Source organism: Nematolebias whitei, chromosome 17, assembly GCF_014905685.2.
Source record: "Nematolebias whitei isolate Nwh7 chromosome 17, NemWhi1, whole genome shotgun sequence".
NCBI lineage: Eukaryota > Metazoa > Chordata > Actinopteri > Cyprinodontiformes > Rivulidae > Nematolebias > Nematolebias whitei.
The window spans coordinates 36,825,207-36,896,797 of record NC_056514.1 but is presented as its reverse complement, the minus strand read 5'-3'; the positions used below and the strand labels follow the sequence as shown (position 1 = coordinate 36,896,797).

General features: G+C 39.0%; 3 protein-coding genes across 3 annotated transcripts in view; 1 reads left to right on the top strand and 2 right to left on the bottom strand.

The window, feature by feature from the left end:
• The window catches only part of twnk (twinkle mtDNA helicase), an 8,640-nt gene extending 842 nt beyond the window's left edge, over positions 1 to 7,798 (bottom strand). Inside the window, exons 1-6 of the mRNA XM_037691219.1 lie at positions 7,735 to 7,798; positions 6,829 to 7,489; positions 3,486 to 4,188; positions 3,016 to 3,256; positions 2,061 to 2,168; positions 1,736 to 1,877 (exon numbers count right to left, since the gene is read on the bottom strand). Of these exons, the coding sequence (XP_037547147.1) occupies positions 1,736 to 1,877; positions 2,061 to 2,168; positions 3,016 to 3,256; positions 3,486 to 4,188; positions 6,829 to 7,482 (1,848 nt within the window). The 5' untranslated portion in view covers positions 7,483 to 7,489; positions 7,735 to 7,798. The remainder of the gene's footprint in view (positions 1 to 1,735; positions 1,878 to 2,060; positions 2,169 to 3,015; positions 3,257 to 3,485; positions 4,189 to 6,828; positions 7,490 to 7,734) is intronic.
• A 206-nt stretch (positions 7,799 to 8,004) lies between these two features.
• Positions 8,005 to 10,028, top strand: mrpl43 (mitochondrial ribosomal protein L43). The gene is made up of 3 exons (XM_037691218.1): positions 8,005 to 8,285; positions 9,255 to 9,361; positions 9,689 to 10,028. The coding sequence occupies exons 1-3, from the start codon at positions 8,155 to 8,157 to the stop codon at positions 9,904 to 9,906; spliced, it is 456 nt and encodes a 151-aa protein (XP_037547146.1). The 5' UTR covers positions 8,005 to 8,154; the 3' UTR covers positions 9,907 to 10,028.
• Positions 10,029 to 20,838: 10,810 nt separating this feature from the next.
• Positions 20,839 to 65,374, bottom strand: sema4gb (sema domain, immunoglobulin domain (Ig), transmembrane domain (TM) and short cytoplasmic domain, (semaphorin) 4Gb). The gene is made up of 14 exons (XM_037691216.1): positions 65,239 to 65,374; positions 43,429 to 43,574; positions 42,957 to 43,019; positions 42,648 to 42,746; positions 42,464 to 42,557; positions 39,845 to 39,958; positions 39,421 to 39,575; positions 34,881 to 35,056; positions 30,796 to 30,934; positions 30,489 to 30,711; positions 30,288 to 30,403; positions 28,924 to 29,078; positions 23,445 to 23,506; positions 20,839 to 21,794 (listed from the first exon to the last, which is right to left on the bottom strand). The coding sequence occupies exons 1-14, from the start codon at positions 65,372 to 65,374 to the stop codon at positions 20,839 to 20,841; spliced, it is 2,634 nt and encodes an 877-aa protein (XP_037547144.1).
• Positions 65,375 to 71,591: the final 6,217 nt, after the last annotated feature.

Sequence of the window (71,591 nt, the reverse complement as noted above, 5' to 3'; positions counted from 1 at the left end):
CCGTACATTTTTCAGCATCTTTCTCGTTCCACAGTTTTTGTGCCATTTCAGCAAATCCAAAACGTTCAGCTCTTTCAGGAGAAGGGTGCTGTGACTTTTGGTATTGGTGCAACTTTGGCTTTTTGAAATATTTAGCCTTTTTTGCCACTTTTTTCCTCATAGAAAATGAATTGAGTTCATTTTACATCCTTCAAATCTTTAGATCTGTTAACAACCTTTTACTGCTCCATTCACTTTTTGTTCTGGTTCAGCTTCCTTGTGGAAATTAAAACTTTTTTCAGCTACTTTCAGTTAATTTCAGCTGTTTTGTACTCCTTTCAGGATCTTTCTGCTAATTACAACATTTGTGTGCTTCTTCTAACTTCTTTCTGCTAATTTCAGTTTGTTATGCTCCTTTCAGCTTATTTCAGCACGTTTCAGCTACTATTTAGCTGTTTTATGCTAAGTTTAGCTTTTTATGCTAATTCCACTTTTGTTGCACTCATTTCAACTTTTTTCAGTCTAATTCAGAAAAATGTGCTCTCTCCACTTCCTTCTTGTAATTTAAGCTTCTTTCTACTTTTTTTTAGCTACTTTCCGCTCTATTTTGTTCATTTGAGCTTTTTTCAGATAATTTCCACTTTTTTGCGCTCATTTCTGCTTCTTTCAGCTTAAATGGGCAAACGTTCTGTCTACTTTCTTCTGCTAATTTAAGCTTGTTCTACTTTTTCAGCTAAGTTTTTAGCATATTTTAGCTAATTTCAGCTGTTTTCAGATTAATTAAAGTTTTTCACAATAATTTCTGTTACTTTCAGCCTAATTAAATTATTTCAGCTTATTTCAACTTGTTTTGCTGTTTTCAGCTTATTTCTGCTAGTTTCAGTTATTTCAGCTACTATTTAGCTGTTTTTATGCTAATATTAGCTTTTTCAGCTAATTCCATATTTTTTGCACTCATTTAAACTTTTATGTTCTTTCTACTTTCTCCTGCTGATTTACACTTGTTCTTCCATTTCAGCTATGTTTCAGCATGTCTTTTTAGCTAATTTCAGCTGTTTTCAGCAAGTTCTTCTAGAATAAGCATTCACACTGCATTTTCTCAGGAAAAGCAACTTCTCTAGTTATTATTTGTGAGTCGTAAAATAAATATGTTCATCAAAAATCAGTCAACAACTTGAAACTGGAGCGAATGCTGAGCTCGGACTTTGACAGAATTTTCAGAAGAAGCTGAAATAGTTATTAAAGCAAAAAACGAAAAAGCAGAACAAAAGCTAAAAGAAGCAAAAGGTCAGTTAAAAGCCAAAAGCAGCAAAATACTATCTAAAAGCTTAAGTAGCAAAATCCTAACTAAAAGCAGCAAAAATATTAGCTAAAAACTGATTGCAACTAAAAAGCTATTTAAAAGTTAAAATAGCAAAAAGCTAAAAATATTAAAAGGCTAGCAAATAGCTAAATGTAGCTAAAGCCTAAGTCGTTAAAAGGTAAGAGTGTGCTGAAGCAGATTTCAAAGAAAACAATGTTTCTGAAGCAATTAAAGAAATCTCAATTAATTTCTATGGATAACATTTAAATGACGTTAAATATTTTGAAAAAGTATAAAAACTACAAAAGCTAAAAGTCACAGCGCCCATCTTGTGAACAAGCTGAAAGATCTGATTCATAAATGGCTAAAATAACACAAAGGATGCAGAAGTGTGACAATGAATCTGCATTTGCTCGTTTTAGAAAAGACAAAAGTTAAACGTTCCCATTGTACCTTCGCAGAACCAAAGATGGAGGCAGTTTGTAGTTCTCGGTCGTCCTCCTCTTTCCTCGGGTGAATGATCAGAGTGACGTGGCAGCAGCTGTTGGTGGCGAACTTCCTGAACACGCCGATAATGTGATCCTGGACTGCAAACCTAGGTTGCATGAATAAATGATTTTCATTGAATGATGAAACCTTCAAATTAAACTACAAAAAGGTCATCATCACTGGCTGAACATCTACAACTGATTTAACTTTTAGCGTTGACCCAGTTCAAGATGGCCACCACAGCTAATTGACTTAGCCAACACAAAATGGCGGTGTAACTTTTACTCACTTGTCTACTGAGAGGTGTTCTTGTCCCATCATGAACTGCAGGTTATCAATGACCACGTGGTTGATGTCGTAGAGGTAGACAGCGTGCTGCATGGTGTCCAGAACCGTCCTGAAAATAAAGCAGGGTCAGAACCAGACTAAACACAAAGTGAGCACTGAAGCTGAGTGGCTAAAGCTTAAAGAAGCAAAAATAAAGCTAAAACGAGCAAAACACTAACTAGAAGTAACAAAAGACTGGCTGACAAAAAGCTAACAAAAGCTACCTTAAAGCTAAAGTAGCCCCCAAAAATTAACAACTGGTAACTATATTTAAAAATAAGCAAAATGTTAGTAAAATGCTAACTAAAAGCTAAATGTTAGGTAACAGTAGCAAAACAGCAACTAAAAATTATATGTACCAAAAGGTAAGCTAAGAGTAGCAAAAGGCTAGCTAACAAAAAAAATATTTCTAAATGCTAAACTAGCCAAAGGGTTGCTAAAAATAACAAATGGCTAGCTAAAAGTAGCAAAACAGCAGCTAAAAACGCTAAATGCTAAACAAATCCTAATGCTAAATTAAAGTTATAAAACAGTAAATAGAATTTAAATGTAGAAGATAAGCTAAAAGCTAAACTAAGATAAAGGCTACCTAAATGTAGCGGTAGTCAGATGCTTTATCATAGTAAATAAATTGCATAACCATAAATAAAATAAGGGTAATGTTATGTTTTTAATTTTACTTTATTTGTGGGTGTACACAGGTCTTATGTCTTATGTAATGTTCACATTTTTACTTAATTTTTACTTTATTTTACTTTATTACTATTCGCATCTTATGTCGAAGCAAATTCCTAGTTTGTGAACCTCGTTCATTGACATGGCGATAATAAACTGATTCTGATAAAAACTTAAAAAGAAGAAAAATGGCCAAAAAGGAGATAAGGTTTGTAAAACCCAGAAGAACAGATGAAGCTCACTTGATGCTCTGCTGCCCGTGAAAAGTCATGAAGTAGAGCGGCAGCTCCTCGAATTTGTCCGCCCAGAAGTCGTACTGCTCCAGCCTCTCCTCCAGCCGCTGCATGGCGAACTGCGTCAGCATGATCTTCGCCAGACGGACGTTGTTGATTTCAAAGCTGCCCCATAACGTGTTGACGCCCTGAATGCAAAGATCTAAAGCCAACTCACTGATGAACGTGGTCTTCCCACTTCCTGTCGGACCTGGAAAAGAAACGCACACATGGAAAGGACAATAATAAACAGATCATCTTACTGTGTAGCCTTGGAGCAGCTAAAACTCGGCTCTTAAGATAAAACAGGAACAATCAATTTCTGGATCTTGTTTTTAAGTGTTTCGTTTTTAAATTCCAGTCATGAATGCAATAAAACCTCTTGCTGCTTTTATCTGGGACAAAAAAAAAAAAAATTAGTAGTATTAAATAATCAGTACCTGTGAAAACTGTGAGCTCTCCCTTTCTGTGTCCCTTCAGGAGCCTGTTGAGTTCTGGAAACCTGGCCCACTTCACCCCAGCCACCTGGTCTGTGTTCACCAGCTCGCCGTACACGTCCTCTCTGAGCTGCTTGAAGGAGACGATGGACTTATGGGCTGCTGGGATGGAGGATCTCACGATGCGCGTCAAGTTTTTGCCTTGGGACAGTGCCTCCAGCGGACACGGCTGCAACTCCCCGGGCCGCACCAGCGCACACCTCCTCAGACTCAGTTTGCGTGAAAAGATCTTTGACGCCTCCCAGGAGCGAATGTCACCCCCCAGCCACAGTGTGACTCGCTTGAACTGCTCCAGGTAGGGCAGCAGCAGCGGTGGGAGGCAGCTGACCCCGCGAGGAAGAGTCACACTGGGGAGGCCCGTGGCCTGGCTCACGGCCAGAGTGTCCAACTCACGACTGGTCAACACCACCTCCGGGTCCAACAAGTTCACGAGGGGAAGTCCAAACAAGCTAAGGTAGGAGCTACACCTCGGGATGGTGACTTCATTATAAGCGACCTCGTCTGTGTCCGTCGTTTGGGCGGAGAGGAGTTTGATTCCTTTTAGGGAGGAGTGAGGACCACCAAACCAGGGGAAAACCAGACTCTTGGTTGGCTTGAAAAGTCTCACGCCAAACTTTTTAAGGGTTGCATTAGAGATCTTTGTCATCTGAAACAGAGGAAAAAAGAAACTTGCATTTTATGTAGGACATTTCTGGACTCCCATCAATGAAGGTGCAGAGGTATTGTGCACCCAAAACTAAAACAACTGACACTCATTTAACTCGTTAAAACAATTTATATATGCGTTAAAGTTTTATCTTGAAGCTGCCGTGATATTTAGCTACTCATTATCACTACAATAATCACATAACATAACCACTCCCAGTTCGTTTCTGGATTAATTTTAAGGTTCTTTTGTTTGTATTCAAATGTCTTCATGGTGTCGCCCCACAGTATCTGTCCGACCTGTTCCAGCCGTACGTTCCCTCAGGTCAGCTGATCAGCTGCTGTTGGCCGTCCCAAAGTCCACCAGGAGGCTGAGAGGTGAGCGAGCGTTCTCAGTCGCTGCCCCTAAACTGTGGAACGACTCTGCACGTCAGACAAGCTGACTCACTTCCTGTTTTTAAATCTTCTCTGAAGACTCTTTTTTTTTTTTTTTTCCTCTTCTTTGGCTTTTAACGCAACTTGAAATGTTGGTTTTACCGTTTTTAAGTTATTTGTTTTATAGTTTTTGCTGTTTGCTCTTTTATGATTTGGTTCATTACTTTTATGGTATCTGTAGAGTTGATAGTTTTTATGCTTGTACAGGTCCTTCTAAAAAAATTAGCATATTGTGATAAAGGTCATTATTTTCCATAATGTAATGATAAAAATGAAACTTTCATATATTTCAGATTCATTGCACACCAACTGAAATATTTCAGGTCTTTAATTGTTTTAATACTGATGATTATGGCATACAGCTCATGAAAACCCAAAATGCCTGTCTCAAAAAATTAGCATATTTCATCCCACCAATGAAAGACAAGTGTTTTTAAAACAAAAAACGCCAACCTTCAAATAATCATGTTCAGTTATGCACTCAATACTTGGTCAGGAATCCTTTTGCATGAATGGCTGCTTCAATGCGGCGTGGCATGGAGGCAATCAGCCTGTGGCACTGCTGAGGTGTTATGGAGGCCCAGGATGCTTCGATAGCGGCCTTAAGCTCATCCAGAGTGTTGGGTCTTGCGTCTCTCAACTTTCTCTTCACAATATCCCACAGGTTCTCTATGGGGTTCAGGTCAGGAGAGTTGGCAGGCCAATTGAGCACAGTAATACCATGGTCAGTAAACCATTTACCAGTGGTTTTGGCACTGTGAGCAGGTGCCAGGTCGTGCTGAAAAATGAAATCTTCATCTCCATAAAGCTTTTCAGCAGATGGAAGCATGAAGTGCTCCAAAATTTCCTGATAGCTGCATTGACCCTGCGCTTGATAAAACACAGTGGACCAACACCAGCAGATGACATGACACCCCAGTGACTGTGGAAACTTGACACTGGACCTCAAGCAATGTGAATTCTGTGTCTCCTCTCTTCCTCCAGACTCTGGGACCTTGATTTACAAAGGAAATGCAAAATTTACTGTAATCAGAGAACATAACTTTGGACCACTCAGCGGCAGTCCCAGGCGAGATGCTTCTGACGCAGTCTCTGGTTCAAGAGTGGCTTGACCTGGGGAATGCGGCACCTGTAGCCCATTTCCTGCACACGCCTGTGCACGGTGGCTCTGGATGTTTCTACTCCAGACTCAGTCCACTGCTTCCGCAGGTCCCCCAAGGTCTGGAATCGGCCCTTCTCCACAATCCTCCTCAGGGTCCGGTCACCTCTTCTCGTTGTGCAGCGTTTTCTGCCACACTTTTCCCTTCCCACAGACTTCCCACTGAGGTGCCTTGATACAGCACTCTGGGAACAGCCTGTTCGTTCAGCAATTTCTTTCTGTGTCTTACCCTCTTGCTTGAGGGTGTCAATGATGGCCTTCTGGACAGCAGTCAGGTCGGCAGTCTTACCCATGATTGCGGTTTTGAGTAATGAACAAGGCCGGGAGTTTTTAAAAGCCTCAGGAATCTTTTGCAGGTGTTTAGAGTTACGTCGTTGATTCAGATGGTTAGGTTAATAGCTGCTTTAGAGAAACTTTTCATGATATGCTCATTTTTTGGGACAGGCATTTTGGGTTTTCATGAGCTGTATGCCATAATCATCAGTATTAAAACAATTAAAGACCTGAAATATTTCAGTAGGTGTGCAATGAATCTGAAATATATGAAAGTTTCATTTTTATCATTACATTATGGAAAATAATGACCTTTATCACAATATGCTAATTTTTTGAGAAGGACCTGTATGTGTTTGTGTACAGCACTTTGGCCAACGGTGTTGTTTTAAAGTGCTTTATAAATAAAACACATACATATTCAAAGATATACAAATATATGTTTTGTAGCTGGAAAATCCTTTCTTGATTATGTACTAAGGTTCAAAGTATTACTATCTTTGGGTTTAAAATGACAGCATTAACCATGTTCTTTTGCACATGTGATGTTTTTGCATCAGTTTGCAAATGTTTTTAAATCAAAAATCTCCCATAAACATTAATACATCTTGTTCTCTCACTGGGATTTGTACCATCTTATTATCTTTTTACGCACGTAGAATTTATTTCCTGAAGTTTCGGTACAGTAAATATTTTTCATTGCGTGAAAATTAACAAACAGTTGAATTAAGACAAAAGTAGTTACATAACACAAGACAAATTCATATTTAATACCTGGAACATGGTTTTAATCAGTTGAGCTTCGTCCTCAAGGAGGTCGGCGAAGGACACAGAGCTGGACCAGATTTCCTGCACCTCCCTCAGGTCCCTCTCCCTCTCCTCCTGCTCCTCTACGCTCTCCGGATACCCCAGCAGCACATGAGGACTGAGGAAGTCTTGGTCATCCTTCTGAATCACCTCCAGACAGTCCTGGAGGTCCTCCCAGCTCCCCTCGACCAGTGTGTCTTTACACAAAAACTGTCCCGTGGTTTTGTCAATGAACAAAGAAAAATTGTTCTTCCCCGTGGAAGAATCGACGAAGATGCTCGTGATGTGGAGGCAGCTGTAGCCATCGTGAAAGGGAATCTCTTTGGAGCGTAAATACTGCTTGATGTCTGTGACTGTGATGGGACTTGAAGGGAACTCCACAGTGGACTTGGTGCTCTTCTTGTAGTTCCTGATCACATTGTGAGAGAGAAAGAAGCTTGTACAACCAAGTCTTTGAATCCATGGAGCCTTAAAGGTCCTGTGAAAGACCCCTTGATCGAAAAGTTTGAAACTCTTGGATGAAAAATGTCTTTGATGGAGAAATTTGGGGGCTCCCACCTGCAGAAGACAGGTAGTCCCCTTCAGCAGCAAGCTTCTCCACAATGGCTGCCTAGTTAGCATATTTCACCTGAAAAAATAATAATAATTACAAATAACAGTACGAGTTAGTATCATGGTGGTAAAATTTCAAAATAAACTTTTGAGTATCCTACGAGTCAGGACATGTCGGAACACACAGGGAGGCGGGAAATTCTTATTTCCGAGTAAAAAGAACACAATTATTCAATAAAATAATTTTAAATAAGCATTAAAGCCTTCGGTTAAGAATATAATATGTTTAGTGAATTAATAAACTCATAATCTCGTTTTTACCTTGTGTATAGCCGGACCTCATTTTCTAACACGCTGTAATTCAAGCCTGGATTTCCGGTGCACCTTCAAAACAAGTCCGTGTGAAACATACTTCCGTCCCTCCACGGTTAACAATAACATACCAAAATATATTAATAAGTCGATATCAGAATTTTATATTTATATAGAAAAAAATGTATTTCTTAAATGCAAATTCAGCGTTAAAATACACAAGCTGACCACAGTAAAAAAATGTTTCTACATCGCAAGAGTTTGTTTCCTTCCGGACTCTGTTACCAACGGACCTTTTTTGTATTCATGCCCGTGAAGTCGTCCTCCAAGATTTTAGTCACCATTAAATGTCTTTAACTGGTTTATTTAGTAAAAAACGATCCGCAGTTAATTGTTTTTATCAGTTAAAGGTTATTTGTGAGTTGGACGATGACTTCCAGGGGGACGCCGAGTCGCTTCTTGAAAAGTGTTCTTCAAAACGGAGTCGGCCGATACGTTTGTCAGCTGAAACGAGTCTCCATCATCTTCTCCAGGAAGAGAGCGAGCTCACTGGGAGCCAGGTGATGAAAACTGGAACATTAGGCGTTAACAGTGTGTGTACAATGAGTATCACATGTTGAGCCTTAGAATAAAAAGCTCTTGCGTGAAAGGCGAATATCCAGATCTTTTAAAAACTAATCCGGCTTGTTGAAAATTATGTTTTATTGCTGATAATATGGTCTTTACTTGGTTATTAACGTGTTTACAGCAGGGGTAAAAAAGTAACAATGGCCTCCAACAGACGCTGCCTACTTTAAATGAAACCTTTGCATGTTGTTGCTACTGCTGGAGTGGTTATAATTTATTTATTTTAGATAAATGTGCTTCAAACTCAGAGGAGCTTACAGAAAGTTTTCATCAGAGGGATAGACCATAGCCAGAAGTTCACAAGTTTTATTTTTGCTGTCATATACAGGCTTTTTTTTTTTTTTTAGAACTGGGAAATCACCTTCTGATACTTTAATTTCCTATTTTTAGTGGATGTCACCCATTAAGAACAACTCATTGAAGCCTGAAGGTGCCTGTTTACAATTTGTACTCGTAATTAAAATTAACAATCTTTGAAAGAAGTAAAATTGCCCTCTTAGCTATAAAAATTAGCTTTTGGTGCCCCAGTTCAAACTGAACTCGAGCTAACCTTTAAATATTAAAGATGCAGTTTCATGCAGATTTAGAATTTCCCTTTTTTTGATGGATAAGTTGACAGCCTTTATTTTAAGCTCTTCAATACAATTTTAGAGAGATGCCACATGTTTTACTTTATATATATATATATATATATATACATTTACTGTAACATTTGTAGCATAATTAATTCTAAGCTGGACCTACCGAGTCTAAATAAAACATACTGTAGCTACATATAATTCTGCCTTGAGCGTGTATGTAGGGATTTTCTGAATGGACGTTTTGATTCTGAATATAAACAGAAGGTGCAGAATCACACATTTGTGGTGCTGACTTTTAACGCCCAGCTTCTTCTCCTTCAGGGATTTTATCGAGGAGGGGGTCATGGATTATGCGAAGAAGAACCCCGGGACCGTTGTGTACGTGTCTGCTCAGCAATGCCTCTCACCCAAAATAGTTGCAGAATACCGTGAGTGCCGACAAGTGTTGCGTTTTGATTAGACACCTGAAAAGTACTGAATTTATTTTCGCATAAGCGTGGTTTTAATGTCTCTGTAGCTACCTGATTAGGCGCTTTATTTTTAATTATGACTAGTTAATCACATCTAAAACAAAATAATCTGTGCTAGAACTACAGACTGGCTTTGTTATAGATATTTTAAGTGATAAGTTCACTTTTCTATTGCCACATAAAAAGTGATATTGTAGTACTCCATATATCCTGTAGGGGGCAGCACAAGTTTTTTTTTCTGAGACTACTACCCTTCATTTTACTCATACTGAGTGATTTTTGCAGTGAATGGTAACACCAGGGAGGAACCCATCATCAACAAAACGTCGCAGGAGATCTTGGAAGTTCTGACCAAGCTGGCCAATCAGTCCGGTTTGGACGTCATCCGCATCCGGAAGCCCTTCCACACCGACAGTAACAGCATCCAGGGCCAGTGGAACCCGTTCACAAACCGACCCCCATCGATCGGCCTCATCCAACCACGGAGTCCGTCTCAGAATTAGGACTGACCATCGTTAAAGCATTTTGGACGTTTCCAGAAAATAATGACTTATTTGACTTTTTGACCTCTTTTATTTCCAGATCACGTTCACAATCTAAATCCAAATAAAAAGTTTGATGCTTTCTTCCTGTTCATATTCTGGTCCTAAGTTACCTTAGATTTTATTTACTTTTTAATCATAATCAACATTTTGTTTGCTGGCTGCCGTGAATTCGCTTAGAAAAAAACGATGATTTTTACATTCACATCAGTAAGGAGCAGATACCCACGTCAAAATATTTTTAAGTAATATTTGCAAGTAAATGTGTTGTTTTGAATAAAACTAGTACTAATTTCTGCTAATATGCTGAACATGTCAGCTGAAATTTTACTGAAGGAGCTGAAACTAAGTTAAAGCTTTAAATATAACACCAACTAAAAGGAACAAAACTAAATTTTAAAAGCTAAACACTAGCTGAAAGAAGTATATGCCTGTATTTGCATGAGAAATATCTGTTTTTACTGTTTAATGAGCTTTGACGGTGCCCTTTCTGTAGATAAATGAGAATGACAGATGGTGGTGTGATCTGATGGGGGACACTTCAGTGTGATTTGTCCTCTGAGCATAAAACTTTCAGCTCCTTCAGGTCATTGGTTCAAATTTAACAAGGCAGATTTGGGCAGAACTGCTTTCCCTGTCCAACACTCCGCTGTTTTTTAAACGTGCTTATAAATCGGTTTGATTCTTTGGCTTCTTTCGCTGCAGCGCTGACCCTGAATTCATCATTTCTGAATGCAAAAGTCAGCGATGACCTCAACAACATTCCCAACAAAAATGAAAAGCCAGAATCTCATCATCGGAGTACAGAAAACCGCCTCAGGACTGACCGATACGAGTCTGCTGGAAACAGATTTTTAAAAGCTCCAAGTAAAAACACTAGAACAGCTAAAAAAAAAAAAGCCAAACGCAACACTAGTTAAAAGACAAATAAGGGCTAAAAACAGGTAAAATGTCAGGATGCTATTTAAAAGTAGCAAAGCAATCCGTAAAAGCAATATACTTTATTAAAAGTTAACTAAAGTCTAAAACTAACAAAAGGGGAAAACGTATAAAAAATCTAGCTAGAAGCTAAAACCAACCAAAGGGAAGCTAAAAGTAACAAAAGATGTTTTCACACTAAAAGAACAAAATACTAGATAAAAACTAAATGGAGCAAAACAGCTTGGTCAAAGCTAAAAGTAGCTAAAGGCTAGCAAAAAGTTTTAAAGGACTGGCTAAACCATTACAATGTTAGAAGGTAAAATCACCTAAATAGATGAATGCATCAAAAACCTAAAAGCAGCATAGGACTAGAAAGAAAATACCAAAACGCTTTCTAAAAGTTGCAAAAGTTTTGCTAAAAAGTAGCTAAAGGCTAGCAAAAAAGGATAGCTACCATAAAGCTATGGTAAAGTAACAAAAGAGCTGAAAGTATCACAATGCTAGTTAAAGTAGCAAAAGGCTAGAAAGCTAATGTAGCAAACGCTTAGCTAAAGTCGTTAGTAGATTTGTAGCTAAAAGTAATGTAGGAAAACAAAATCTAGCAAGTTCACTAAAATAGGTTTTACAGCGAGCTTTGTGAAGGAACTCGGTGTCATTCTATGGGAAAACATTTGGTGATAAAGTTAAATATTTTGAAGTGTATAAAAGTTTTTAAAAATCAAAAAGTTATAGCACCCAACTCCTGAACGTTCGGACATTTAATTCTTGAGATACAGAGTGATGCACTGTCGCTGGACGCAGACGCTTCTCCTGCATTTTTATTTTCGCCTCGCAAGATGTAAATAAAAACTAAAACTCAAATCAGGAACGAATTCGTTTAAAACATGATGCGGTTCAGACAAATGGCAACAAAAGACATGGGTACAGTTGAGATGGACGTGATTTCTGATTAATTTTCACCTCCTGCATTTTAATTTATCCTCAGCACCAATTAAAGATCTCACATCCGCTGTTCTCCCCGAGGCGAGCCGGCACTGCTTGACCCAAGCGAGGACATTAAAGGCTCTAAATAAAGTTGCTGTTGCTAAGTTACCGCCTTGAATATCACTCTGGAAATGGTAATGCTGGTCCCCGAGCTTCTGTTTTACTCCGGTTTGTTTTAATTATTTATTGCAGATCTGTCTCGACACCATGCTGGGATCAATCCCCCTCGGAGGCCGCGAGCTGAAAGCTGCCTCGAGGATTCAGTCTGAACTTGTCTTACACGCTTGTTCATGTTTCCCCAACAGTCTGCTCACAACCTTTTATTTTTTATTTTTTTGGCCCAACATAACGTTAAGAGTCTAGTATTCCTTGGAAGAATGCATATCACCTGCTGCCTTTAATGCCCGAAGTTTAAATTAAGATAATCTTTTGCTGAGGTAGCCATTTTGGACTGACCTTGGAAACACTCAGAGTACGTGTTGAGGGTGACTCTCAGCTACTACCTAACATCAACATCTGTAAAACTGACTGAATTATGGCCATTTTTAACAAGCTGAAAGCAAATTTGTTTGTTTTTCCCCCCATCAGAAACAGAACGTGAAGTTTAATTAAATAGATTCAAAATAAATTCAATACTTTTTTTTTTCTTTTTTTTTTACAAGAACAAGTCTCAAAGGCAAACGTGGGCAACTTAAGGCCCGAGGGCCAAAAGTGGTCCTTGGACAATCAGGCTCCCAATATCCTTAGATTAAAAAAAAATAATAATAAAAAGATTGATTTAAAAAAACCAGGAATTTATCAACGAGACTTAAGGAAATTTAAATTAAAGATGTTATGCAAAACTTTAAAAAAAAAACATTTTTAAGTCGTGTTTCCAATTTGATTTGTATATTTCCGCTAACAAGTAAAATGTTAACTTAAGTGAACGTGTATAATATATTGTCACAAGAGCCAGTTTACAGAATATGTTTTGAAAAAGGTCTTTATCTGTCATTAAGTACATTTATTTTCCAGTTCCTTTGATTGCTTTAAACGTCTTTGAAAAAAAAAATGTTGCCCACCTCTGCTCAAAGGAAACGCGAAAAAGACAAGAAGACAGAACGATGAGAAACAGTCACAGTTTGCAGAAAAAACATTTTATCATTTAAAAACAAATAAAAACAATGCCAACTGTTTGGGGAAAATAAATAAATAAAGACAAGATAAACACTTAAACTACAGGCAGAAATGAAAATGGCCGAAGCCGTACGTTGTTGAACACAATACATTTACCCACAATCCTTAGTGTAAGTGTTTATTTTAAACAATAGACACTTACAGTAAGAAACAGATTCAAATGAAACTTCCTGTTTGTTACAGAACATGAATAAACAGTTTGAAAGGGGAAATATTAGCATGAACTTATACGTAACAAATACATGTAAAGTTACTGGAATCATTTTAAACTTTGCTACAAAACACTTCCCCTTTAATTTAATCTCTCTATAAATATATAGACTTTAGTGTTGATCAACTGGAAATGTAAAAAAATACTTTGTGTTTGCAAACAGGCAAACGCAGTGGTTCCCAACTCTGGTCTTTGAGGAACACCGTTCTGCTTTTTGTTTGTTTGTTTGTTTTCCTGCTTTGACACAGCCGATTTGAATAAATGTGTCATTAACAGGCTTCTGCAGAACTTCAGGGATAAATTAAATCATGGAACCAGGAAACAAGTAAAACATACAGGATGGTGTCCCTCAAGGACCAGGGTTGGGAACCATTGGATTATAGGATGTTTATAAAGTAGACAGGGTGTGAACCGAGGGGCAGAGAGATAAAACTTTAACGTGGAGGTGATGAGACGGGACGCACGAAGGCAGTGGAGCCCAGAGGGGAGGAAGAGGAGGAGGAAGGCTGATTAGAAGCAGCTTCTTCTGCTAACACATTTGTGTGATGTACAGATGTAACGGCCTCAGACTGCATAATATCTGAGTAATTTTCTTTTAATGAAGGAAAATAAAAACAGCAATAAATGAGCTGTACTGAAGTTTAATCAGTTTTGGAACAACCGAGCTTCTATAAAAGGTCTTTATTGCGTTGAAGGTATGACAAACTGAATTGCTATTGCCCGCCACAGAAGGATAATGCTTTTTCCCTTGTCTGTGTGTTTGTTTCACTGTAGTGTTAGCAAAATATGTCACGAGCTTAATTAAACTTCCAAAAAGTAAGTAAAAATAAAAAATAAAACATTTTTTTAGAGTTAACCCCAATAACAATGGCTGCTGCCTCCGACTGACTTTGGATAACAAAAAAAAAAAGGCTCTAATTCAGCAGGTTTTACAGATAGAGCTAAACTTTGGTGTGGTAGTAGCTGAGGGTTCTCAATATAATACACTGAGCACTAGCTGCTCAAGGCCTGTTCTGTTCAGCTTTAACTATTGGGGTCAAAATTGTCTGTCTGTTAGCAAAATATTTCATGAACCACCATCAGAAAGCAATCATTGGTCAGACTTATAGAATGTTGCCAGATATACAATTATTATCATATTTATATTATAGTTTTAGGGTACATATAAAAAAGATAGTTATTTTTAAAGTCCAAATATATCATGCAGGAGTGCGTACCCTCACTCAGCATATACAATAGTTTGGATCAAAACTTAATTTTAAGTGATAATAAAATATTTTGTCATTATGTGGCAACCCTGGACTTCTGCAACCAATTTTATTTTAATCCAATTCAACTGAATATGACCCTAGAAAACCACAAATTAGGCTATAAGTCAGTCAATCTTATCAATACTAAACTACAATTTGGTGTGGTAGCATCCGAGAGTCATCCATAACACAAAGTCAGTTTGATGACCAGCAAAACTTCATGAGATCGACTGTAATATTGTAATATTGGCGAGAAACTAGGGCATGAAAGGTAGCGGGTGATATGCAGTCCTTCAAGAATTTATTTATTATTATTATAAATAATTAACTTTGCTGTTGTTGTTACAACAAACAGCTCCCCTTAGCAGGTTTGAAAATTAAAGGATGTCCACAGTGGAAAAGGTTGAATCCTGGCAGTAAAGGTCTAAAAATGCATGAAAAGTAAAGAAAAAGTTCCTCTAAGTGTTGGTAAATAATAAACTGTTTGATTGGAGCAGAAATTAACGTCTCCCCTCTCCTCACCACCACTCAGCTCAGAAAGATTAGGATGAAAATTTAAAAAGTGATGAATTTATTGAACGAGTTGTGTAGACTGATGAAGTGACAATAAAAGAAAGAGGGGAGATGGGGGGTAAAACCACAAATAAAGTTAGTGGAATCATTAGATGAACTGATGCAAGAAAAACCTTTAAAAAATTTAACAAACCTCATAAAGTAATACATCTGAACCCTATGAGTGAAATGTTACTAAAATGATGAACAGACTTTAAAAGAGAACAAAACAAGATTATTTTAGCAGAAAGATTGAGGAAAAACTTCCCAAAATCTAAATAAAATTTGGACCACTGACATTGAAACTTTCATAAAAACACATATTGAAGAAAGTATTTTAGGAAACCCAAACTAAATAAATAAAATAACTGTGACAGTGCAAACTATTCTAATTTAAACAGTAGCAGCATTAATTATAAAGAAATACAAGTAACAAGTACAAAGCATGTATAACAATGCAGTAGGATGGTCAAAACCTAAATCCAATAATGTCAGATAATCTGGATTAAATGTGTTCCAGTTGTGTTACAACATTGTTTCAAAGAGCTACAGATTAGTTTCTTTAAAAAAGGACAAACCCAACATGGTCACTGGAATAACTTGAAACTGACGAACGTCAAAAAAGAAAAAGGAACAAAAAAAAAATCAGATGCCGCTGTTGAATTTTGGTTCAACGAAATAATAAAAACCAAACTAAGCTGCCTTGACAAAAAGCACATCACCCTTAAATTATTTTGTTGCACAAACTTTTGAGGCAATCAAGTGATTTGTGTGACTCTCTCTGAGGCCTCTGCACCTGTCCACAGGTGTTTAGGTCCACTCCTCGTGAGCTAACTGCAGGCTTGAAGGGCTCCACAAAGACATCAACTCACTATTTTTTATTTCCCTGAAAGAATCTTCCCAAGTGATCAATAAAGTTTGATCTAATCTATTTTGTTCTAAGCTTCTGAGCTATGTTTGGGTGTTTTGGGATCAGTATCCCATTATCAACTGCAACTGAGACCAAGCTTTCTGACAATGGGCACCACGTTTCCCTCTGCCTTGATAGTCTTGAGATTTCATTGCAAGCTTCTCTGCTTGCTCACGACAAGGACGGACACTTTTCCCTCTTGCTCCTTCCTCCCTCCTGCTTTGCTCCTTTGTCTTGTGATTCTTATCGGAGCCTCTCACTACATATCCTCTGAAATGTAAATTATGAATCTGGTCAGCTGGTCTCTCAACGTAATTGATAAATTTTCTTGATAAAAAGACGGGGCGAAGGAGAGCCCTCATGCCCTGAAGAGACACTCGCAACTGGATACACTATGGATTCCTGGAGACAGTGGAAGATGTGTCTGACTGTTATGTGCCAGGCACATTGGCCTTATTATTTTTGTCCCTTTGGAAAGGATTTGTGTTGACTAATCAGCCTTTAATTGTTTTTGGCTGTGGCCTTTTCCGCCTGCCCATAAACAGGCTGGTTTCAGGGAGATTTTGCCCTCTTTTTCTTCTCTCAGACTCACTCTGTTTGTGAACTCGCTCATGCTCCCACATTTTTGGACCTCTCAGTCACTCTCTTTTTGGACCTCCTTGTTTGGACCTTTTTCTTGGCCACCCTCGGTTTTCTGGTGCCTTTGTTTTTTGTCCTGATCCCGGACGAGCCCCCATTAATATGTTACGTCCACCAAGGACCCTCATATTTGTCTCGTGTCCTCCTTTAATATGTTGTGCCCTTGGTGGACATAACACTGACTGTATTATCCGTTGAGGATGTAGAAGACGCGTACAAAATTAGATTTATGATAACAGGATTTCTGCTTTTTGGAGTCGGTGGTGTCCTGGTTTATCGACAAATTTGGAAAATGTTGGCAGTCGTTCTGGCCTTGGTAAAGCTGCCAGGCTTGTATGAAGGAATGTACCGAGCAGTAAGCTCTCAAACGCTGCATGAGCTGAGCCGTAAGCTGGATGTGATTTCTGAGAATCGCAGAACACTTGCGACTCCTGGGACTCACTGGTGGGAAGGAATAAATCTTGGAGAAGGCTACAAGCTCAGTCCAGCAGTATGACCACAAAATTTGGCTGTTTGGAATTGCCACTGAGATGTACCAGCAGATCTATGAAGGCAGACATGAAAATCAAGCAGAGTCTGACTGACCCCAAATAACAGTGTTACCTTAATTTGGCTTCCCCACTCAGCCTTGATTTGGCCAGCTATCTGAAACTTCTCCTGGTTGTTTATGTGAACGAGAAGCTCTGCCTCCCCCCTCCCCATTGCTCCCCTCCTGAGGACATCTGTGGATCTGTGTCAGAGTTGAGCCAGCCGATAGACACTGTGCCACCTTATCAGGACTACGGAACTTTCTGGCAGTCCACGGACAACTCACTGCCCTCGTCAGCCTCCTCATGTCAAATCACTTCTTGGTCTGTTGCCTTAATACATCTCCTCCTACATGTCTCTGCATGAGTCCAGCTACAGCGTGCGCTCTCAGGACGTTATTACATGCAGTGTTCCCTCAGTGAAAACTGAACTAGGCAAAAGGGCCTTCTACTATGCTGCTCCTGTTTCCTGGAACATCTTGCAAAAAGATCTGACGCTCTCGACCTTGACCTCTCTAAGTGGCTTTAAACATCTGTTAAGTTCCTGGCAAGAACCAATGCAGACATGTTCCTGTTTTTAGTTTTTTTACAATGCCTTATAATCTAGCTGTTTCTTTCACTACTTTTTCCTTTTGACTCTCCTTTTGGTTTCCAATTTATTTTAATATGTAAAAAAAGATTAAATCTGTATGCCTCTTTTATGATTGTCTATTGTTGTCGTTGTTATCCACTGTTGTCATCACTCTTTGTTAAAGAAATCAGGTCTCGCTTGTAAATGAGTTTCCGAGGCTCACTGGGATTAACCTGTATATATAAAGGTTGAATGAATGAATGAATGCATAAATGTATTATGATGTCATTATGCTGTTTATGTACGAGGTCTTTTTTTCCAACTCTCACACTGTGCCCCGGCCAGGACATAGTGCGAGATATTATTTTTTTTAACCTCCCTTCCCTCGAGTTTTCTCTTTTCCATACTTTTGTCTGTTTGTCTAAAACAGGTCTTACTTGTAAGAGTCTCCGAGGCTCAATGTGATTAATCTGTATAAATAAAGGTTGAATGAAAATTGCACAGATTCAAGAAACCAAGTGGCAGATCCAGACCAGATGGGCACATCAACTTTGTGGTCATGGAACCAAGAATGAATCTGTGCCCAATATTGAGAAGATTGTGTTTTTTTAGTTCTTTATCAGCGTCAAATTCATATTCTGATCTAATGAAGAGTCTATGTGGCTCAAAGCGATATAAAAAAACAGACCTCATTTGCTTGTATCCAGGTTAACCAGAACACACAGGTCAAACGTTTCCTGTCTGACAGCAGCGAATGCGAACAGAGACAAAAAGGCTCCTTTCCTCTCGTCATGGAGGGGATTCAAACGGTGCCAGCACTGTCAGCGATGCTCTGACAGACGCAAGCTGCGGGTCATCAGAAAAGCTGATTCAACACTCCACTGCTGGGGAAGACGCATCTTTATTCAGTCTGTGACATGTTTACGAACGACTCCCAGATCCATTTCAGTCACTTCTCTGTAAGTCACAGCATGTGGGGTATTTAATCATTGCGCCGCTCGATGGGGAAATATTGCGATCGCTGCGTTTTTTTATTGTTTTGTTGCGCTGAGAACCAACTCAAGTCTATCCTGTACAAGTTGGTGTCAAAACAAATAAAAACACTTATGTCTATGCTTGGAAACATATCTAAACCTTAGACTTATCTCCAAAGAAAATATCAACGCAAACAGATCATTTAAGCTTGCAGCATTTTAACTGTTTGTCGAGTTAAATCAGTCTGTCAACTCCTTTAAAAAATACTTTCCTTTCACAATGTTTCGTCTTTTCCCACGCAGTTAAATCAGGCCTGCAGCTGGTGCTTCCACTGGCTACTAACTGCTGCAACAATGACGCAATTATTGCTATTTACACGAGAGAATTCACAAAATGTGGTTTAAACAGATGCGTTGAAACGAATCTCTCATGCTCAGGATCAAAGCTGGATTCCTAAAGTGATACTCCGACTCCAAATAAAGTTAAATTTGATCATACGTGAGGAAAAAGAAAGAATCAGCAGATGTCACAATAAATAAGAGCATTTACAGGCAACGGATTGTCAGAAACAGGTGAAAAGTTTGATACTTTCAGGCAAAACTCAAAAATTAAAAAACACTTTTAAGAGGCTAAACTAATCCCTTCAGCAAAGTCCTTACAAATTTGCCTCCAGTTCATCTCATGAATTTTCATAATAACCTTAATTTTTAACAACTCAGTAAAGTTTATGACATTTTTCACGATCCTAGCACTCTGCTTTTTAATACCTTTAATGCATTTTTGCAAATTTATCTCCTAAAGCTTTTAATTCTTCCTTTTTGTATGAACGTTTCTAATCCCCACCAATGGCTCATTTTTTTCTGAATTAGGGTGAAATTTACTTTTGAACGTTCACGTGTTTTTAGTCGTTTAGGCGTTTGATTGAACACAATCTTTTCAGAAAGCTACAAGGTCACCTCAATATTATTTACAAAAACACTCCAACATAAAAGAAAATAAATATAAGTTATTTTTGTTTCTGACAACCAAAAACCAAATGATTTATCTCAAAACTTATCCAAAAGCTTTTCCGAGTAATTCTCATGTTTTCACATCAATACTTTTCATTAAATTTGATAAATATTCTGTTAATTCACTTTAATAATTAAAGTTTTAATGCTAAAGTTTCAGACTAAGTTTTAAGCTGAGGGAAAAAAAAGATTTTGGAGCCATTTAATCAAAATAAAATAAAATTATGTGCAATCTATGATTTTAGGAGGTTTTTGTGTAATCTAGTATTGCTTGAAATGTGCGTTGAAGACGACTCTCAGCTACTACCACGCCAACGTTCAGCTCAGTATCTGTAAAACTGACTGAGTTATAGTCATTTTCTGTGTTCTGTGGTAGCCATCTTGAATTTTGTTGTCTCCTAAAGTTAATCTGTTTTAAATAAATAAGTAACGATTGCTCTGTGAGTTAAATTAATATTCATCCAGTAGTTTATAGGATATTGTGTTCAGGAACGTGAGCAAAAACATCATTGTCCTCCTTTGCTATTTTGCAGTGAGTGATAAAAACATATTTTTACTCCTTCTGGTAACAAATCTTTTACCACTAGTTTGGTCAGTTAGATTAGGTCTAATTTGAGTTGTCTGGTTTGTTGTTTTGCTCTTTAAATCAGCTCTACCTCCAAACTTTTAGTCGTTTTGCTTCAGATTTTCTCAAATCTAAAACTTGCCACCTTCACTGTCAGCCTCACATAAAGGCCCACTCTTAAAAAACACCCATAGAGAATTTAAAAAACATAAATTCAGACTTATAAACATGTGCACAAGATACAGGATTATAGGAGTATCACTTGAAGCTACACAGAGATCACAGAATATTTCTTAAAGGTCTCCTCCGTTTCCAGTGGCCACATGGCCCTATTTGACTTTGTATATGTCCATTTAGCACATTTTTGTGCCGACCGACTCCCTTCTTTTCCCATATTTTAGAGTTTTCACTGTTTCATCATAAAACTCCAAGAGTCTGTCTGTCTGTGCAGTCGCTCGGCAAACGGACCTCAGTTTCTGCTGAGTTTGGTCCAACGCCAAGAGACTCTGTACGCTGCACCTTCCTCCTGGACAAAGCAACGTTTCATCCCCTCTAGGTTACAAATAAATATAACTGTGAGACAAAGACCAAGAGGAATGTTCCTAGATGGAGCTCTCATCAGGTTGCGGGTGCAGCTGAGTGTGGTTCCTCTTCTCCAGGATCCTGTTGAGCTCCTCTGTGAAGGAGTGGTAAAGTGGCGACATCCCCTCGGGGTCGGCCTGCCTCAGCAGCACATAGCTGTTCCCGTTCATCTTCCTCAGGACGCTGGGCAGAGTGGCCGACAGCCCGTTGGCGAAGTCCACGTTGGGGAGTGGGGGTGGGTTGGGAAGAGGAGGAGCTGGCGGAGGCGTTTTGGCCGGGGACATTTCATCATCGCCGGGAACAATCTGGAGGAAGGTGTCGAAGGTCGGCACGGAGATGGAGCGACGACCCTGACGGCCGTTGCAGTGGCTGGAGATGGTTCTGAGTTCAAGATGGGAGCTCCGCTTTCTCTCAGACTCCCCCAGGACCCGCAGACCCTGCTGGGAGAACTTGCGGCTCTGAGCGGACCGTCTGGTGCAGAAGCTCACGTAAAGCAGCACCACAGTCAGCACCAGGCAAAGCCCTCCGAGAACTGCCACCAACGAGATGTAGATGGCCTCCATGTGTCTGTAGATCTGGAACTCAGCTCCAGGAGACAGCGGAGCTGGAGGTGAAGGCAGAGGCTGCTCGGTGGGGCTGACCGTGGAGTAAACAGTCAAACCGGAGACCGGAGTGGGCTCGGCTGTGTCTGTGGGCCCCACAACCAAGTATGGATCTGTGTGCACCTTTACCGTGTAAAGGTAAACCAGTACAGAGACGCTGTTCTCTGTGGCGAAGCAACGATACGATCCGCCCTGTTGGGTGCGAGCGCCGATTATCAGGAGGCCATCGGTGCCGATGCGGTACCCCGTGTTTAGGCCGTACCCCCGGAGCTCCTTGCCATTCAGAGTCCAGCGTGGAGTGGCCAGGTTAGAGCGTAACTCACACTGAAGCAGCACATCGTCGCCTGACATCACAGAGCGCCTCCGATGTACCACTGAGAGACAAAACGAGAGGATGAGAGAGCCGGGTGTCAGCGAGAGACAAGGTAGCTAAAACTGAAATAAGCCAACAGTCGCTATAAGCTAAAATTAACAATAGCGCAATGTCTAAACTAGCAGAACAGAAGCTAAACATTAAAAACAACAAGAGTTAGCATAATTGTTGCGACAAAAAAACAACTAAAATTGAACAAAACAATAGTAAAAACCTGAATTAGCATATCAGTAGCTAAATGCTAAAATCAACAAAACAATAGCATAAAAGTTGCTGAAACTTAAAGTTAGCATAATGGTTGAAAAAAGTACAAACTAACAGAACACTAGCGTAAAGCTAAACTCAGAAACACAGTAGTTGAAAACAAAAACTAGCAAAATAGTAACTAAAAAGCCAAATCGGCAAAACAGCTAAAAGCTAAAATTGGCAAAGCAATAGTTAAAAGCTAAAATGTCAAACCAACAGCTAAAAGCTAAAATCAGTAAAACAATAGCTAAAGGTTGAAATTAGCAAAACAGTTGCTAAAAGCTATAACTAGTATAACAGTATAGCTAAAACATAAATTAGCAAAACTTTAGCTAAATCCTACATCCAATAAAGCAATAGGTCAACAGTATAAATCCTACACTAACAGAACAGTCACATGAAGCTAAAAGCAGAAACATTGTAGCTTAAAGAAAAAAACCATCAATGCAGTGGCTAAAAACAATATATTTGCTAAAAGTAGCTACTAACTAAAATTAACAATACACTAACTAAAAGATAAAAGTATCTAAACAAAAGCTAAGGAAGTATCAAGAAGACAAAAATAGAGCAGTCATTTAAAAGAGCTGCCAAATGGTGAAGGTTTTAAAGAGATCTCGATGTCTTAGGCGAGAGAAAAGGTAAATAAATAAAGTTAAACATTTTGAATAAATAAAAAAATATAAATGCCAAAAGCTTCAGCAGAACATTTCTGATCAAGCCGAACGTTTTCTGTGTACGAATGGTTAAAATAACTTAAGCAGTTTGATTGTCCAGAAGAAACTAAAGTGTGGATGCTGACTCAGCAGGACAGAGAAACGGATGTAGAACAAGACGTCAGGTCACCGAGGTTCTGCTTTCAAAGTGAAGGTGAGCAACGTGTGCGTCTGCAGCATCACTTTCTCTCACTTCTCTTAAGCCTCCTTAAATGAAGCGAGCCCTGCAGTGCAGCAGGAGGACCGCCTGACCTCCTGCAGGAGAGGAGTTGATTAAAATGTGGGCTCCTGCGGGGCCTGGGTGACAAAAACACACCTAAAAACATCATTTGAGAAATCCTTAAATGCTCCATTTTTTATGCAGAGAAAGAAAAGAATGTTTTGAACTTTACTTAACCACCTAAGCTGACTGAGAAACTCAAGAAAACTCATCAAAGAAGAGCAGAAGGTTAGACAAAAGCGTTCAAGCTTCCTAAAAAATCAAAGAGGTGTTGAATAATGAATGCCTGTGTGTGTGTGTGTGTGTGTGTATGAGTTTGTTTATGCTATATTTGGGAACTTGAACCAGCTTACTCACCAGTCATTTGGGGACACCTTGGCAATTGGGGACCAAAACCACGGACTCCGTGTTTGTGTGTGTATGTGTGTGTGTGTGCGCACATGCGCGTGTGCGTGCGTCATTTAAGACGTACCGTTTCCCGAATTCTCCTTGCAGCCCCTGATTCCTTTGGTGACGTCCTGCGTCAAGTTTGACCTGGAAAAAGTATTTTAGAGAAATTAGCATAAAACCTTTAGATCACAACAGACATTTGAAAAAAGTCCCCTTAAAAAGTTTAAAAGAAAAAGAAGCGGTAAATACAATAAAAGTAGCATTTAAAAAAAAAAAAGTTTTTTAAAGGCGCCCCACCTAAAAATAAAAAAATAAAACACTCTCCCCACAAAGTAGTTCCTCTTAATAAATAACCTAAATTACCTAATTAGCTTGCTGTGTATTGCTTTATTCTATGCATATTCTAAACTATTTTGACCATTTTAAATGGAATTTTTAATTATTTTAATAGCAATTTATTCTCAGTTTCCTATTGATTTACAGTTCAGGGGCTGCACAGGACAGCGCCTGTGTTCGTCAGTGGATTTATCACATTATTTATCATATCCCTTGTCAGTTGTGATCAAAACAGGCAGCTCCAATAGTCTCATTGGGGTGTCAAATATTCTGACGCATTAGTTTTAGCTCGTTGAAACAATCACTACTAATTCTGGAATGAACGTGATCTTATGTAGTGCAGGAAAAGCTGCAGCAAAAACAGCCTTGTCCAACAGCGGATATATTCTGTTTCCAGTTATAGACTACAATTAGAAGATAAATAATCAGACTGCACACAGGCCCAGACATGAACAGAACACAGAAAACTAAAAACAGAGGGGAAACATTCAACAGGACATTTTCTGTAATATGGAAGGCCTATTTTCCACGTCTACCTATATGTAAATTGCCCACAGGTTGTGTGACTGTAGAAAGTGTGGGGACACTGTAGCTCAGAGGTCAGAGCTGCGGTCTTGTAATCCCGAGGCTCAAGAGTCAAGTCCCAGTTAAGCTAAGACATACGTTTTTATATTTTCTTGAATGACTTCACATAAGTTTTTCCCCTCACATTTAACTTGGTTCACCTGGAATGCATTTGCAAAATCAAATCAAATTAGAAATCCAATCCAGAAAGCTGTGTTCTACTGTTTTATTTTAGTTTAAAAAATACTCCTGTTTCAGGTGGGTGTGGTGCACGAGACACGTGTGTTTCTCTGATTTAATTATTAGACTGAACTGTTTTCATGAGACACAACCTTGATCCACAGGAGGAAGAAGAAAGACAACAACTTTGTGCAAAAAAAGGCAATATATACATATTAAGCAACATATAACCTATATTTTTTATAGCAAATATAATGCAAAATGGTAAACTTTGTGTGGTTATGAATTTAAGAAACAAAAGCCCTCCCATTATTAATATTCACAAGAGTCACTACTGTATTTTTTGGGTTGACTCCGCTAGTTAATGACAGTATTTTAAAAATATTATGTGATATGTTAGCGCTCAGAGCATTTGTTAGGAATAACGCTCAGCTACCACCATGGCAAATTTTGGCTCATTATGTATAAAAATGACTGAGTTTTAGCTGCATTTGTCTCAGCCAAGATCAATAAGTTAAACCGTAGTAGAGTCTATGATTACCTTCTGGAAGTTTAAAATGAAATTAGTTCAGTTTTACAAGATATTTTACTAACAGACAAACACAGGCAGGTTACACGATCGCCCTCTTTTATGGCAACAGATAAATCAATCTAACTGTGCAAATGTGATGTTTTGATTTTAGCCTAAAGGCTACAGAGTAACGAGGAATAACTTTAGGCGACATTTTCTCCAAAGAGAAAAGCTTTACGCTCCTGCAGCAGTGATTTTATTTCACAAGCAGAAATTTAATTTTGCTGTGTTGGAGCTCGCTGCGTCTCCTGGCAGAGGGATTCTTGTGTTCTTGGATGATTTTCTGCCACACAGAACAGCGTGTAAGCACAAGCTTAAGTCCTCCAGCACAATGTTTGCTTTCCAACGCTGCAGAACAGGCTGTTCGCTCCACTTATTGAAAGATTAACAGAATTATTTGTTTCAGAAATCAAAGATGGTGTTCTACACTATCAGCCGTAAGAGTTTTGATTTAAATTTTTCTCAATATTTTGTTATCTTAGACATTTGTATATCAAAACTTTCAGCTCCTTCAGGAGATAGGAACTATGGCTCTTGATTTTTTTGTAACTTCTACTTTTCAAAATATTTAACTTTATTAGCAAACATTTTCCACTTTCAAATACACAGATCTTGTTGATTCCTTCAAATATATATATATATATATATAGTAGTCTATAGTAGTATACGAAGTCCAGATGACATGATTCAACCTTTTTTGTTTTTAATTAGTAGAGTTTTGCTACATTTAGTCTTTAGCTATTTTTAGCTTCCATAGATTTTGGCTTCTTTTAGCCTTTATTTAGACTTTGACTACTTTTACTTTGTAGCTAGCATTTTGCTAATTTGTCTTTTATATAGTGTTTTGCTTGTTTTGGGATGTAAGCTAGTTTGTGCTCACTTTAGCTTTTAGCTCTGTTTTGCTCCTTTTGTCTTTTAGCTAGTGTCTTGCATCTGTTGGCTTCTAGCTAGTGTTTTGCTCTTGTTAGCTTTTAATAATATTTTGTGCATGCTGGTTTTTAGCTAGTGTTTTGTTCCTTTTAAATTTTGCTTGATTTAGCTTTTAAATAGTGTTTACCCTTGTTGTCTTTTAACTATAGTGTTTTGCATCTTTTAACATGTAGCAAGTGTTTTATTTCTTTTAACTAATGTCCTGCTCCTTTTAGCTTTTATATAGGTATACGTATTGTTTGCAGGAATTTAATCTTTCTAGTTTCACTTTAAACAACAAAACAGTTTAAGCAGAACCATTAGCCCAAACTTCTCTAAAGCAATAAAAGTTTGTTCTTTTTGAATTTGTAGTTTATTCAATTTGAACATTTTTATATTCTCTATCTGTGCCTTCCACAATAGAACAGAAGTTGGTGACTTCTGTCCGCTTGAGGGCAGCAGTGAGATGTGATCACATAAAGCCTGACAACTTATAGATTGTAACAAACTGGATAAAAGTGTCCTCATCCTTCACCCCCATCTTAACAAATAAACATTGACCTCTTCTAAATGCTAAAAGGGAAAAAGACTTTGTGACAAAACACCCACTTTGTGTTTAAATGTAATATATCCTCTATCATCCTCAACATCTGAGAATATGTATGATGATAAAAGTTGTTTCCTGTTTTAATAATCTAACTATAAATACTGAAGAATAAACTGTTTACTTCATTTTTTATCTTCATCCAAAGTATGAATATGTGGACAGTAATTATAAACTCAGTTAACATGACATCTAATAACCAAAACATGCTCCTCAAAGCTAAGGGAGGATAAATAATAATTAATTAAATACAACAAACTTTACATTATTTTTAATGATCACAGAAATAACAAAAGTATCATTCCTAGAAGACTTGCGTGCCAGAGTTTGAAACAAAACTCTTGTGCAATTATGCAATGTAGTAGCTTAAAGCAAAAATTAGCACAACTGTAGTAATATGCTTAAACCAGCAGAACAGAGGCTTCAAGCTAAAATTGGCAAAACACTAGCAAAATAGTAGCCGAAAGAGCAACAAAAAATAGATGAAAGCTAAAACCAGCAAAACAGTCGTAATACAGCAGCTAATAGCTACATTTAACTAAACACAAGTTAAAAGCTAAAAGTAACAATAGCTAAAATCAACATGTGGGAAAAACAATGAAGTGTATCTTTCAAGTGCATACCTGCACCTCTCTAAGTTTTCTTCCACCTGTTTCCTGTTCTCACCACAGATCACAATGTCATCTGCAAACATCTTAGTCCATGGGGATTCCTGCCTGACCTCAATCTTCTTCTTCTTCCAGCTGTTCCCTCTTCAGGGGTTACCACAGTGTCATCTGCATCCATTTCACTCTGTCCTCACTCCAACTAACTTCATGTCCTCTCTAACTGCATCCATATATGTCCTCTTTGTCTTTTTCCAGGCTGCTGTATTTCTAACGTCTTTCTACCAATAAACCCACTGTCCCTCCTCTGAACATGTCCAAATCATCTCAGTCTTGGCTTTTTGTCAATGCCATTGTCTCCAGACCATATAACATAGCTGGTCTCACCACTGTCTTGTAAATGTTTCCTTTGACCTTTGCTGACACTCTTTTGTCGAAAATCACTTCTGAAACTTTTCACCATCCACTCCATCTTGCCTGGACTCTCTTTTTCACCTCTTTACCACAATCCCCATTTTCCTGGACAGCGGACACCGGCCTCCCTCTCATTCACACACATGAACTGTGCCTTGCTATGACTGAATTTCATTCCTCTTCTTTCAAGTGCATACCTGCACCTCTCTAAGTTCTCTTCCACCTGTTCCCTGTTCTCACCACAGATCACAATGTTATCTGCAAACATCATAGTCCACGGGATTCCAGCCTGACCTCATCTGTTAGCCTGTCATCACCAGAGCAAACAAGAAGGGGCTCAGAGCTGATCCTTGATGTAATCCCTCCTCCATCTTGAAGCTATCTGTCACACCTACAGCACATCTCACCACTGTCCTGTTGTCCTCATGCATGCCCTGTACCAGTCGAACATACTTCTCTGCCACTCCAGATTTCCTCATACAATACCACACCTCCTCCCTCGGCACTCTGTCATATGCTTTTTATAAATCCACAAAGACACAATGGAGTTCTTTCTGACCCTCTCTGTACTTCTCCATCAGCATCTTCAAAGTAAAGATGGCATCTGTGGTGCTCTTTCTTGGCATGAAACCATACTGCTGCTCACAAATAGTCACCTCTCATCCAAGTCTAGCTTCGACAACTCTCTCGCAGAACTTCATTGTGTGACTCATCAACGTAACTCCCCTGTAATTGCTACAACTCTGTACATTACCCTTGTTCTTAAAAATGGGCACCAGCACACTTCTCTTCCAATTCTCCATATTTACACAAAACTCTTATAGTTTTTGCTACAGCAGTATACTAAAATAAAAGCATTTTCTGAATTTATAGGACATTTTTATTGTTGATGCAGCTCATTTACGAGACTTGTAGCGTTACTTAGTTATTGATGGAATCATATCCAGACGTTTATCTTTTAGGGACTTCGTTTCCCAACCAAACTTTCAGACCCAATTTGGTTGAAGCTCCCGCTGAGCTTCAGAGAGTTGATGAAAGAAATCCAGGTCAGCTTCATTGTCTTAGACCTGCTTTCACAGAAATTGTGTTGGAGGGGTAGAGATGCTGTATAAATAATTAATTACACTTTGATATTGCTGTTAGGCCAGAGGGAGGACATAAAAACCAACCAAAACCGTGTAAAAGCTTTCAATCTGTTTATAGCTTCAGTACATATATTTAAATCCAGGATTAGTCAACTTCTATGTGTTTAGGAAGAGAAGAAAGAACAGATTTACAACAATGGAAAAGTGGAGGAAAGTGTGGAAAAAAGTCTGTGACTTGCATCTTTTTGTTTGCATCTTACTGTGCATTTATATTTTTTCCTTTGTTCCCATACCTTTGTGCACGTGATGATATTTCCACACACACTCTCCCATCCCAGGCGCAGAAGGGGTCTCTGGCGAATACACAGTCATAACAGGAAGTATACCTCTGACAAGTTGACAGTGGTACCTGAACAACTCCAGAGTGGGAGCCAACGTAGATACTCCTCTGTGAAACAAGAGTAAACAATAATTTAATATTAAAACTGTTGTGCACCTCAGTGCACAGTAATTCAGATCTAAACATCGGTTTGCCTCTTTTCTATTCTTGCTCATATTAGCATTTTCAATTTACTCCATCCATCTAGCCATCTCCATCTTCTGCCACTTACTCATAGTCAGCTGTGGAGGCAGCAGGTCCTTGAGGGAAAGAACACTTTCCAGCTCATCCAGGAGGACCCTGAGGCATTCAAAGCCAGATAAGATATGCAATTCCTCCAGCAAATTTTGGATTTGCCTGAACTCTGGGCCTGTTACCAGTGGAACGTGTCCAGAAGACCTCCAAAGAGAGGTGTCCAAGAGGCATCCTAATCAGATGAACTAACCATCTCAACTGACTCCTTTCGATGCGAAGGAGCAGAGGCTTTCTGTGCTTCCTTGGAAGATGGAGCTTCTCACTTTATCTCTAAGGCTGAGCCTGGCCACCCTATGAAGAAAGCTCATTTTGACTGCTTGTATCCAGGACCGTGTTCTTCCAGTCATGATCCAAACCTCATGAACATGGGTGAGGGTTGGAACATAGACAGACCAGTGAATTAAGAGTTTTGCATTTTGACTTAACTCTATCTTCACAAGAATCGACCAAAGAAACTCTCATTACTGAGGACAAGGCTCATCTCCCATTCCATCCTACCATCACTCATAAACAAGATGCCCTGATACCTAAAGTCTTCTACTTGAGTAAAATCCATCCATTATCTTCCACTTTTTCCAGAGGGGTCGCATGAGGCAGCAGCTTGTGCAGGAAGGTCCAGACATCTCTTTCCACAGCCAACCCTTCCAGTTCTTCTGGGAGGACTCCACAGTGTTTCCAAACCAGCCAAGAGACGGAGTCTCTCCAGAGTGTCCTGGGTCTACCCCAAGGCCTTCTCGCAATTAGACATGCCCAGAACACATCCTGAGAGAGGTGTCCAGGGAGCATTCTTACCAGATGCCTGAACCACCTCAACTGGCTCCTCTGGAGGAGCAGCGGTTCTACTCCATGTCGCTCGTGGTTAACTGAACTTCTCACCCTATGGCTAAGGGAGATTCCACCCACCCTGTGAAGAAAACTCATTTTGACCTCATATCTAATTGAAAATGTATTCATTCAATTTAAATGACCTGGAGCTAAATGATTCCCATTATTATAACACCAAGTATGACTATTTATAATCACCTGAACTGACGAGATGACCATGCTCTCTATTGGCTGTGGTTTGTCAAACATCTGCAACTCCTCTATGATATGTATATCTCCATCAGTGTCCACGGCCCGGTGCAGCCAGCCATCATCTACAAGACAAAACGCAACACAGTAATGCTACATTTACAGGGTTCAAAGCAGGAACAGTCGGTGTAAGATTTGTACAAACTTCACCTGTTCCCAGAAACAAAATGGTATAAAGGTTTCCATCCAGTGCCGGTTCCTTGTGTACAGCGATCTTGACGTAGTTGATGCTCCTTTTGAACATGAGTGGGCTTTTGCCTATCGGGTGAACCTGTTTGGCCATCAGTGGGTGCCTCCGGGCGAAAGTGAGGATGATGTCTGGAAGGTCTCGAGATGAGTTTATGCTCTGTGACCTGTGCAGATCCGTTATACACTGTGGACACAGTAATCATCACGTTGTTCAGTTTAAGCAGGATGGAAAAACATCTCTCATGGGCAGACAAACTATAAAACTTACAGATCCAGGCCTCGGCTCTGGGACTTTCCCTGTGTATTCCCTCCACTTTGAGTCCTGCACCTCCATGTACGGTCCTTCAAAAACGTTGTGTACATCTGAGAAAGCGTACTGGCAGATGGCAGATGCTTTGATATTCTTCCTGAAATATAATCCAACACCCCAAAGACGTGTCCAGAGGACACACTCAGGATTAATGATTCAGAGACGATTAAACACCGAGAGATCTAAGAAGAAACTGCCACTGAGATCCAATTTCAGACACATCCCAAACATCAATGACAAGAAAAATGACAAATTGATCTTGTGTCTGTGTGTCATGCTGGTGGTTTTTGTTTTTAATGGTCACCCTGTTAGTATTTTTCTTGCATCATCTATTAATCCAGACCAGGAGGAAGCAGATTTACAGAACCAAAATAACCCACTCACTTTGAGTCATACATAAAAGTGCCCCATTTATGGGTTTTGGTGTCACACCTGAGAAAGGAAAGAGCTGGAACAGGTAGTCAGGACCCAGGTGACTCTTACGCCCTAGGTAAGATTAGTAACTTGGGTGTGGGGGGAGGAGAAGGGGATGGTCTGCATCACATTAGTAGACCCATTGTGTGCCCACCTGAGTCTTCAAAAGCATCCGTGTGAGAAAAACAAGAACAAAGTGAAACCGGAGTCAGTTTTCAAAACTGGTGAGCAGCGTTGCTCAAGGGGCTTACTCATTCCTGCATGTTTGAGTTGCACTCACACAGGTGCACATTTATGTTTAAAAATAAAGCAGATAAAAAATGCTGGTGCAGTAAAACTGATTGAATATCCAGAAAAGTAAGTGTGGTGGTAAATAATGGAAAGATGCTGGAAGAAAGAAGTTGACAGTATTATCATTGCATTTAAATGCTGTCCTCCCCATCAGATTCTAAACACCCCTGGGACAGTTTTATGCACCATGACTCTGCACATCAGCATAAACACTCACATTATCGCCAGATTTTCTTTTGGAAGTCTTTGTCCTCTGAGTCCCACTCTGGCTGCTTCTCTTTTTATAGCAGTTCACTTTTGATTCAAAAACAGATTATTTCTTTATGGTCTGATAATTTATGGATGACTTTTTATACTGATAAATAAAATATGATCCTAAAACTCCAGGAGACATTTTAATTTAGCTTATTTTTGTCCTATTCCTATTTTAAAACTCAAATATTGTGTATTAAAAGGAAAAAAAGAAATCTTAAATAATATTTTCTTGGTGCGATAAATTAATAATTGTTGAATTAGGGGGAGGGCAGCATGGTGGCGCAACTGATAGAGCTGTTGCCTCTCAGCGAGAAGGTTACCCTGGGTTAAATCCCAGTCCGGGGGCCTTTCTCGGTGGTGTTTGAATGTTCTCTCCGTGCATGCGTGGGTTTTCCCTGGGTACTCCGGTTTCTTCCCACAGACCAAAAAACGCATGTTAGGCTAATTGTTAACTCTAAATTGTCCCTAGGTGTGAGTGAGAGAGTGAATGATTGTCTCATTTGTCTCTATGTGTCCCTGTGATGGACTTGCGACCTATCCAGGATGTACCCCACCTCAAGCACAGTGATGGCTAGACATGGGCACCAGTGACCCCCGTGACCCAAAAAGGAAGAAGCGGGTAAAGATAATGGATGGATGGATAAATTAGGAGGAAAACAAAACTACTACTACTACAAAAAGCTATTTAAAACCCATTTAGACCCAAAAAAAAAATCAAATTGTTTATTTTATTAGATCATCTATTTCTTCAGAGATTAAAACATTATAAGAAACACTAAATAAGAATTTACAGCTAATATCACTAATCTACATGTCTTTTTGCATTTTTTTATCCGTCCCTAAAAATTATAACTGTAAAAATAATTTTGAAAAATTACTTTCAACTTTCTTGTGTTTACGGTAGTTTAAATAAATTACTTCTTTAAAATGTTGATATCACAGCTAAGCTGTGTATTAATATCTACAGTATATAACAAAGTTCAAGGATTTAGCTCTCAAATCATCTCTTATAGGCTTCTATCCTCTTCAGTGAATCAAAAACAAAAGCTGTACATCACTGCTTAAAATCAAAAATTCAAATAAGCATGGGGCTTTAAGAGATTTTCTTTTGTGAGAGGAGAATTAGACAGTATAAACAGTCATCACACTCGTGTTTGACGGGAGATTTTCTGTTCTTATGATCTGCCAGATTTCACTCCAAAACAACTTAACACTGCTCAACACTGAGACTTTCACTTCATTACAGAAAATAAATCATGCAGATCTTTTTTATATATCTTTACAGCTGTAATATATACAGTAGTTACATGCAGCTTATGATAATGTTTCGGTAAGTTTTCATTTGATAAGATCTTATGATTGGCTTTCCAGGTGTACATGAATTGAAATACAAATGCGTACTTTTCACTGTGAATTCAGAAAATGAAGTTCTCTGACAAAATATCTCCATAAAAATAAAACTTGTCTTTATGAGTTTGCATATATTGCACAAATTAAATCAAGTTTTAGCAGATAACAGAGATCCTCTGTTTTTCCCTGTTTCCTGACTTTAATCTAGTTAAGTGGGAAACAGATGCTAGCTACAATAAACTTGAATCTGTTTTTGTCATAAAAGCTTGAAAATATAGTGTTTACTTTAGAAATCAGAGTTTTTGTTGTATTTTTATCTCAAGGTTAGTCATTTTTGTTTTTACTTGGAACTCAGAAAATCTGATTTCTGATAGTTTCCTAAGTTTACAAAAGATAAAAAATTCATTTTTTTAACAAATAAATGAGAAAATGAATCAATAAAAAGGAAAATATAAGGTAAAGCAAAGTAAAGCCAGTATATCACTGCGTTGCAACCATTGGTAACCATTAGTAAACGGCATTCATGAAGGAGTCTCTAAAATGTCTTGAAACATTTGTCAGATTATAATTTTTCTTCCTTGAGTCATCATTTAAATTTTAAACATGTTCAAGAAATGTTCCTCTAAAATTGTTGCAGATTTGTCACAGGCATCGCAAACCCATTTTGAACCCTTGTCAGTTTTGTTGCATATTTCTCAAATCCATTTCAATTACGCCACAGATGTTTAAAACCTGTCTCAAACATGTCTCAGTTTTGTTGCAAACTTATCAAATCTATCTTAGCTTTGTCTCAGATGTCTCAAACCCATCTTAAACTCTCAGTTTTGTTGCAAACTTCTTCAATCCATTTTACACTTGTTGCAAATGTTTCAACATCTCAAACTCTTCTCAATTTTGTTGCAAATTTCTCATATCATTTCAAACTCTTCTCAATTTCTGAAAGCTATCTCAAAACCTTCTTCATTTTGTCGCAGATGTCTCAAATCTGTCTCAAACATGTCACAGATTCTCAGTTTTGTTACAAACTTCTTAAATCCATTTTAAACTTGTTGCAAATGTTTCAACATTTCAAACTCTCATCAGTTTTGTTGCAAATTTCCCAAATCTATTTCAAATTCTTCTCAATTTCTGAAAGCTATCTCAAAACCTCATTTTTTGCAGATGTCTCAAATCTGTCACAGATCTTTCTCAGTTTTTTTGCAGACTTCTCAGTTCCATCTCAGTTTTGTTGCAGATATCTCAAACCTGTTTTAAACCCTTCTCAGTTTTGTCACAGGTGTGTTAAACTTGTATAAAATATATTTTTTAATTGTTTTCACATTTGTTTCCACAAATTCTAGATCACTGTATCTGTATTTGACTTCTTCATGGACGCTCTTCTATGACGGGGAATCTCCAAGGCTACAAAAAGATATTTTAATATCTCAGATCTAAAATCCAAAGAAAAATAATTAATTAAACACTGGTCCAATATCTGCCTATTTTCGTTTTAAAACTGTACTCCAGTACACTAAAGCCTAAACGTGAAAGCGGCTACCAAGGTGGGCACAATGTGGCTGGAGGCAGAGACTTCCTAGATTAAAGTTTTGCAAGTTTAGACCATGATTTTCAGAATCTAGCTGTGCAAAACTTGGCTGCACGGCTTGATGCTCACTTGGTTGCAAATGCCCAAGACTTGTAAACAGTGTCAGACTGGAAAAGAAAATTATACCCTAAAAAAAAACATCTCTTACCATTCCAAACCAAAGATACCATAAAAAACACTGCTTTGAACATCTCTCCCTTGCAGGACGAACACATCACGCAGGATATTGAGGTGCAACTCATATTCTGGGACTGAGCACACCATTCTGGCCTTGAGGAAGGTTGTCCATTTCCTTTGCAAAGTCCTCTGGCCTCCCCAGTCAGTCTGCAGGCAGAGGAAACAACCAAGGGGACAAATTAAATAGATTAAATAATCTCTCACCGTATTACACAAAGTCTTATTCACTTTTACACATCACTACTCATACCATAGATTAATGTAATGGTGGAAAAACAGGGAGAAAATTGATGCATTTACAGAAAGACATGATGAAACATGAAATATACACATGATTGCAGACATATCAGGAAAAGTGAAGGAAAGCAGTGTCTCATGAAAATGGAGGTAGATGTAGAAGCTCAGACTGGAAACTGCTTGCTCTAATTGCATTTCAGCTGCAGTGGGGGGCAGCAAGATGCATCTCAGTAAAAAGAGTCATTTAGTGCACCTCACTAAAAGAAGACGGCATACAGAGACGAAGGCTTCTCTTCCCCTGTTTGACTGAATCTTACAGCCTCATCTTTCTGTGTTTGTGTCTTTGGGGGGGACATCTGCCGTTCATCAAAATGCACCGCCTGCCTCAACCTCCCACACAAAAAAGGAAAAGTAGCTAAAATCAACACGCATCCCAAAACACTGGTATGCTTCCAGCTGATGAATTTCCTTCTTATGAAGCTAAAAAATAGGTAGGAAGTTCATTTGTTTCCCTAAAAAATATCACTAAACAGAATTGTGGATAATTCTGAAAAATGGGCTTTTTATATTGAGATGAGTGTGGGTTATTAATGTGTACAAAGCTTAAGGAGTGTAATGGCAGATTATAATTTATGTCAATCAATGCACAAGAATAAAGTAAGAGCGGGGACAATCCAAGCATAGCACTGTAATACATGCCTAGAGTCAAGATGGCAAATCATGCTGCAGTAATATACACAGAAAAAGTCCTTCTTTGCTGGAGATATATGGAACATCCAAAGACCAACGTTAATATGATATGTCAGTTTTTGGGGTCAGTGAAAGCTCTATTTACTTATGTCATTATGCCTTCTCTGTAAAAATAGGTCATGACTGGCAATGAACTTGGGGAAGATACAGAGCTCTAGTTGCTAAAATGGCAGGTCTTCGGGGGATTTTGGGCCAGAGGCGGATGCCGGTCGTTGCTATCTGCAGAGCTTCCTGCAGCCAGCATGGCGTCTGGCTGCCACGGGGCAATGCTGGCTGGGGACTGGCTCGACATCTGCATTTTCTGCTGTGGCCTAGTTCGGTTTGAGTTATTACACTCTCGACTGTTCTGACAACTTCACGCAGCACCGATAAAGCGAGATAAAGAGGGCCTTTTTCTTTTTTAGAAATTAAGTTTTTGGTGAGGAAACCAAGAGAATACTAAATATAGGCAGTTTGTATCAAAGGTTTCAATAAAGTTTTTAAACTGCCCTCACTCCCCACTGTTGCATAATATCTGTTTGGAATAAAACTGCATCAGTGACTAACATAAATACTGCATGTTTACTTCCTTAATTTCTTACATTTAGCTTGATTCTGTTATTTAACACACAAACTAAAGTGAGTCATAGTGATGAAACATACTTGAGCTCTTTTATATAATAGCATAAAGGAGAAACTTACTTTTTCTTATTAATGCAATCACTTCAAAATAAATAATTGTTGTATTTAGGCTGTTGAGTCTTACGGAGACAAGGTTGTGATGTGCAGCTTTAGCATATTTAAAAATATTCTGAGAATACAGTGCATTCATTTAGATGTCAATGAACATTTAACTAGAATAATAACTAGGTTACATTCAGTAAAACATTGCATTACATGACACATTGAATACAAATATTGCATCACCAGGTTTAAATAAAGTATGATTTCAAGAAAAAAATCAAGTTTGAGGCTTCAGTTTCACAAGGAACAACAAGCAAAAAGTAGTGTTTATTTATGACATGAAATTTATGAATTGAATGGTAGTAAAACCTCAAATATTTGTTCAGGAGCCGGAGAATATTGCCGCATTTTTTAAATGTAAAAAAATCAGATAAATCCCACATCCTACAAAAGTAGCTGTGTGGGAACAAAAATCATACAATATAAATTGTAATATTAGGAAATCACTCAATCCTGATAAAGTAGTATTGAATAATTCTTACTTTAAAGCTATAATAGCTGTTAAAATATGTAGTTTTTCCAGTGGTTTTGATTTTTATGCTTATAACACAATTTCTACCTCATTAAATGTGGGTTAAATTAATTCAAATTCATTAGGGTTTTTGTAAAAATGGTTTCAGAAAACAGCAAACGTTTCTGGTTTTGTTTACAACTAATTGATCAGTTACAGAGTTAGAGCTCAGAAAACCTCGTGCAGCTCATTTGCATAAAATCTTATCTCTACCTTTTGCTTTAATGCTCTTCACCACTCGATCCCCGCCCCGTTTTTTTATCGGCTCTTCCTCAAAGCTTTTAGTCGTGGTTTCTTTTCAGAAGAAGAATGAAGCATTTTACTTTTAAACACAGGTTTTACTGTAACACCCAGAAAGTACTCACAGTACATCTACCATATACAGTATATACATCTACCATCAGGAACACATGCAGACAAATGTGGAGCTCATGTAAAAAAAATTAAAACAATTTATTGAGGAAACAAAAAGTCAGACATGGGAACAAGAAAACAAAAGGAAACTCAAGGAGACACTGAGAATGACTGGACACACATGAAGCACAATGGTGGACTGCAGGTAGATGAACACTGGGTTAATAAAAAGGCTGGGACTGATGAGGTAAGTGGCTGCAGCTGAGACTAATAAGAATAGGGAACAGGTGTGAGTGGGAGGAGCAAAACTGAGGAGCAGAGGTTGGTCATGAGGTGATGAAACTCTAGAGAACAACTGAACACAAGTACAAATACAGACAATAAACATAACAAAGAAATAAAACAATATAACTAAAACCAAAAACATAAAAGCTATGAAAAAATAGTCAAAAGATACAAATTTTGACTTCATAAACAGATTAACTTTTGGAATCAGCTGAATTCAAGATGGCTACCACAGCTAATCAAGCTTCATTAGCTTTTAGCCAATGCTACATTATCACGAGATTGTGCATAACATTGTGTATAAGATTTTGACTAGGCCTGTCACTATAACAAATTTTGCTGGGCTATTAATTGTCTCAGAAATTACTGTGATAAACGATAATATTGTTTGAAATTTGATAATAATTAGTAATTATTGTCAAATTTAAGAAGAAACGCTTGTTAATTTGTTTTGCATGTACCTTTTCTCGACCACTGGATGGCAGTATAAGACTGTTTGAAACAAAGGATGGATAGTGAGGGAGCGAGCAGTGTTCTTTAATAAAAATGGGAGGGAGGCCCCTTGACATGACATGAGCTGTCTCGCTTCAGTTCTCAAAATGTCGGATGCTCGGTGTGGTTTGAGCTCTTTAGCATAGCATTTTTCACATAAAGCTTTTAATAAAAAACAGTAAACAAGTTCTCAGCTTCTTTTTGCAGAGAAAAACAACTTTTTAGACGAAGGCACAGGTTTCAACCATGAATTTTGGAGCTTCAACAAGACGGAGTTTACTTCCCGAGTTCGGCCTGTTAGCTTAGCTCGTAGCTTAGCTTCTCAACTTAGCTGCTTTTAATGATCCAAAAAAGTGATTTTTGGATGGTTAAAATGGATTTTAAAGAGACAAGAGAAAGGGAGTGGTCACACAGGAGTTGAGCTTTATGTCATCCAGTGTCTTCAATAGAAAGAGAGAGACACGAAGGAACGATAAAGCCAATAAATGAAAATGACTTAGATAATTTTCATTTATCATGCAATTAATTCATTTATTGTTTATCACAAGAGGCCTAATTGTGACCAAAACAGCTGAAATTTAAAACCTTGTTATAAATTATAGTAGTCAATATGCATTCCTTCAAGAAATACTGCACTTTTAATTTGGCCAGGCATATTTTTCTGTACCTACTTGAACACGGAAGGAAATAAATTGTTGCACTTTTTCAGACAAATTCTGCCTCGTCCGGTAGTTTCATATTTTTTTCAACACAAATGAAAAGTCTAGCAAATCACCAGCTGAGTCTTCTGGTCACTTCTTTGATCACAGAAACTGCGATCTCTGTACAAAGCACAATATGGCTCGTAGTTTGCCTGGAAACAGCGGCGCAGAAAGAGTGAAAAAACTGTGATGAGAGACGTCCAACTGCTCCTTCATTCAGCGCTGAAATTACTGTCAGAGGAGAGTGGCGGCTCATTTCACCCTGCACCGCTAACATAAAGCGTTAGATAATCCCATGATTTCTGCACTCTGATGTGTGGCATCTTTTCTCCTCCTTAATCTCAGGCTTTCTTTTCAATGACCTTTCAGGAACGGGGCTGAAAATCTACCTTTGGTGCGGTAATCCCCCAGTGAAACCGTTAAAGTGATTATGGTCACTCGCACTTTTGGTTTCTGACCTTGCAGACTCGAGCGATCCGAGACACCTTGGTCTGGCTTGGGTAGGCGATCTGCTCCTGGCTTCTCTCGGTGAAGAAGAAGTAAATCTTGTCATCGTCGCCAATAGAACTGTTGATGCTCTCCCTCAGCAGCACAGATCCCACAAACTCTGCCTCTGAACACACACAGACCCACACGTCCAAACACAGACCTATTAGCAGCCTGGAAAGTGTCTCCTTGGAAACTGAAAATGAAGCTTCGTGCATGATTGAAACACAAGAAAAACCAGTAAAGAGCAGCAACACAATGCATCTTTTATGCATTTTATTTGCTACCAAAGTAATAGAAATTGTTTCTATTAACTTTAAATGGAAAATAAAGTGTATAAATCAGTGTCCTAGCACAGCTATCTAGCAAACACCATCAATACTTTGGATTATTTACCAAGAAGCCAGCGGGTGGGAGCCTCCTCTGTCCTGAGAGTGGGGAAGGGGAAGATTCTGCGGATGTCTGGAGAGCTACGAAACTCATACTGAGAGGCTGTGAACATCTCACCATCTATTTAACCAATCAAAAAGACAAAACAATGGATTGAAGGAGGATTGCATCACGGTTAGTATGTTTATATCTAAAGCAAAACATCTAGTGAGCCTTAAACTTCTGGAATAACTAAAAGCTTGACGATAAACCTTTGCAGACACATAACAATGTCTTTGCCTTATAAAGATAGTTTGGAGCACTGAAAGAGAAAAACACTGGAATAAAATGGCCAACCACAGTGCAGCTGTTATCAAAGTGAAAGCTTTGATAGGTGCGTCTTTAGTTATCACAGGCATGACAGCACACCATGGATTTCTGAGTAGAAAATAAAACTAAACTCAGCCATGGAACCCATTGTTTGGCCATTAATTGTTAAAATGATCAGAACGTGCACTTCAAAGAACGTTGAAATACATTTTATAGGTGAGCATTATTCCATATTAGCTCCGAAATCATTGAAGCTGTGATCTTTTTAGCGTTTTGCTTGTTCTTTATGTTTGCTTACACTGTCAGAAAATATATGTATGTGCTAAATAATAATGAATTAGTTTCTGGATGAGACAAAGGCTCAGTTTAAACACTGAAGCACATCTTTTATAATATTTATGAGGGGAAAAAGACTAGAATATATATACAGTAGTCTCTGGCTACTTGCAGTTTGTTTTTCACGGACTCGCTCTATCGCGGTTTTTCAAAGTGAGATTGGACAAGACACACAATTGACTGATAGATGGATGAGCTGCACGATCGGCATGGAATTTTTATTTAAAATAAATTATTTTAAATTATTTAGCACCTGCTGCACCTCTGTGCAGCCCACACTGCAGGATATGCTTCCTGTTGCAGCTGAACAGCTGATCTCCATGCAGAGTGGAGAAGTGGGCGTGGCAGACAGCAGAGGAGACAGGGAGCTGAAATCATGACATTCTATAATAATAATAATAATAATGTCATCACAATGTCAGCACTGTATGTTTCCATACAATGGCGAAATTAGTCTCTGCATTTAACCCATCCACCACCAGGTGGTGCAGTGGGCAGCTATTGAAAGCGCCCGGGGGGCATTTTGGGGATGAAGCGTGCTGCCCAGAGACGCCACGTGATGTGCAGTGACTGGGGATCGAACCTGGGACTTTTGGGTCTTCTGTGCTCTTTTAAAGAGTTTACAGTTTAGAAACATTGTTAAGAATATTGCAAGAGTTTGGGAAGGGTTTAAAATAACACATATACTTTATATATATATATACTAAAATAAACTACTACCAGTACTTACTACTTATACTACTATTCCTACTTCACAGTTTTTTGCTTCAGGGTACGGATCCCTGGCAATAAACGAGGGACTACTGGGTATTATTCTTAATGCAGTCAACAGCCACTGGCAGCAGAGATCAAGTTCGACTAAAGCCCTTTCTCCGTGGTTTTGACACTCCAGTTCAGTTTGACACCACAATAGTTATGAGTGTCCCCATTGCTGGTTTCCGTTCGGTTTTTGGTACCACCTCATCTGTGGTTCCAAGTGTACCACCCTAAGCAGACAATTTTGACGTTGGCAGACTGCAACCGTTAAATGACCCAATTTGTCAAGCAGAATATGAGCTATGAAAATCCCATCCACAAAGTGGGGGACCCAGTTACAATGGAGACATACGTACACCTGAGAAGAACCTAACAGAAACAAAGCGATTAGAGTGGTGGTTAGGTGGTACGTAGACATGTAAAGTACCTAATTAAAGTATGCTGGTCTGGCTAGAAATACTGTAGCACATACTGAGTTGATTACTAGCTAATTGGTATAAAGTGACAGCTTGTAAAGTTTGTAATTAACCTTATTTAGGCCTACAGTTTGATCCATTATAACATTTTTAATATACGGTCAATAGATTGGGGACGGTAGAGCACCAGGCTGAGAATTTGCTTGACCAAGCTCAGTGTGAGGCTCATTACAGGACACTCTCGTCCCCTGTTTTCACAACATGCATGATTTATGCTTACACAAGTATAATAAGGCTCCTTCTATGTTTCTCTACTGATGACAGGAGCATACAGCACACACAAGGAGCTAACAATGTGTGGGTTTTACATGTAAACAAAACAAAGAACCTAGCAAGATGGCAACCACGAATATCACCTGGCAAAATCATTTGCCATTCCAGTGTATTCGGAGTGCTCATGAGCACTTCCTGCAGGAATTTCCTGATACTAACCAAGCCTGATGGTGGTATATAGGTTTAAATAACAGGATTTGCATGAACATTCATAAAACTATGGCAACTGGAGTTGTTTAAAGACAACAGAAGTCCACTTTAATCATGTCCATGTTAGCCATTATGTTATCAGTCCTTTCAGGCTTCAACTCTCCAAATAGAAGAAGCCATCTACAACAGGTAAGATACTTATAACCTTACCACAGAACACCACTTCAAAAAACCCTACTGTGTTTCAACTTTAAAATGTTAGCAATTTGGCTTTTAATCTAGAGCAAGATTAAAAGAAGAGGCCAGGTGAACAATATGGACGTACCAATGAGGAGACCGGTGTGTCCCTTTGCCGGGTCATATGGACACCTGTCTCTGCCCTCCTCGAAACCAGAGGAGAAACTGAACCTCTCTGCATTCTTGGAGGAGAGGAAACAAAAACATTTTATCTTTTTCCCTTCAGTTCAGCTCACAGTTACGCTGGCATTAAAAAAAAAGTGAGCTCTTACTATGTAAGCACAAAGAGGTCGGAAGGCGTTGGTTCCGCAGACGTACAGGTGGGTTTCGTTGTAGCGCTGCAGGAAGCGGACATGGTTGTAACATTCTGTCTGCAGAAAATAGAGGAAAACAATAAAGGTCAGTGCATGCAGGGAGTTAATAAATGCAAATTATTTTCATTTTAAATGTCCACCCTGCCTTCTTGGAATGCAGGAAAATAAAATCTACAAGTCAAATAAAAAGACGACACTCTGTGTTTGGTAGTAATTTGGATAAAAATATTTTCTCGAGAAAAAAAAAAAACGAGAGCAGGGTTGTACCTGATTGTCTCGGCCTTTGCTTAGACACTGCTTCTTCTGTTCGGGGGAAGCATTCCAATCAATCTGGAAACAATGGGGCATAATAAGAATGACTCAGTCAGTTCAATAAATAAAACGAAGGCGGGGGTGATTAATAGGCTGTAAAGATCGACAGGAGGGGTGGAGAGATAAATAAAGGAACACAAATGTGTGAATAAACGGGAAGAGAGGATAGAAGGACAACACACTTAATTTTCTAGCTGCATCAATAAATTTTCCAGTCTTCTGTAACCCTTTGAATAAACGCCTGGTGCATTTAAGCCAAGATCTATAAAAACTGGAGGAACACAATGGGATTTACTCAGTCCACTTAAGGGCTATTATTGTTTTGTTCTCCCTCAATCCTCCTCTCAAAATGTACAAAATTGGATTTGCTGTTTCGGGCCCAACAGTGGATTGTCTTAGGCTGGAGGCGTGGTGTGAGGTCACTCACGGAGAGGTTTGCAGATGAGATGTTGGAGGCGTTGAGAGCGTACAAAGCCCCTCTGCCCCCCACATACAGCAGCCCGGCGTCCTCCTCCAGCAGCAGCGTGCTGTAGTTCTGAGCGGAGCCGGTGAAACGACAGCTGCCCACCAGACCTGCAAACGCACAGATCGCGTTTCCGTACGGTCAAGAAATAATGTGACGACTTCATGGTTTTACCTCATGTTGAGGTTAAGTCTGCAGGAGAAGCTTCTGTTTAACACTGGAGCGCTGGATGTTCCTAAAACATATTTTTAACTAGAGAAGTTGCATTTCCTGTGAAAATGCAGTGTGAATGCTTATTGCTGAAAAACTTGCTGAAAAACAGCTGAAATTAGCTAAAAAAAAAACACGCAGAATTTTAGCTGAAATGGAAAAACAAGCAGAGGAAAACAGAAAGAACATATATTTACTGAATTAGATTTAAATAAGCAGAAATGAGCACAAAATTATGAAACTGGCTAAAAAAGGTGATGAAATTACAAAAATATACTGTAGCTGAAAAGTAGCTAATAAGGCAGAAAGAAGCTTAATCTACCATATGGAAGTGGAAAGAGTTGAAATGAGCTCAAAAATGTGGAATTAGCTGAAAAAGATAAAAATAGCATAAAACAGCTAGAGTAGCAGAAAAAAGCTGAAAGGGGCATAACAAGTTCAAATTAGCTGAAAGAAGTTAATTAGGCTGAAAGTAGCAGAAGTCGACACAAAAAATTTAATTTATCTGGGAACAGCTGAAATTAGCAAAAAACTGCTTAAGTAGCTAAAAAAGCAGATAGAAGCTAAAATTAGTAGAAGGAAGTGGAACGAGCACATTTTTGCTGAACTAGGCTGAAAAAATTTTAAATGACTGCAAAAAATGTTGAATTAGCTACAAAGCTAAAAAAGAGCAGAAAAACAGTTATATAGCAGCTGAAAGAGCAGAAAAAGCTGAAACTTGCAGAAATAAGCTGCAAGGAGCATAATAAACTGAAATTAGCAGAAATAAGTTAGAAGAAGCACAATAAAATGTTGTAGTTAGCTGAAAGAAGCTGAAATGAGAACAAAACAGCTGAAATTTGCTGAAAGTAGCTGAAAAAAGTTACAATTTGCAGAAGGAAGCTGAAGCAGAACCAAATGTGAAAGGAGCAGTAAAAGTTTGTAAACAAATCTAAAGATGTGAAGGATGGAAAATGAGCTCAATTAATTTTCTATGAGAGAAAAAAATGGCAAAAAAGGCTAAATATTCCAAAAAGCTAAAGTTGCACCCTTATCAAAAGCCACAGCCGGATTGTCCTAAAACAGCTGAACATTTTGATTTATGATTTGTTGAAATAGCTTAAAAACTGCGGGACGAGAGTTGCGCCGAAAAACGTATGGAAGAAAAATGGATCACAATAGTGTGAATACTTCATAAGCATTCACGCTATTAATTTAAATGTTTTTTTTTGTATTTTATCATTTATACTTGCTTAACTTCATACTCATTTGTATATAGGGGGCCTTAAACAATAAAGTAATTATAAAATGAATATAGTGTGTGTACCTTTTTTTTTAACAAGATTCTAAAATATGCCATTAATTCATGCAAAAACTAAAACATAGATTTTAATTCATTACCATAGAAAAAAATAATATAGTGTTTCTGTTTTATATTATATTAAACAAATGTAGAAAAAATAAATATATATATATTGATTGTTGACATAAAGTGAAAGGTGGATGTTTCTTCCTGTCTGTTTTTTCTCATTTGTTCATCTGTTAGCAAAATATCTCATGATTTAAAATAAACCTTCAGAAAGTAATCACTGTATGTAAAACTACAGCTGAACTTTTTGAAGTTGATACGATTTACAATGACCGCCACAGCTAATAGACCTTCAACACAACAATTATTATAATGCAGCCAATTTTGCAGCTACTGAGCTCATATTTGGTGTGGTAGTAGCTGAGAGTCATTCACAACACATACACATTTTCAAGGTTTAACCAAAACGGTTTCAGCTCTGTCCTTTTTCAACCAATTTGAACATAGTCTGAAAGGCGGCGGGTGATATTGCATTATTTCAGATTATGCTTGTCTTTTTATTTATCATGTATTTATTTACTAAACTCACTAAAGTTCATAATAAATGTGAACTTCCTGGCGTCTCCGCACCCTAAATGAACATGCTCAGTGCGGCTGCGACTCGTCAGCAACAGATCTGGGTGCAGGCGGCGGTGGAGCGGTGGTCGCTGGAGTGATTACCGAGAGAAGAGACTCAGTTTGGGGATGGGGGGCACGTGGAAAGCTAAATTTTAGAGCATTCAGCAGGAACTGTGCCCTAATACTGCCAAATCAAATCAGCAGTGCTGCCAGAGCATCGTGCCTGCAGAGTCTGTGGATACGTGTTAGATTCATATAGTAAGTAGGACAAATAAGGGTTACTGAACAGCCTTGGAGAGTATGTCTTAAAAAAAACGAGCTAAACTGGTGGATGTTTTTCCAGACGTACAGATCATTCAACTGTTGGGAAATAATTAGCTCGTGCACCAAACTAAAAATCCGAAGGCACCCCAAATGTGTTGTTGCACCTCAACAAAATGGAGCACTGCTGCTGTGAGACGGAGAAAAGGAGGACATTAGTTTTTTTTTATTTTTCCTTCCTCTGGGTACAGAAGATCTCCCTCGGTGCAGGAAGAGAGTTACAGCGCTTTGATTTGCACTCAAAGTTAACGATTAATGTCTGACTAACTGATCACCAGACATTAGGAAGAATTAAACTGCGTGCATCACAGATCAACAGAAGTACGCTGAGGAAACGAGTCTTCCTCACCTGCTCTTCTTCTCGTTTTGTTGAGGTAATGTGTCCAACCTCGAAGGAATAAGACAACCTACACAAGCCTTTATGTTTATCGTGGTGTGAGGGCCTGCACTCTTGTCACAGTTAATCTGCTCTACTTAGCAGGTGGAGTCTGGTACCAGAGGCTCTGCAGGTAACTGCAGCAAATACAATGCAACCTGCCAAAGTCTGTACATTTCTACGACTGGATTAGATCTGGGTCAGAGAAAACTTAGTGCCACTTTCAGGGCAGGAGCTAAATGCAAAGACGTGCACGGTGCCGACGTTTGTGGAAAATAAGGATATTTGGGTGAGTTGTTCGGGTTAGAGCAATAAAAACACAAAACGAGATGAGGTTATGCAGAGAAATGTTAGGATCTGTGTCTGTTGACAGTCCCTTGTGTTTATTTTCAGGTTTATTCTAATTGTTGTGTTTTAATTTCTGTGTTCTCCTGTGTGCCATAATTAATTCAGTCAGTCTGCTCTCAGCTGTCCCATGTCTTCATCTTGCCCTTGTGTCTCCACTAACTCATCAACCCCTGACTATTTGTTCTGGTTCTCACGTCAGCAGAGAATTGTTGTTTTCATGCTATTTCAGGTCTTCCCTGTGCTTCTTGTGTCTCCGGATTACAATAATTTTTGCTACGACTTACCGCAAAATTTAATCTTTTTTTTTTATTATTAAGTAATGTTGTCACAGTTTGGAGGAGTTTAGAACTGTGGAGTGCAGATTGACCAAATGAGCTCAGGTTAAAAAAAAAAAAACCTTTATAAAGGTGACTAAAAAGCAGTCAACGTGGTAAAAACGTACATGATCTTGGCGTAAACACAAAAAGATATGATGACCTGGCATGAGTGCACAAAGACTGACTGAAAAGCGAGGTGAAATTGAGGGACTGTACAGACGAGGAGCTAGAGAGTGGAATGGCTGCAGCTGTGGCGATGAAAACAGGGAACAGGTGTAGATGGGTGGGGCAGACCGACATGAAAAGGACTGACTGAGGCAGAAGTAGCTGGTGGTCCAAAGAAATACACAAAAACTGATCAAACTAGAGAAATTGCATTTCCTGTGAAAATGCAGTGTGAATGTTTATTGTTGAAGAACAGCTGAAATTAGCTTAAAAAAAATCTGAAATGTAGCTGAAATGGAAGAAGCCTAAGGTAGCAGAAAGAACAATTTCTTGAATTAGGTTTAAATAAGAAGAAAGAACAATTTCTTGAATTAGGCTTAAATAAGCAGAAAGAACAATTTCTTGAATTAGGTTTAAATAAGCAGAAAGGAGCACAGAAGTTATGAAATTAGCTAAAACAGCTGAAATAAGAAAAAAATAGAGGAAAAGTAGCTGAAACATCAGAAGAAAGCTTAAACTAACAGAAGAAAATGGAAGGAACTGAAATAATCTAAAAAAAAAATTGGGATTTAGCTGAAAAGCTAAATTTGGCTCAGAACAGCTAAAAAGTAGAAGAAATAGCAGAAAAGACTGAAACTAGCAGAAAAAAGCTTTAAGGAGCATAAGCTGAAATTAGAAGAAATATGTTAATTAGGCTGAAAGTAGCAGAAATCACCATGAAAACTTGAATTTGTCTGAAAACAGCTGAAATTAGCTAAAAATGCTAAGGAAAAAAAAAGTAGCTGAAAGGGTAGAATGAGCATAAATTAGCAGACAGAAGCAGAAAGAACGTTTGCTCAATTAGGCTGAAATCAGCAATGAGAACAACAAAAAAAGGAAATTATCTGCAAAAAGCTTAAATTATCAAAAACAGCTGACCAGTAGCTACAAAAGCAGAAAGAAGCTTAAATTACCAGAAGGAAGTAGAGAGAGCACATTATAGCTGAATTAGAAGGAAAAAATTTAAACGAGCGCAAAAAATGTGGAATTAGCTGAAAAAGCTAAAATCAGCATAAAACAGCTATATAGCTTAAATAACTGAAAAAGCTGAAACTTGCAGCAATAAGCTGAAATGAGCGAAAATAAGTTAGAAGAAGCACAGCAATGTTGTAGTTAGCAGAAAGAATCTGGAAGGAGCACAAAACAGCTGAAATTAGCTGATTTTTTTTTTTAATTTACACAAGGAAGCTGAAAGAAGCTGAAGCAGAACAAATGTGAAAGGAGCAGTAAAAGGTTGTAAACAGATCTAAAGATTTGAAGGATGTAAAATAAGTTCAATTCAGTTTATATGAGAAAAAAATGGCAGAAAAGGCTAAATATTTCAAAAAGCTAAAGTTGCACTAACACCAAAAGTTACAGCAGGATTATCCTGAAAGAGCTGAACGTTTTGATTTATGATTTGTGGAAACAGCTTAAAAACTGCGGGATGAGAATCGCACAGAAAAACATACGGAAGAAAAATGGATCACAATAGAGTGAATGCTTCATTTCTAACAAAACGTCGCTTCAGAAACAAACAAGGAAGAAGTTGTGTGCCAGTTTGTTTTAACCAGGTCGATGACGTGTAAAATACTTTTCTTTATTTACTTTTTTAATAATTGGGGCTTTATCCAACCCCACCAGCTGGGTCAGCCATCAGAAATCCAAAATGAAATTTGAGCTTCCAGAGTGACTGGCATTTAGAAATGTCAGGCTGTTATTGCTCCAGTCAGATTCTGTTGTTTTAGTTTCGTGTTTTCTTCACTTTTTTGTGTTCTCTGTCTTAGTTCACGTTTGTTTATTGAGCCAACTCACCTACGTGCTCGCATCCTCTTGACAGCGTTTCTTCAAAGTGTTATTACATCACTCAGTTGTACCGGTAAACTATTCATCCAAGCAGGTTTATGTTGGTAAGGAAACAACAACAGCGAGTCTCTCCACATCATCTGCTTTACTTTAAAACAGCTGCTACGATGACGGCTCGGACAGTAACTCTCTAAGCGTGCATGATGAAACCCGATGAGCATGATGAAAACAGTTTTGGGCTTTCCACAGCACCGGGTAGAAGGAGTCGTCTTGGCCACATGACTGATTGCCTAACTGTCACATGGGCAGAGCGGTGGATGATCGACTCTCAGGAAGTCCAGATGTTGAGTCAGACTGGAGCTGTGAGAAGGTCAGCAGTCACTCTGTTGTTTGTGGTTTCTTCCGGACGTTGTTTCATCCAAACTACTTTCATAACAACAAAGTACTTCCATAACAACAAAGTACTTCCATAACCTTTGTGATATTTTATTGTTAACATGTCAACAGCAACATCAGTGCATGTTAACATTTCCCTAAGAAATGCATCAAGATATTTTCTATTTATTCAAAAACATTGTTCTTGGAATTCAACTAAAAAATATTTTGTCTTCTTATGCTCATTTTAGCTTTCAGCTACTTTCTTTCTAATTATATTGTTTGCTTATGGTTTATCCATTTTTATCTTTAACCTGTTTTGTTCGAATTATATTTTTAGCTGATGTTTAGCTGATTTTAGTTCTGAGCTACGGTTTTGCTCGTTATAAATCTGAAGTATGATTTAGCTAATTGTAGCTGTTAGCTACCGTTGTTGTTGCTTATTTTATTTTTATGCTGAATATTTGCTGATCTTGCATTTCATCTGTTTTTGCTTGTTATGATTTTTAACTAAATTTTAATGATTTTGGTGTTGAGCTATAATTTTTAAGTTTTGTTAAGTTTCATCACAGTTTTGCTAATTTTAGCTTTTAGAGAAGGTTTAGCAATTTTGAGGCTTTAGCTCATATTTTACCGATTTTAGAGGCTTGCTTTCCTTTTTGTTAGGCTTTATGTACAATTTCACAAAATTTAGCTTTTTGCTACTTTTCTTCTAATTTGAGTTTTAGCTATGGTTTAGGTCAGTTTAGCTTTTAGCTATGGTTATATTATTTTAGCTTTTTGAGAACTTTTTGCTAATTTTAGCTTTTAGCTACAGTTCAGATAATTTTAGCTTGTAGATACAGTTTTATTCATTTTGACTTTTGTCAGTGATTTAGCTAAATTTAGCTTTTAGCTATGGATAACATCTTTATAACGTTTAGTTGAGATATTTTTAGGTTTATGGTTTTACAAAATTTAATTTTTCACTACATTTTAGCTAAATTTAGCTGTTAGCCATGGTTTTACAAATTTTGGCTTTTTTTCTACTTTTCTCCTAATTTTAGCTTTTGGTCATTTAAACTTTTAGCCGCTTATAGCTTTTATCTGTGGTTTTTCTAATTTTAGCAGCTTTAGCTACTATCAGTTCAGTTTCATCTTCTCCAATAAGATTCAGAGGAGAGGGTGGTACGGTGACTCAGGTGGTACAGCTGTTGCTTCTCAGCAAGAAGGTTGCCGGTTCAAATCCCAGCTGTGGGGGGACTCTCTGTGCAGAGTATGCATGTTCTCTCCGTGCATGCGTGGGTTTCCTCCCACAAACCAAAAGCATGCGTGTTAGGCTGATTGGTAACTCTAAATTGTCCCTAAGTGTAAGAGAGTGAATGGTTGTTTGTCTTGTTTGTCCCTTTGAAGGAATGGAGACCTGTCCAGGTGTCCCACGCCTCTCGCACAGTGACTACTGGATATGGGCACCAGTGACCCCCGCGACCCAAAAAGGAAGAAGCGGGTAAAGATAATGGATGGATCAATTGTTAGGACTTGTCGTTCCCCCAAAATCTTTGCAAAAAAAAAAAAAAAAAAACACTTCCTCTACTTTTTCCCACAGCTAACTCTCACTCCAGTCAAAACAGTCATTCAACCTTTATTTAGACAGGTAAATCCCATTGAGCCTCGAGGACTCATTTGCAAGAGAGACCTGATTACTCACCCTGCAGCTCACATAAAATTTTTTAAAAACTTTCACAAATTCTCAGAGAAGACCTGAGTCTGAGTTTCACTTTTTAATTTATCGACCCTTCAGCCTCAGACTTTAGTGAGCTTTGTGCAGCGATGTCAAAGGTCGGGACACGCCAGGAGGAGCTTCATCTGAAGGGTGGCGACTAACGCAGCAGGGAACACACACGCAGAATATAAAACACTACACATGGATTTGGCATAAATAGAAGGAGAACATGACAAATGTGAAAGTATGTATATGCATACAAAGTTAAAGGCCTACAACCTTTAATGCCAGTATTTTAGACTAAAATTATCTTATATTTGCAAACAGACACACTCACACACGTGGCAATAACACACGTGGGCTCTTCTTCTTAGCTGCATGTTTCTGTCTGAGATGTTTTTTAAAAAGTTATGCAACTCAAGAAAAAGTAAAGACCATTCTACTCGTGCGTCATCCACGAGCGAGCAAAAGCCTCGTTCTAATCTTATAAAAATAGCGACTGTATGAAATGACGAGTGCGGCGCTGATGAGAAGGACTGCACTGACACAGAGTGGCCCTGGCCTCGAGGCTGCGGAGGCACAGCGACCTTGGTTTCAGATCTGGCTCGACCGGGTGTGCGGTTTCACGCCTCTTGATCTTCGACGACACGGCACTCTGATGCACAAAAGAGAAAACTCATTTTCTTTTTAAGCCTCAATCTAAAAAGCTGTCAAATCAAATCGGGGATGCAATTACAGCTGTTCTTTGGAAACGGCCTGTCTGGAAGACGTGACGAGTTAAGTATTTTCTTATTAACCCAAATCACAACTTAAAGTGTTGGGCTGCATCTCAAAGAGAACGATACGAAAACTCAGTCATGATGCTGCAGCATAACACGAAGGAACATCTGATCAGACAACACACGGGACACTATCAGAAACCTCAAGTGTTTTCCTCTAACAAACAACCACGCATGAACAGTCAGTGTCTTACCTGCATATAAAAACAGTGACAGAGTTGACGCAGGCATCTTCAACTTGTCTCAGTTTTGTTGTGAGCATCTCCACCTTATCTTAATTTATTCCTGGGCTTCTCTAATACCTCTCTGATTTGTTGTGGGTGTCTCTAGCCTGTCTCAATTTACGTACTGGTGTCTCCAACTTGTCTCACTTTTGTTGTGGGTGTCTCTAGCCTGTCTCAATTTATGTAGTGGGTGTCTCCAACTTGTCTCACTTTTGTTGTGGGTGTCTCTAGCCTGTCTCAATTTATGTAGTGGGTGTCTCCAACTTATCTCAGTTCTGTTGTGGGTGTCTCTAGCCTGTCTCAATTTATGTAGTGGGTGTCTCCAACTTATCTCAGTTCTGTTGTGGGTGTCTCTAGCTTGTCTCAATTTATGTAATGGTGTCTCCAACTTGTCTCAGTTCTGTTGTGGGTGTCTCCAGCTTGTCTCAATTTATGTAATGGTGTCTCCAACTTGTCTCAGATTTGTTGTGGGTGTCTCTAGCCCGTCTCAATTTATGTAGTGGGTGTCTCCAACTTGTCTCAGTTTTGTTGTGGGTGTCTCTAGCCTGTCTCAGTTTATGTATTGGGTGTCTCCAACTTGTCTCAGTTTTGTTGTGGGTGTCTCCAACTTGTCTCAGTTTTGTTGTGGGTGTCTCCAACTTATCTCAGTTTTGATGTGGGTGTCTCTAGTCTGTCTCACTTTATGTACTGGGTGTCTCCAACTTGTCTCAGTTTTGTTGTGGGTGTCTCCAACTTGTCTCAGTTTTGTTGTGGGTGTCTCCAACTTATCTCAGTTTTGATGTGGGTGTCTCTAGCCTGTCTCAATTTATGTACTGGGTGTCTCCAACTTGTCTCAGTTTTAATGTAGGCATCTCCAACTCATCTCAAGGGCACCGCAGCTGTATTTTAACACCTGCACGGGAGCTGTCCTTTGACAGAAAACACAACAGGCTACAGCTTTGAATGTCCACGTCTAAAAACCACACTGACGATAATAAATACTTTTTAAAAAAACGCTTCAAATCTTCCTGTCCATCCATCCATCCATTTTCTTCCGCTTATCCGGGGTCGGGTCGCGGGGGGTAGCAGCCTAAGTAGGGAGGCCCAGACTTTCCTCTCCCCAGCCACTTGGGCCAGCTTTTCCGGGGGAATCCCGAGGCGTTCCCAGGCCAGCCGAGAAACATAGTCCCTCCAGCATGTCCTGGGTCTTCCTCTGGGCTTCCTTCCGGTGGGACGTGTCCGGAACACCTCACCAGGGAGGCGTCCAGAAGGCATCCTAAACAGATGCCCAAGCCACCTCAACTGGCTCCTCTCGACGTGGAGAAGCAGCGGCTCTACTCTGAGTCCCTCCCGGATGATCGAGCTTCTCACCCTGTCTCTAAGGGAGAGCCCAGACACCCTGTGGAGAAAACTCATTTCGGCCGCTTGTATCCGAGATCTCATTCTTTCGGTCAAAACCCAAAGCTCATGACCATAGATGAGGGTGGGAACGTAGATCGATCGGTAAATTGAGAGCTTTGCCTTTTGACTCAGCTCTCTCTTCACCACAACAGACCTGTACAGCGCCCGCTTCACTGCAGATGCTGCACCTATCCGCCTATCGATCTCACGCTCCATTTTTCCCTCATTCGTGAACAAGACCCCAAGATACTTGAACACCTCCACTTGGGGTAGGACCTCCTCCCTGACCCAGAGAGGGCACTCTACCCTTTTCCGGCTCAAGACCATGGCCTCGGATTTGGAGGAACTGATCTTCATCCCAGCCACATCGCATTCAGCTGCGAACCGCTCCAGCGAAAGCTGTAGATCACGATCTGATGAAGCCAATAAGACCACATCATCTGCAAAAAGCAGAGACGCAATCCTAAGGCCACCAAAAAATCTTCCTGTCTGTACTTCAAAAGCGTACTTTGGTAGAATAAACTGTAAACATGGGAGCAGTGGCTGAGGCAGATAAATTGTGGGAAGAAGTGAGTAAAGAAATATTGTGAAAAGCCTGGTAAACAATTTTAAAAGTCACAATTTATAAAAATATGGCGGCTCAAACCGTGGAAGGTATCGAGCAGGTATAATCCACACTGTCTGATCTCCAGGCATTTCAGTACAGCGCTCCATTCCTTCTCATTACTTCCTTTCTTCATATCAACAACTACTCACCCACCAGTTAATGCATTTAATGTTATTTAATGCAAATGTGACACGTTGTGATGAGTTACAAGAAACATTAACTTAAGCTGGTATGAAACCTTTGAGGTTTGAGTCATTTTAAATGGGTCCTGCTCTTTAGCTTGACTGACAATTTGTGAGAATTTCTCTCGAATCTTCAAACTAAACTCGCTCTGACTGCTATCTGCAGCAGGTAAGATACTGAAGACTCATAAGTACACCACTCAGCCCTACTTCAAATAAACTTAACTAGCCATTCAAACAAAGCCAAACATACACAAACTCGCATGCACTTCTACAATTTAAAAAATAAATCACAAGTGCAGCTTTACAGAAAAACAGAAAGACGCAAATTGTCTCGTTTTTTTATTCAGCATGAAAATAGACATGAATATAAAATTAGCAACAGACTCCTGCAGTTGTTGACCTACTGTTCCCTGAAGCAAATGTTTTGTATCCACAGCACGCACGCACACACACACTTACATGCATATGCACACGCACACTCTGTACTTGGCTCCAAAATCAATGAGGAAAGTCAACAGAGCACTGAGGTGTGCCAGATGCCCCGTAGCTTCCCGGCTGGTTTCTATTTACTGTTGTCATCTTGTACACATGTGCTTGTGTGCATGTGTGTGCATGTGTGCGTACATGTAAGTGTGGTAATGCCAATCTAAGGAGTAGGAGTGAAGAGGTCAAAACATACGCCCATCAGAAACATCTGCCAGGTTTTCCTTCACACATTCAGACTTCACACTTCTTTCAATCCTACCCTGGACAGGAGCGAAGACGTTTCTGTCACTGGCTCAGAAGATCTGAGGAGTGTGTGTTGGATGAAACGACACAACCATCACAGGTGGTGAAGACAGAATGCGAAAGCTCAAGCTCAGACATATTTGTAATCTCCCATGTGGGGCTCTGGATGATAGTAAATCCACTCTGTGTTTGAGCGTGTGCGCCACAGTCACTGGAGTGTGTGGCTTCCTGTGTGACTCACCGCTCACAAGACTTTGAGCATGTGACGCACATGCAAACACACACGTGCATGAAGATTTGATGACAAACGCTTCAAGGGAAGACTGATTTGATGTTCTTGGACAGTGTTGGAGCTGTCACTTGTAGTCAAGTTTATCCACGCTGCGTAAGGCCTCCTCTTTCTTTAACAAGCTCAAAAGTCAGTGGACACAACTTTGTGTTGCGTAAGCAAATGTACACAAATGTCCCGGCAGGGGTGAAAAATGTGAGTTCAGTGGTGCGTGATGTGCTGAGTTGTAATTATCTGAAACAACAGAAGCTGAGCTGAAATTCAAACATCTGATTTTGTCTGTAGGATGATCGCCCTCTGGGCTGCAATTGGAATTCGCAAAAGTCCTCAAAATGTCTTGAAACATTCATGGGGGTTCACAGTTTTCCCAGGCGAGTCACAGAGGCTCGCTGCTTAAGTTATGAACATTTGATTGCCAAATTTTCCTTCAAAATAGTCACAAAGCTGCATCGCATCGCAAACCCTTCTCAGTTCAGTTCCTGTAAATAGGCCTGTCATAATAACTAATTTTGCTGGGCGATTAATTGTCTCAGAAATTATTGCGATAAACGATAATATTGTTTGAAATTTGACAATAATTAGTAATTATTGTCAAATTTAAGAAAAAAATATTTGTTAATTTGTTTTGCGTGTAGTACATTTTTTTGACCACCAGATGGCGGTAAAAGACTGTTTGAACCGAAAGATGGATAGTGAGGGAGCGAGCAGCGTGTCTAAGAAAAATGGGAGGGAGGCCCCTTGACATGACATGGGCTGTCTCGCTTCAGTTCTCAAAATGGCAGATGCTAAGTGTGGTTTGAGCTCTTTAGCATAGCATTTGTCACGCAAAGCTTTTAATTAAAAAAATCAGTAAACAAGTTCTCAGCTTCTTTTTGCAGAGAAGAACAACTTTTTAGACGAAGGCACGGGTTTCAACTGTGAATTTTGGAGCTTCGACAAGACGGAGGTTTTTTCCCAAGGCTGGCCTGTTAGCTTAGCTCGTAGCTTAGCTTCTCAGCTTAGCTGCTTTTAACCATCCAAAAACACAATTTTGGACGGTTAAAACGGATTTTAAAGAGACAAGAGAAAGGGAGGGATCAGTGAAGAACACCGGAGTTGAGCTTTTTGCCATCCAGCGTCTTCAGTAGAAAGAGAGAGACAAAGAAACGATAAAGCTGATAAATGAAAATGAGGTCAATCATTTTTATTTATCATGCGATTAATTGATTTATTGTTTATCTCAACAGGCCTACCTATAAATTCTGCAGTTCAAGAGCTGAACAGGAGCTCTCCTTAGCATCACATTGTTCTGGGTTGTGACGGTCGTCTGAGACTCAAAACTGTGAGAAAAAGGCTAATTGTAGCTGCAATCTTTGTGACCAAGTTACTTGCAAGCTGTGCAGCATTGTGAGCAGCCAGGTTTTGTGTGCATGATTTACAAAATTGTATCCTACGCCACACACAGCACTTTGTTGCCCACTTCAGCCCAGATTGTACCCACCCTCAGCTCACTTTGTACTCACCTTAGCAGCTGACCTACGTTTATGATTTAATCTACTGGAGTACACTTTACGAATGAAGCCTGGCAGATTTGGAGCAGTTTTGAATTATTATTTATCAGCGTGGCTTTTAGTCTTGGGGGTCAAAATACAGATCCAGTGCTCTATAGACAACTCTGTGACTATTTGTAACACTAAATTTTTTGAACATGCTCAAAATGCCACAAAAAAAAAACAATGAGCCTTTGCGACTCACGCAAGGAAACAGACAACCACAAACATTTAGATTCCTTCTCAAACGTTGTTCAACCGATTGTTGCCAGCAGTCACAGCATAGTGAGACACCAGGTGTACAGCCTGAAACGTGTAGATCTAAAAACTACACTGGTCCATCCATGGGACAGAATGTGTCTGATGCTAATTTGCTCTTTTATGCAGACGACACAGTTATTTATTGCACTGGATCCACTCCTACTCAGGCTATTGAACTATTACAAAAAGACTTTGCTGCTATCCAATGCTCTTTATTAAATTTAAAATGTGTCCTTAATACAGATAAAACTAAATTGATTGAAATTAATTTTCCAGATCCAGAGGTCTACAAAAGATCCCCTCTGTGTTCTGGAAATGAAATAGAGTTGGTTCACACATATAAATATTTGGACATTTTGCTTGATGAGTCCCTCACTTTCAAACCCCGTGTGGAAAATCTTGTGAAAAGGCTAAAATTAAAGCTGGGCTTTTATTTTCGAAATAAGATGTGTTTTTCATATATTTCTAAAAAGCGGCTCGTCTCTGCAACTTTTGTGTCTGTTTTGGACTATGGAGATCTTTTGTAAATGATTGCTTTCTCACAATGTCTTAAGATGCTTGACTCTGTCTGTCACTCTGCTTTGAGGTTCATTACAACTGCAACATGTCAACACACCATTGTGATTTGTACTCTGGGTGGGATGGCCTGGTCTGGCTGCCCAAAGGAACTCCCATTGGTTAATTTTTATTTGCAAGGCACTGCTTGGACTCCTGCTGGCCTATATTTGTACTGCATCTGCACTGAGAAATGTTGACTCATACTTTTCGCTCACACGATTTGCTGCTTCTTTTGGTCCCTTTTGCTCGGACTGACCACAGCCACCTCTTCCAGCTCTTCTGGGAGGACTCCAAGGTGTTCCCAGGCCAGCTGAGAGATGTAGTCTCTCCAGCATGCCCTGGGTCTTCCCCTGTGTCTCCTCCCAGTCGGACATGCCTGTAAAACTTACCTAGGGAGGTGCCCAGGAAGCATCCTAACCAGATGCCTGAACCACCTCAACTGACTCCTCTCAGTGTGGAGGAGCCAGCCGCTTCAAATGTTAGCAGTCCATTAAATGGCCGTTATTAGTTGTTATCACCCCCATAGGTTTCCTTCAAATTACGGTGTTATTATTGATAATATGCAGCTTCGCTCACGTGTAAAACCGGAAACTTTTATTGTTAGCTTTATTTAAAAGCTTTAGTTACAATTTACCTACTACTTTTAAGCTGGCTATCAAGAATTTACTTCAAATGAATTTCAGATTTAACAGTCATAAGGCTTCAGTATCTAAAATGAACTCACTTGAGAGAGGATATGACCTAACCCTAACCCTAATCCTAACCTTATAATTCTGTGATAACAATCTACTGAGCCTGCTAGGAGGTACAGGAGGGACAGTCTAAAGGCAACCTATGTGGACGATAACAACTAATAATGGCCATTTAATGGACTGATAACATTGGAAGCGGGTAGGGGAGCAGTGGTTCTACTCTGTTTCTCCTGATTGACTGAACTTCTCACCTTATCTCTATGGGTGAGTCCAGCCACTCTGCAGTGAAAACTCATTTCAACCACTTGTACCTGCGATCTCGTTCTTTCGATCACTACTCAAAGTTCAAGACCATAGGTGTGAGTAGGAACGTAGACCGGCCGATAAGCGGAGAGCTGTGCCTTGCAGCTCAGCTCCCTCTTCACTTCAACTGCTCTGGTGATAAGTAATGATTATTGAAAAAAATGGTCCAAATCAGCTAATTCCCATTTTAAAATGTACTCTAGTAGATTAAACCACGAATGTGGAGGCGGCTGCCAAGGTAGGCAGATAAAGAGCCGAGGTTGGTACAATGTGGGCAGTGAAACAATGTGCATGGTCTAGAATACAGTTTTGCTTGTAGTGGACATGAAAAAGTAATAATTTTCAAAAACTGGCTCCACTGACGCAGCTGCATCTTGGTTAATTTGTTATTTTGAATTCAGTGAACAGAAAATTAGCCTTTTTTCTCTCACAATTCTCTTTCTATTAAAGTAATCAGTTTGTCTACCCTAACTTAGACAAGCAATTGTACAAACTAAAATAAATCTATGCTCTGGAAAGGTTCATCCATGATCTACTTTGTTTCTATTACATAAGTTCTTATTTTTCTCATTTTTTAAAATACACTCTCTGTAATAAACTAAGCACAGTAGGTGTGTTTTCCAAGTTATGCAAACTGATGAGAAAGCAATCTAAAAAATATAAACTCAAAATTACACAAAGGAACCCAAAATGTATCTTTATGGTGCTGCAGACACAGTAACAAACATGCTTTTATTTCATCTTTTTGAACACAGTTTAGGATTTTTGAGAGTGATGGGACTGAATCAAAACAATGAAAACTGGGACATTCCAGTGGTTCCCAACCCTGGTCCCTGAGGAACACCATCATGGTGCAGAGAAACAACTAAAACATGCAGGATGGTGTTCCTCAAGGACCAGTGTTGGGAACCACTGCATTAAACCAACACAATGAGCTATAAGACAAAAAAATAAATAAAATCAGTACCTCCGGGGCTAATTGAAGAGTTGCAGGTAGTAATCTTCTTTGAGCTGCCACAAAAACAGTCTAATATCTTACATTTAATTAAGCTTTTTGAACAGGGGTGATGTTTCTGCACTTCAAATACTGCTTTCTGTATTAAAACATACGTTAAAATCATATTTATTCATTGGCTTTTTGCAGCGTTGCCAATAAATGTCCTCCACTACATAAGAGCTTCCACTGATACAGCTTGTTCCTGTCCTCCCACCTATGCAGGCCATCGGAAAAGCAGACTGTAAATTAACGAGCGCCCCCTCATCCCAGCTCAGAAACATAATAAAAGTCCTCCCACAGAGGTTCCCATCTCTATTGACACCTACATATCACCCATAGCAGAGGAAATTCACCTTTCCCCGTCATTCTTGCTGACATGTTTCCCAGAGAGGCAGGTGACAGTTTCAGTGGCTGCATAGACGTGCAGATTTTACCAAATGCATTCAAATCAGTCTCACACACAGTCAGAGGGTATATTCTGCAAATGGTGACATACAGTACATGCTGACACACGTGCACATCCTGCACTGCTGTATGACTCCCCTAATGATTGAAAAGTAGGTCAAGGGCAGTTTCTACAAGAGAAACCTGAAATCAGAAGGCTTTGACTGCAGAAAAGAAACGAGCCCCGCGGTAAATATGATTAATAATTTGAGGCAGAGGTATGTAAATTTATGGCTAAAAGCTTGATTGCTGAGAGGTGACACTTTTAGAGTCAAACAACATTAATCTCATCCTGTATTGCAGTAATAAACACTAATAGAGAGGCTTAATGAAATAAAAAGGGTCTAATCTGACGAAGCCTTCAATTTGTGTTTGAAATAGCAGACCACGTGCACAACAGTAGACATAAAACTGCAATCTTGTGTATATGTGCAGTTCAAGTCTTACGTCTGGACATCGCTGGAGGCTTCTCTCGCTCTTTACAACACTCTCTTGTTGCATCAAACAACATATTATCTCATTAAGGGTGCCAACGTATGACCTTTAAAGCACCATTGCTTCTATTCTGTTAAAAAGTTTTGTCCTTTGTCTTGTCGCTTTAATGCAGAACATGCAAATTATTCACAAAAACATGCAGCTCAGTCAGAAGAACGTTCAGGGCTTCGATGCTGTAGCAATGCAAAAAATAAAAAATAAATAAATAAAGGAAATCAATGGGATTTTGGTGAAACGGTTGAAAAACGCTCAGGCATATTTTACTGTAGAAATATTTAAAGTCGAACGAGTCGCAGAAAGTTGGACTTTACGTATCTGAACTGGCATTGTGACATCTTTAGCAATTTTCACACAGTGACAGTTTAAGTAGTGAGATTTTCACAGATTGTTTCCATGGAACATTCAAATGACCTGCATCAACAATTTACAAATATTTAGCAAACAAACTCTTGTTACTCCAGTAACACTTCTTGGTACAGTATATGTAGACTTTTTACATTAGATTGTAAGTATTTTTGTCTTCTCTCACCCAGTGTGTCTCTCACTGCTGTAGGACATATAGTTTTCTGTTAAAACCAGCCATAAGGCAGAGATTGCACACCTAAGCTTTCACATATCCAGCTCTATTATAGCTCAAAATATGGTGCTTAGTTTTCAAAACTGGAAGTGAAGGGTGTTTTGAACTTGTCATATCGCTTACATAAAACACCGTAGACACATAAAAATAGACACGCGTGATATTAGGCCTGTCACGATAACAAATTTTGCTGGGCGATTAATTGTTTCAGAAATTATTGCGATAAACGATAATATTGTTTGAAATTTGATAATAATTAGTAATTATTGCCAAATTTAAGAAGAAATGTTGGTTAATTTTTGTGTGTAGTACCTTTTTTGACCACTGGATGACAGTATAAGACTGAACCAAAGGATGGATAGTGAGGGAGTGAGCAGCGTCTCTTTAAGATAAATGGGAGGGAGGCCCCTTGACGTGACATGGGCTGTCTCTCGTTCCTGGTTTCGGTTCTCGGACGCTAGGTGTGGTTTGAGCTCTTTAGCATAGCATTTGTCACACAAACCTTTTAATAAAAAAATCAGTAAACAAGTTCTCAGCTTATTTTTTCAGAGAAAAACAACTTTTTAGACGAAGGCACGTGTTTCAACTGTGAATTTTGGAGCTTCGACAAGACGGAGTTTTTTTCCTGAGGTCGGCCTGTTAGCTTAGCTTCTCAGATAAGCCGCTTTTAATCATCCAAAAACACGATTTTGGACGATTAAAACAGATTTTAAAGAGAAAGGGAGGGGTCAGTGAAGAGCACCGGAGTTGAGCCTTTTGTCATCCAGTGTCTTCAATAGAAAGAGAGAGACACGAAGAAACGATCAAGCCGATAAATGAAAATCAGGTCGATAATTTTCATTTATAATGCGATTAATTGATTTATTGTTTATCGTGACAGGCCTACTCGTGATCAACAAAGTCTTCTGATGCTCACGGTTCAAGAATTTGTAAGACACGACTTGTATTTTTACCACTGTCCATTTGAGGCTTACTTTTTACTCTGTTTCTGTCTGCCTCTGATTAACTCCGCAGTCCGGGAGGAAGACACTGCTGTGTGGTTACCGCAGTAACCATTATAAGCCACTGTCAGCAGTTTAAACGTTCCTTTTGGTTCTGGTTCTTTTAACGCTGCTTATACAGTCCACACATTCACAGGTTGCCATTTTGTTCTTTTTGATTAGATTACAAAGTTATGCCGAATTTTTGGAAAACCTTCCAAGTTTTGTCAGAAAATATCCAGTCTCCAGAGTATTATCTCACAATGCATCACTCCAAGCAGCTCTTGTGACATTGCACCAGCAGTAGAGCTGCCCTGTTCGCTCCACCTGCCCTCTAATAGTGCTTCGGCGAAGTAAATTGGAGAAAAAGTGAGCAGTGGAGTATCCAGTCTCCCACCTTTCTGCAGCTACTATAGTAGCCTTTGCTGCAGTGTTGGGGAGCAGGCTGAGAGTAGGGGAAAGATTAGATTGTAGATGACGCGGAGGTGCTGATTATGTGTTTAAATGCCCACTCTTCACCCAAAATCCTTGTATTCAGCAATATTTTCTGCACTAGCTAATCAGGTCTACAACACCCAGGTTCTATTTTACGGAGGCCTTGTGTCTATTGTTTTAGTAGAAGTGCTTGCTGAGCCGTGTGATCTAGGACAGGGCATGAGAGAGACGATTAATAACTCCAAGCAGGAAGGAGCTGTCTTCTGGGCCAAAAACTCCTTTAAAAACTGTGCCACTTCTTTACTGGAGATGGGTGAAGCAGTGGCAGCAACAAATAAGGACGGTCAGGTTAGTTTTTAGTGGGTTTGTTCACGTAACGTTCTGGATTCCCCCTCACACTATCTGAAGGCACTAAATCTCCTTCCTATAATAATGGCCCTGTCACTCTTTTTGTCATATTTCTATACAGGCAAATATATTGCCACCAGCCTCTTGTTGCCATAAATAACTCATCTATTTATTGTACAACTTCAGCCCCGTATGAAGAGCAACAAATTTAAGTGTCCTGGTTCCTGTAAAAGATCAAACAGCTGGAATAAACTTTATATATGTTTTCTTGATACTCATTGCCACCTAGTTTTAAAGTGCTCTGGGAATCTTGCTGTCTCAGGGGGTTAAAGTCAACCAGTTGTTACACCACTGAGCCACAAAGCGTGGTAGTGTCTAAAGATAGACTGATTTCAAATGTTCAAAATCTAGTTGAAATAAGTAAATTTAAAGAATGAGCGCAACCAACATAATTGTTTTGTTTTGTTTTTTACATCAGCACTTGGTAGAGACACACCAAGCTGTTTTCTAAGGGTGCTTTTCTAGTCTGAATACTTTTATTAACACACTTATCACTCAACCGTTCAACTCAGAGTGTCCTCTGTTTGGATCTGTTTCTGCCATTGCAGTTTATTTTGAAATGATTAAAAAGTGGAAACCATGGTCAAAGGTGAGCTCATCATTACTGTCAGAATATGTGCACTCCCCTCCACATCGATACATTGGAACAATGAAAAAGAAAAAATAGATATATAATTATCAATGTATAGCAGAATTAGCAGCAGCAGATGTTTATGTACCTGAAGCCTCTTGAAGGGATTTTTCTCTTCAGCACTTGGGATGAGTAAATAATAATGAATAAATAAATGAGTAATAAAAATAAACACAATACAAAAAACAAAAAGCAATAAATAAAACTCAAGAAAACTGAGAGCATAAAGCACGATGTTGGACTGCTGGAAGAGGACAAAACCAGAGCACGAATCGATTGTGGCTGACAAAGAATGACAACAGGGAACAGGTGTAAGGGGCGGGGCTAAAGAGCAGAGGCCAACTATGGAAAAGTAAAATTAAGAAATTAGCTAAAATAAGCAGAGTTTAGCAACAAAAAAAGCTGAAAAGTAGCTGAAAAAGCAGAAAGAATTTTAAACTACCAGAAGGAAGCGGAAAGGGATGAAATGAGCTAAAAAAAAAAAAAATGGAATTAGCTGAAAAAGCTAAAATTTGCATAAAACAGCTAAATAATAACTGAAATAGCAGGAAAAGCTGAAACTAGCACAAAAAATTGAAAGGAGTATAACAAGCTGAACTTAGCAGAAAAAAAAGTTAATCAGGCTGAAAGTAGTAGAAATTACCATGACAAATTTGAATATATCTGAAAACAGCTGAAATTAGCTAAAGAATGCTAACAAGGTAGCTGAATTTTTTTTTTACCAAGCTTAAATTAGCAGAATAAAGCAGAAAAAACACGTTTGCTCAATTAGGCTGAAAGAAGTAAAAATGAGCACAAAGAGTAGAAATTATCTGAATAAACTTAAATTAGCAACAACAACAACAAATCAGCTGAAAAGTAGCTAAAGGAAAAAAAGACAGAAAGAAGCTTAAGTTACCAGTAGGAAGTGCACATTTTTGCTGAATTAGGCTGGAAAAAATTTAAATGGGTGCAAAAAAAATGTGGAATTAGCCAGAAAAGCTAAAATTAGCATAAAACAGCTAAATAGTAGCTGAAATAGCACAAAAAGCTGAAACTTGCAGAAATAAACTAAAAGGACCATAACAAGCTGAAATGAGCAGAAAGAAGTTAGAAGAAGCTAAAAATGTTGTAGTCAGCAGAGAGAATTTAAAACAATCACAAAACAGCTGAAATTAGCTGAAAGTAGCTGGAAAGAAGTTTTAATTTGCACAAGGAAGCTGAAAGAAGCTGAAGCAGAACAAAATGTGAAAGGAACAGTAAAAGGTTGTGAACAGATCTAAAGATTTGAAGGATGTAAAATGAGCTCAATTCATTTTCTATGAGGAAAAAAGTGGCAGAAAAGGCTAAATATTTCAAAAAGCTAAAGTTGCATCAATACCAAAAGCCATAGCACCCTGAACGAGCTGAATGTTTTGATATCTGTTGAAATGGCACAGAAATTGTGGAACGAGAAAGATGCTTCAAAAAGTACAGAATATAAATGGATCACAATAGTGGGAATGCTTCATAAAATCTCCTGATGCATGCTCAATAATCCAGCTAGAAAAATCTACAAAAGTTAAGTCTGGTCCTCTGGACATTAAAAAAAAAAAAAAAAAAAAAAAAACAGAGGACTAGACTTAACTTTTTTTAGAAATGCTCCATAAACATTCACACAATAAACAACAAAAGCACAAACTAACTCCGGATCCTGACAGCATGTCAGTTTTAGACGTTAAAAGCAGTTAATCCTGTTTCCTCGTTACCTTTGGAGAAGACGGTGGTCCTGGGAGTAACATCCAGGTCCAAGGAGGAAGTGAAGGGAAAGGCCCACACCTGGGACAGCCCGCTGAGGAGCATCAGCTCGAACAGGAAGCACCGAACTGATCTCCTGTCTCTCATGTTTAACGCAATAACCCGGTGCCAACACCACGCTTAAGTTGTTGGGTACAAAAAAATGAAAAGTAAAAATTGTAGGCGTCTGTAGAGCGTGTATCTTCAGGCCCAGAAGTAGACAAATCCTCCACAGTCACTGTAAAAATAAAAAATTTAAATTAACGAGTATAACTCAAATGTGGAATCATCTATTGTTTAATTGAAGTGAAGCTAAAGTTCAGTCATTTGAGAACAAAATGACGCTATCACTTGAAGAGAAAACACGATTCTCACTAAGTTCGTGAGAGCAGAGGGTGAGAATTAAAGCAGGAGCATTAACTATTTCATACGAAAGCAAATCAGTGCATTGTCTGAGCAAATGTTCTTAGTCAGCTTTTACTTGGTAGCTACCATCGTACAAAGTCGTAACTACATTTTCTTCATGCAGGCTTTAACCGTACCCACTGATTAAAAAACACCAAGACTGTAGTGAAGAGATGTCACGCGTGAACCGATAATTCATTACCGGTATGCATCATCGCGCTTTGATTACAGCCAATTAGCCGAGCAGCTCGTTACGCAACACACAGTTTATAAGAAATTGATAATTGGATAACGAGCCTGCGTGGTTTGACGCCGCAATACAAAACTTCATCTTTTAATTAGCTGCGTGCGGAGTGGAGCAGCGTGATGGATAATCTGGAGATTAGGCCCCGAGCCGTCAGAACAATCCCCGCCTGGCTGGTTGTTCTCTGGTTCTGATCAAAGGGTCAACCCCGTGGATCTTGTCGTGCCGCGGAGCGACGCCCGGTCGGTTCTCGGCGGCTGCAAACGCTAATCGGTTGCAGCGTGAAGCACAGAGAGGCTGGTGACCTTCCTGCTCGCAGCATTAATCTCTGAAACTAACCGGTAAATGTAAGAACCAGCTCATTGTGGGTTTAGGCAAATATTCCCAGCTGTCATGAATTAAAATTAAATTAAAAGTCCAAGATTTCTTGAAGGGATGTGTATCGCTCGCTGCCTTTAAGGCCAGAGTTTAAACTAGGATGATCCTGGGATGAGGAGAGTTGGAGTTGTGGCTGTTTTGGTCAAACCTTGAAAATGATGCGTACAATCTCATGCGACAACTGTTGAGATTGACTCTCAGCTACTATCACACAAATTTTTAGGTCAAAAGTCGTAAAATCAACTGAGCTACACCCGTCAATGTGTTTGCTGCGTTCAGTTAGCTGCGGTGGCCATCTCGAATTGACTTGACTCCAAAAGTTAATCAGATGTAAAGGAACGTCCAATAATTATTTCCTGCATGTTTCATTAAAACTCCTTCTGTGATTTGTGAGATATTTTGCTAACAGACGAGCTTAGCTCAATAGCTGTAAAACTGGTTGAGTTGGAGCCATATCTGTGTTTTCTAAGTTCTATTAGTTGCAGCAGCCATCTTGAATGCTGACTCCAAAACATGTTCACTCTTTACTTAAATAGTTTAATTAAAATGCATCCTCTGGTTCATGAGGTACGTTGCATTATGCTAACACAACAAGCACACATGCAAAAACATTATCACCCTTTCACGTTTAACTGTGAAAGATAAACTCCCATTTGATGTTTTAATGACGTCAAGAGTCCCAAACTCAGATTTAAGGTGAGCTGTAATGACTGTAACAAAGACTCGCATTATTTGCAAACCCTGTAAACCTTTTACTCACATCTTGTGCTTTTCTATAAAAAACATTATCACCCTGAAAAATAATTTCCATTCAGACGAAAACGTTGCTTGGGATACATCTGACCAGGCAGCGCCACTTCCCAGTGGCAAAACATTCTTGCTGTGATTCAAACTCTTAAAAACCTTTAAACTCAAGAGCCGCGGGTCAAATCTGGTCCCCCAAAATGATCATTTAAATGTAAAATATTGTAACTTTTCTAATTTTGTCTATAAAAAACTGATAAATACATCATTTAGTATAGACTCCTCTTATCAGCTGGCTAACTCTGAAGCCAGAAAAAACAGAATGTCAAATTTTAAGTAAAAAATATGTAAAAAATTAACTGAGTTATGGCCATTAATGTCTCAGTATTGGTTAAAGGCAAATGACTGTGGCAGCCATCTTGATTAGGGTTGACTCCAAAGCTTAATATATAAGCTGTCGTAATATCAAAATGTTCAGCTCATTTGGAAGACTGGCGCTACTTATTTACTTTTCAAAATATTTAATTTGTATACAAACACTTTCCCTGGGGAAAAACATTGTTCTCTTTGAAATTCAAAATCTTATTTCTAACCCACAAAGCCCTCAACAACCTAGCTCCATGACCTTATTGTTCCATATTTTCCTAACAGAGCACTTCGCTCTCAGACTGCAGGTTTACTCGTGGTTCCTAGAGTTTCCAAAAGCAGATTGGAAGGAAGATCTTTCAGTTCTCAGGCTCCTCTCTTGTGGAACCAACTTCCAGTTTCTGTCCGTGAGGCCGACACATTGTCCAGTTTTAAGACTTTATTTTTTGATAAATCCTATAGTTAGGGTTGGCTTGTTATTCTGCTATTGGTTAAGACTACAAGGGGACAAATTGACCACATTTCCTTAAATGAGTTGTTAAAATCGTTTTCATTTGATACTATTTTTATCTTAACATGTGATTCTTGACCTGCCATTGTGTATCTATTCCTCTCAAACCCAGCCGGTCGAAGCAGACGGCCGCTTGTCCTGAGCCTGGTTCTGCTAAAGGTTTCCTCCTCATGAGGGAGTTTTTCCTCTCCACTGTCGCCTTCATGCTCGCTCAAGATGACAGTTCTGTGATGGAGTTAAACTCAAAGCGGTCCGCTCCTCAGATAAATAATGTTATTAACTCACTTTTTATATTTATGAATGTTTCTGTTCTGTGCCCTGAGACGACTTCTGTAATTTATAAAAAAAACTGAATTGAATTCTGTTTCAGTCTACCTGCTCGACTTCTGTTTACCTGTGCTACTTTTAATTTGTAGCAACAATTCTGCAACGTGCTGCTTTTAGAGCACATTTGCTACTTTTAGCTTTTAGCTTGTGTTTTGCTTTTTCGAGCTTTTAACGGCTCAGCTTTAGCTTCTTCGGTAAACGTCAACAAATTAATTCTGTCTGCTGAATAAAAAGCATTTGTTTCACTCGTTGTCAGTTTCAGCCTCCAGTTTGTGTTCAATCTCTTTCGTTTTTTTTGGCAACAAATATTCAAAGTTTCTGGTTAAATCAAAAGCTAAGAGTCTGATTTATTTGTGCTTGAGCGTGCGCCTGTGAGGTTTCTTCTGTCCCGATACTGGGTGACACATTTTACTCCAAAATATCTCTGCAATCTTCTCATTTCATTTTTCTTCTGTAACATTTTGTGCCCAGAAGCGGAGACAGAAAATGAGCTCCTCCATATAAAACCACCTAAATGTTTTAGGACGCTCTCTTCCTGTGAACAGTCAGTCTATATTTTTATTTTTATTTCCAAAAAGCCATTTGACTTGTCTGCGGACGCTTTGTCTGCTTCGTGTCCCTGTCCACAGGAGAGACAGTCCTCAAGCGTGATTAAAATTTGCTGCCAAACGTACCCTGGAGAACAAATTTATGACCAGACAAGAGAAAGCCTGAGCTGTTTAACCACAAAGACAAGATATTTGAAGCCAAGTTCATCTTTCAAGCCTAAGAACAATGAACTGACGAAGCACGGTGGGGGCAGTGTCATGTTGTGGTGCCTGCACATGACAAAGAAGCCCCTTTAAATTCTATTTCAACTCAAATCAACAGCTGAATGCTTAAAACTTGCACATTTGGACAATTATGCCAAATTAAACTTCTTCCAAAGCCTTGACCTCAGCCATGTTGATGATTTGTGGACAACACATTAAAGCAAGAAATCCACAAATTTTACCAAGAAGATCAAATATTATTTATTATATATGGGCAAATATTCAAACATAACTAATTAATACAAATAGCTTGCGGTTCTGGTGCAACTTGCTAACATTAAATCCCAATTATAGTTTGAGATTATGGCTGTATTTGAGTAAAAATCCACAATAAATTAAAATTTGTGCGCCCAGTTCTTGAAGTTGAATGTTTAATAACTCTTGTTTAGTAAAGAAATGCTTCAAACAAATCACTAAAGCTCGGTGGTCAGTCTTGTATTCCAGAGGTTGCAGGTTCGAGCCCAGGTTGCATGAGGAAGGCCATCCAGCGTAAAAAAAAATTACCGTATTTTTTGGACTATAAGGCGCATTTAAAATCCTTTAATTTTCTCAAAAATCAACAGCGAGATTTATAATCCAGTGCACCTTATGTATTAATTCTGGTTGTGCTTAATGACTTCAAACTGATTTTATGTGGTACAACTGACAATGTTGAGAGTTACTGCGAACGAGTTGAATAAAGTTTGACTTATCTGTTTTGGTTTTTTTTTGCTTAATGCGCCTTATAGTCCGAAAAATACGGTAATATTTTGTGCAACCACCTGAAGTGTCGAATGAAAGAAAAACATTAAAGCTCCGCAAGTCCTGTAAACAAACTTTTACATGTAAGACATTGCAGCCTTCTTTGACGGTTCTTGCCCGATGACCGTTTGAAGAACCGTCAGAACCGACTGAAACTCTTGGGCAACATGACGAGCGTCGTGCTCACTTTTTTTGGAGGTTCTGTCATCTGCTCCAAAACAAACAAGCCGACATCTCAACACCTCCACACGAGGTTTTACGGGACGTGTTGATGATGTGTTGCATGATAACTCCGGTGTGCGGGGGGTGAATGGTAAACACATCTGCCTCTGTAATCACACGAACAATGCATGATGGGAGGAAAGACAGCAGTCAGGGCACCTCACTTCCTGCTTATTGACCGGCGGTGCTGAACAGATCGGCTGGGTCTAATTTCAGTGATGTGTTATTTCCATCAGACGTCTAATGAAAAACTTTGTTATGGCGGGCGATAATGTTTTGCCTATATTTTTGCGCAGGAATCTTAGTCTGTTGGCAAAATATCTCATGAACCAGCAAACAGATGTAAGTGAAACTTTCAGAAATTATTCACTGGATGTGCGACTACAACTGAAGGACTTTTAGCGTCAGTCCGATTCAAGATGGACGCCACAGCTAAGTGATATTAGCCACACACAAAAACAAATTTAATTTAGTCAGCTTTACAGATATTGAGCTAAGATTTGGTGTGGTAGTAGCTCAGAGTCATCCACAAAACATGCTCTGAGCATTAAATCACGAGTTACCTAGGTTTGACCAAAAACGGCTAAAACTCCATCAGTTCTCATCATAAAACAATGTCAGCCTAAACATCAGGTGATATGCATTCCTTCAGAAGATGCTGGGCTTTAATGTACTCCCAGATTATATCAATTAAAGCACACTTTGTTTACTGTTGTGCTTTAATTCAGTCGTTGTGTGCCAAATCTCTGAAACGTGATTACTTGAGCAATAAGCAGGTCCACGCTGGGCTCCACCTTCACTGCAACGAGGATATAAATTTAAATATAAATAATGTTCCTTTGTTCATGCAAGAACAGACAGGAGCTATTAGGGAACTGTTTCTAATACGACGCATGTCTCAAATGGCTAAAAATACTTTAAATCTCTGCACTCTGATTTTTTTAAATCCTCCACTATGTTTTTAGCCTTTTTTCAGGACTTAAGATAAATCACTTCGCACTGTTCCAGGAAACGTTCACATTTCAGAGCAGTAAACAAAGGGATAAACCAATCGTGTCAGCGCTGATTCACACTGTATGGATGCTTTTTTTTTTGTGTTATTTTAGCCCTTTATAAATTAAAACATTGGTAGTTTTCAAAATATTTAGCTTTACGTACAAATATTTTCCCGTAGAAATACACTGAGAGGTTGTTTTGTTGTGCTTTTATGCTATTTTTAGCTTTTAGCTAGCCTTTTGCTACTTTTATATTCTAAATTGAATTTTGACATTTTTAATGTTAAGCTTGCAACTTTTTAGCTTTTGGTTTAGCCTCTGCGAGCTGTAATCTTTGGCAAGCCTTTTGCAATTTTTACTCAAATCTCAATGTTTTTTTTTTCAACCTTTACGTTTTAGTTTGCGCAGGGGTTCCCAACTCTGATCCTTGAGGAACACCATCCTGATTCAGTGATTTATTACTTCTTTAAATTTGCAGAAGCCTACTAGTCACCCATCCATTCAAATCAGGTGTGTCAAAGCAGGGAAATGTCTAAAACGTGCAGGATGGAGTTCCCCAAGGACCAGGGTTGGGAAGCCT

What these genes read in the sequence shown, in the direction of transcription:
- mrpl43 (XM_037691218.1), top strand. Translation starts at nt 8,155, where the DNA reads ATGACTTCCAGGGGGACGCCGAGTCGCTTCTTGAAAAGTGTTCTTCAA. An exon ending in GCGAGCTCACTGGGAGCCAG is followed by an intron (nt 8,286 to 9,254) that starts GTGATGAAAACT and finishes CTTCTCCTTCAG; the next exon opens with GGATTTTATCGAGGAGGGGG. An exon ending in CAAAATAGTTGCAGAATACC is followed by an intron (nt 9,362 to 9,688) that starts GTGAGTGCCGAC and finishes TGATTTTTGCAG; the next exon opens with TGAATGGTAACACCAGGGAG.
- sema4gb (XM_037691216.1), bottom strand. Translation starts at nt 65,374, where the DNA reads ATGAGAGACAGGAGATCAGTTCGGTGCTTCCTGTTCGAGCTGATGCTC. An exon ending in TCCCACCCGCTGGCTTCTTG is followed by an intron (nt 39,576 to 39,844) that starts GTAAATAATCCA and finishes GTGTGTGTTCAG; the next exon opens with AGGCAGAGTTTGTGGGATCT. An exon ending in CATTTTGTTTCTGGGAACAG is followed by an intron (nt 30,404 to 30,488) that starts GTGAAGTTTGTA and finishes TTTGTCTTGTAG; the next exon opens with ATGATGGCTGGCTGCACCGG.